The 72,089-nt window shown below is 39.3% G+C and overlaps 3 protein-coding genes across 5 annotated transcripts; 2 read left to right on the forward strand and 1 right to left on the reverse strand.

Annotated features, from left to right (window-relative positions):
* Positions 1-23,117: 23,117 nt before the first annotated feature.
* Positions 23,118-39,363, forward strand: LOC306855543 (general transcription factor 3C polypeptide 4-like). The gene is made up of 5 exons (XM_079394303.1): positions 23,118-23,446; positions 33,429-35,165; positions 35,462-35,592; positions 36,390-36,478; positions 37,162-39,363. Exons 1-5 carry the CDS (start codon positions 23,141-23,143, stop codon positions 37,224-37,226), a joined length of 2,328 nt encoding a protein of 775 aa, XP_079250429.1. The 5' UTR covers positions 23,118-23,140; the 3' UTR covers positions 37,227-39,363.
* On the forward strand, positions 27,159-30,004 carry LOC306856053 (uncharacterized protein). 2 transcript variants are annotated; one of them, XM_079395023.1, is made up of 7 exons: positions 27,159-27,234; positions 27,904-27,992; positions 28,486-28,631; positions 28,767-28,903; positions 29,028-29,121; positions 29,212-29,323; positions 29,410-29,886. In XM_079395023.1, exons 2-7 carry the CDS (start codon positions 27,911-27,913, stop codon positions 29,751-29,753), a joined length of 915 nt encoding a protein of 304 aa, XP_079251149.1. In that variant the 5' UTR covers positions 27,159-27,234; positions 27,904-27,910; the 3' UTR covers positions 29,754-29,886. The 2 variants fall into 2 exon arrangements, with proteins under 2 accessions (XP_079251149.1, XP_079251148.1); XM_079395022.1 differs by lacking the exons at positions 27,159-27,234; positions 27,904-27,992 and adding an exon at positions 28,138-28,356 and having other exon boundaries at positions 29,410-30,004.
* Positions 29,176-32,205, reverse strand: LOC306855544 (uncharacterized protein). Of its 2 annotated transcripts, XM_079394304.1 has the most exons (3): positions 32,115-32,188; positions 30,364-32,027; positions 29,176-29,746 (listed from the first exon to the last, which is right to left on the reverse strand). In XM_079394304.1, the coding sequence occupies exons 2-3, from the start codon at positions 31,541-31,543 to the stop codon at positions 29,697-29,699; spliced, it is 1,230 nt and encodes a 409-aa protein (XP_079250430.1). In that variant the 5' UTR covers positions 31,544-32,027; positions 32,115-32,188; the 3' UTR covers positions 29,176-29,696. The 2 variants fall into 2 exon arrangements, with proteins under 2 accessions (XP_079250430.1, XP_079250431.1); XM_079394305.1 differs by having other exon boundaries at positions 30,364-32,205.
* Positions 39,364-72,089: the final 32,726 nt, after the last annotated feature.

Below are 72,089 nucleotides of genomic sequence, written 5' to 3' on the forward strand. Positions count from 1 at the left end.
TTTTGGAACCCTCAGATTCCAGATTTTCAAATAGTTGTATCTCGGTCAAATATTGTCCTATCATAACAAATAATACATCAATGGAAAGCTTAGTTATTCAGTGTGTGTGTGTGTGTGTGACCCTGGACCATAAAACCAGTCATAAGGGTAAATTTTTCGAAATTGAGATTTATACATCATATGAAGGCTGAATAAATAAGCTTTTCATTGGTGTATGGTTTGTTAGGATCAGACAATATTTGGCCGAGATACAACTATTTGAAAATCTGTAATCTGAGGGTGCAAAAAAATCTAAATATTGAGAAAATCGCCTTTAAAGTTGTCCAAATGAAGTTCTTAGCAATGCATATTACTAATCAAAAATTAAGTTTTTATATATTTACAGTAGGAAATTTACAAAATATCTTCATGGAAAATGATCTTTACTTAATATCCTAATGACTTTTGGCATAAAAGAAAAATCAATAATTTTGACCCATACAATGTATTTTTGGCTATTGCTACAAATATACCCCAGCGACTTAAGATGGGTTTTGTGGTCGATGGTCACATATATATATATATATATACACATACATACATGTTTATAAATAATATTTTCATATTATTTAATATTAATATTTACATATAATGACAACAAAATGACATTGTTTATAATACATTTGATATATTATTTTGCTTTTATCATTATTGAAAATAAAAAATCTGGCAACAATTTAAAAAAAGAAAGAATCTGTATCTGTAAGGCTAGTAAAAAAGTCATGAAAAGGCCAACTAGATATTTAGACAAAAATCAATGATTGCATTATGCAAATTCACCGAATTACATTTTTTCTTTCAATTATTTCCTTCTAGAAACAATGGAAAACTCTGGTCTACTTATTATATGTCAGGTGTTGAGGTAGAGAGAGAGAGAGAGAGAGAGAGAGAGAGAATAAACAGAGAAACAGTGGGAGATGGGAGAGGAGCATTGTGTTTGCCAGGACTGTGGCATTAGTATCATGCATGGCTGGAGAGTGTGACACAGGCTCAGCTCTCTTTGATCCAGCACAGAGGCAGATCTCCACTGACCTGAGTGTGCCAAGACTGAGTGTTCAACCTCCCACAACACTGAGGGTGTGCTGAGCATCCTTTATAATTCACACCAACACACCTGTTCATCCCGACACATACCACACACACACACATGCTTTCACACGCACAATACAAACATATTAGGATTCACACATAAACGCACAACACAAAAGCCAACAACTTATAAGACTGTCATTCATTCTTGAATTTAAATCCTGTGAAATCTTTATAAAATATACACAAGAAGAAATAGTTAATTGGCTGACACCTTGTCTACACTGTGTCTACAAAACTAGATCAGCTCTCGAAGCTGTCTACACTGGACGCGGACGTTGCAGTGCATTGCGACAGTTGACAGATGCCCCGTTTCTATTTTTGACGCGCTGCACAGCTATTTCGCCCACTTTCTTGTCCCCATCTGTCTGAAATAAAATGATTTTATTTACAAATATCCATATTTATATCTGAAGTGATGGATGTGAATTTTATTCTCTACATATCTGGTACATTCTTGTATATTCTGGGCTCTGGCCTACTAATTTAAATAATCTTTTGATTGCCTTATGCATTTTTAAGCAGTTTTTAAGCAGTTAAAATATATCAGTATTTCACTATTCTATTTTCTAAATATGTTGCACTGATTTGCATTCAAAGTAGAATACAAATGCATTCATCAGTTTTGCCGTCTCTGAAGATCAGCCTTGAGCTGGTCTGTGTTTAGTAGTCATTCTGAGGTGATGTGCATTTCAGAACATCCACTGTCAATCTCAAGTTCTTCCAGTGTAGATACTAAGGGTCATGAAAAAGGAACAATATTATAAAATATTGATACTGTATCAATATTATCAAGCTAAGAATATATACATTTTCACATTGTTCGAAAATGTCTGGGAGGAGTAAGATTTTTGTTTTCAAAAGAGACACATTATATTGATTAAAAGTGACAGCAAAAACATTTATATTTAAAAAACATGCCGTTCTTGTGAATTTTTCATTCAGCAAAGAATCCTGGGAAAAATGGATCAGCTTCTGTAAAAATATTACACATCTAACTGTTTTCAATATTGATAATAATAAGAAATGTTTATTGAGTGGCAAATCAGCATATTAGAATATTTTCTGAAGGATCCTGACAATGAACACTGTAATGATGCTGAAACTTCAGCTTTGTCATCACAGAAACAAATGACATTTCAATATATTAACATAGAAAACAGTAATTTGACATGGTAATTTATGTAGTTTTACTGTATCTTTGATCAAATAAATGCACCTTGGTGAGTATAAGAGAAAGTTTTAAGGTCCAGTGCAGATATTTGTAAAAAAAGATCAGAATATATCAGTTTACTTTAACTATAAACTAAAGAAATCATAATACTGTCATAATTTAACCCTGATATGATAACACCAGATCCCTGCTCACATCTAGTATTCCAACATTTCTTCATGTTAGCAATGACCATCTAGAAAAAGCATGTGAGTAAGATACAAGCAGAGACATGAATGAACTAAAGCCAGTGATGAGGGCAAGATATGGCACTGTTAAGCCCTGGAAGAGAGAAAGAATGGAGTGGCAACAGATAGTGAAAACAATAGCAGAGCAGTGAAAGGAAGTCTTGAGTCATGAAAGTAAGGAGCAGGCAAAGGAGAGTAGGGGTAAGATAGACCACAAGATAGAAGATCTGGGGAGACAAGACTGAGCAGTATGATAGGTTAGGAAAAACCCTACGCCTGTTCCCTCATTCATATGAAGAAGCAAACCAACACTTGAACAATACGCAGCAAAAGCGCTGCTGTGGGTCCTCGGTAATTACTGCTATCTTAAGGAGCCACTGAGGACGCCCATGAGGCCTCTGAGTTAGAGAATAGACCCGACGTTCAGACAAAAAGGCCGAAAGGAGAGCAGGGTGCTCTCTGATATCCCTACCCACAGCTGCCAGCCACATCACTATCTCTATGACTCTAAGGTTACCCACACACACACTCATTGTTTGCAGTTATCACTCAGTGTGTCATTTTGGGCCTGTATAATATAGACTAGGACAGTCTTAAAGTAATGCTTTTCAAGACTATTAGAAGTGTGAATAATCTGTATAAAATGTTTTCATTCTGCCATTCTTTCTCACCCAAACCTCTCTAATAAAGACATAACCCAAAACCAGAAATGTTCTGGAAGTATATTAGCACTGACTATGACTGGTCCACAAGGAAGTCATCACTGATCATTTCCCTCTCCCAGAAACCAAGGATCTGGATCAAAACCAGATCCTGCACCAATCATTCAATTTTCAAGTCAAGTCAAGTTGAGCTTCATTGTCATTCCAGTACATGTGGGGACATACAGTGGAACGAAATGTCGTGTCTCGCAGGACCACGGTGCTACATAAATACAGACATACAACAATAAAGTAAAAAAAACACTATAAACCTATACACTACTAACCTACTGACAGATTTAACTATAAGTATACTATATATAAGTATTTATCAAACTAAAAGAATAAAGGATAAAAAATACAAACTATATGAATGCTTCACATAAATATTACCCTATACAAACTAAAAAACAGAAGATAAAAAATACAAACTATACGAATGCTTCACAAATACTGTACATGTGCAAAGAGAGACATTTGAGTCAGCAGCTGGTTGGGGAACAGTGCAGGATGATTTGTAGTGCATGAGCATGTAAACATACATATATTGCTGAGTCTTTTGTGGGATTGTGCACACGCAGCAGTGTGTGTAAGTGTCCGTCACATAGTGTAAAGTGTCCATAGTGTAAAGTGTCCATAGTGCACATAGAGGAGAGTGTGTTACTACAGGTGGTTTGTACAGGCCCACTCACCTGTGTGTAGCACACTTCGAATTGCACAAAAAAAATAAAAGATGATTTATGAATCAGTTTAGCGGATTCATTTCAAAAGATGTGACAAACGAAAGCTTCATTCATGTATTGGACCATTTGCAATTCAAGAATGTTAAAAACTCAGAACTGAGTTGGAATTTGAATGAAACTGACCACACCCCACAGGAAGTTGGAATGGAATGACATGAGGAGGAGTTAAATGAATCACAATTCAGTGCAGGTAAAGCATTCTGGGAGAAGAGGTGTTTAAATTTTAAACTTTTTTTAGACACGTCAAACTGTAATTATGCATTCATGATAAAAATTCATTCTAATACACTTCAATACTTCCTTACATTCAAAATTGAATTGCAATTCTGCATTTTCTTTAAAAATTTAAATTCGGGAAGCAAATTGGATTTGAAAAGACATTCTCAGTTCAATTCTAAATGGCGCACAACTCTGATTGATACCTTTCTGTTGAGCTCTCCGGAACACTCCAATTTTTGGTAAACTTTCTGGTGAACTAATTAAGCTTAAATTTAAAAAGTCGTTTATAATTTTTGTCATTTCCCATAACAGAAGCACTAAATTATGCAGATTCTGCATGGAGCTATGACCAATAATGGCTTCATGCTTTGACTCCTTATTTTTAAATGGAAGGAATGAAGCATTAACTATGAGAGATACAGCCACAGGGATTTGAGGGACATACATGAGACCTTTTTCCTCACACTCCTCTCCACTGTCTATTTTCAGGCATTTTTCAAGGCTCAGAAATGCACCAGTGAATTCTGACTCAAAACCTTAAGCCACAAAATTTACCAGGGAGGAAGAATTCATACAAGAGATTCAGAAAGAAAAAAAATCAATGAAAGAGAAACTTATTGTATCATATGAGATCCATTCCCTGGGTATTCTGGACAATAATGACTTGATATAACGGTGACGCTGTGGCATTTGCTCTATTTTCCCACTGTTTTCTTTGCTTGTGATTGAGCGGGCCTATTTTCGCACGTTATGACAGGTGCTTAAAACCAAGAAAGCTGACGTCTGTTTGATCAAAGTTTATGTGAAATTTCCCGGGGCCACTGGGGGAATCTGTGTTTATGAACTGTAATAAAAAGAGTCATTTTGACAATTCGACCTCTGTGCGGTGGAATTGGTTTCTGTTTGCCAGTGAATAGAGAGGAGAAATATTCTTGTCTTTTACAAGCCCTAAAATACATGAGGGTGGGAGGACTGTACTGTTTTCTTGAGCGAGGCTTTTTGAACTAATTTAAATAAAAGGAGTTCCTATAATTTTTTAAATACAACACTCAGAAGTCATAAATACTTCGAATAAAATATTAGCACACGAAAAAAAAACGAAAAAAAAACTTAGTTACAAGTGTATGATAAATGCAAGAAAAGATTTAAAAAACGTATAAAAATATAAATTCCATGTCATTTTAAACCTCAGAAGTTTTTTTTAAATAGAGGAGAAATGATCAGTAACTGACAGATGACAGTTAGTAGATGACAGAAACTCTCAGCACACCTTCAGACTCTCTATGATTTGTGCTAGAAGAACACACATTGCTACATAAGCTGCCTCAGGTCATGGAAACTGATGCAGAAATGAGAGAATGATCCAGCGAGCTTTGCTGTGACAACAGTATTCATGTTCGCTACTCTACTCAAAACTGAGATGTCACAAAATCAATGCAGTTTTCTGTAGATAATTGTTTGCCACTCAGCATGGAGTATTACAGCATTACGGGTGAGCTAAAGGCCTGCAAAAAAAAAAGAAAGCTAAATCATTACATGTGTCAAGCGTAGTGTATATGGGAAGGATTGTGAATTAAGTTAATTATGATTACTATAAAATACAATCACTGTCATGCAAATAAATGTGAACAAATTCAAGCACATCATATCTATTATACGCTGCTCACTGGTTATCGACAGCTGTGCACTTGTGAACACATATAGCAGGCAGAAAAAGAAACGCACACACTCACCAGTACACACAGGCATAAAAACACACAAAGGGAAAGAGGAAGAGAGTTAGATTATTGAGGTAGTATCATACAGGAATATTAAAGAAGGCTCTTAAGATTTTAATAAGAATAAAATGAAACAGTAACCACCAAGGGGCCAGCAGGGTTAATCCCTTCAATATTACAGAAAAAAAAAAAATCAGCGAGGATGGAGAGGGGAGAGGGGAGAGGGGAGGGGGTGGAGAGGCAAGGTGGAGGATACAGGCAAAGCGAGAAAATGCAGTTGCCTGAAAATGCAATAAAAAAGTAATGGTTGCCTTGGAATCAACACAGTGCCAGAACCAAAGCATAAGTAAACACACACACACACATATATATATATATATATATATATGCACAAATACACACATACATATAAACACACACACATACATATAAACATAGATGGATAGGTCTGGCAGAAATAGAGAGATAATACATAAATGAATGATAGAACGATAGATAGAATGAAAGAACGACAGAATGATAGCTAGAACAACAGAACGATAGATGGATGGAACTAACAAATTAATGAACAACAGATGTAAACAGATCATAAATTAATAGATCGATAGAAAGATATATAGAATGATATAATGATAGAACGATAGAATGATAGATGGATTGAATTAACGAATGAATGAACAACAGATAGTAAATAGATAATACATGAATGATAGAACGATAGATAGAACGAAAGAATGACAGATAGAACGATAGAACGATAGAACGATAGATAGATAGATAGATAGATAGATAGATAGATAGATAGATAGATAGATAGATAGATAGATAGATAGATAGATAGATAGATAGATAGATAGATAGATAGTGTATTAGAACAGTGTGATACCTACACAGTGAACACAGATGCCTGCTCCTCAGCTCTTCCTAAAGTCAAGTGCACAAACACACACGCACACACCGGCAGCAGATGGTATGAGACAGTTGGCAGTGGTAAGTGAGCATGAGTATCTGTTTACTAATAACCCTTTAATTACTTCAGCTGGTGGATGGGCTAAAAAAGCCAGACTCAAGCAGAAGAACGTCTTCAGGTGATGAGAGGGTTACATACAACACAGAGCCTCCAATGACATTTTATGGAATAAACTCACTTTATTATAAAGCACAGCAACTAGATACTTAAAAAAGAAGGTATATCTGACTATATCAGATAACGTCACATTAAGTAATATTACATGAGGGAGATATACGGTACCCTTTACAATGGTAAATGTCAGGAGAAATCCATTCATCTCCCGGGATAACGCTAACCCTCTCCATTTTGTTGGTCTGAACCCACCTTTTGGGCAAATATGTTACAAAGATGTGCTCTCTCTATCTCTCTCTCTCTTCTATCGTTCTTTTTTCAGGGTGTGTTGGTCTACGTGGACTCTTCTCGTCTCGTTTCAGTCAGCGAACAGGGAGTGTGCTGCCGGTGAGGCTGCCCTTTAGCTCAGCCGTGCTGCAAAAGCATACATTTTAATGATGAGACCTTTTATTTTAAATAACTCCTCTACAGGAGAAAAATACATTGCTGTTCAAGAGGAAATATTACACTGGGCATTGTGGGATTGAGAGGGATTGAGCGGAGCGAGCCGTGTGACCCATACATCACAGCCAACCTGTATAAATTAAGATATAAATAGCTTTATACAGAGAAACTTTACCTTGGGTGTGCTTCCGAAAGGAGCGTGTGTGTGTGCAAGGCCTTGTGCACAGACAGAAGTGTGCATTCGTGTGTGTGTGTGTAAGAGGGGTAGAAGGGAGAGAGTGTGTTTGTATGTGTGTACGACATAGAAAATCCCCCTCGGAGTGCTGGGCAAACAGAAAGCAGGCCGTATAAAGGCTGAAAAGACCTTGCTTGGTTATTGTATATTCCTCGCCTGGATCCCCGTAAAGACCCCCATAGCCCTGCACTGTCACCAGGGCCACTGTGTCATCACGGACAGCCGGCTTTAGACGGAGCCCTGGCAAAGGCTCCAAAAGGAAATTAAAAGGGGATTATGGCTGCCTGACTCGCTGAAGGGATTCACTAGGCCCGGGTTTTATTTAGTTCTCAGTGCTGTGCGCTGCCTGAAGTGTGAGGAGGGACCTGAGTAGGTCTGTTCAAAGCCTTCACACTCAGCTCTGCTTATCTACAAAAGCTGATGTAATATTTCAGAATGGTATATATGTGTTAGGCCCACGGGAAATGCTTGCACTCTGTCTCCACCTGCGAATTTATCGAATCCATCGCACACAAGAGAAAAGAAAACACTGTTTTAAAAAACATAGGTATATGAATACAGGCTTACGAATTTTGATTTCATTGACGAATACAGACGTAAACATGATGTGTGTTTAAAGACCTACAGCTGAAGAATTAAACTGATGCATGTTTTTTTTTACTCTTTTGATAAGACGCACAGCCTACCTTGAATGTGCTGTAACTTTAGAAAAAATCTGTTTCTGTTTCCCAGCTATGGACCTCCAACGGTCTGTTCACTGACCATCTGATGCAAACTGGACACAAAAATGGCAAGAGATGGTCAAAATCGGCAGTTCCAATCTGATTGGCTGACCTTACGAACTTCTGGGAGAAGGGCATGCAGGTTTTTTTTATCACTCTGCCATGAATCAAAGTCATGTTTACAAAGTACTGGGCTGATAATTGCACGTTTGAGGATGAAATAATGAAGATTTGAAAGTTTAATAGTATTTTATCTGAAACATTAAATAGCAAAGTAACTAGATTTTCTGTTACACTTTCAGTTTTACCTGTTAAATGATCTATTAAATTATTTTGGATGGCAGAAATACTGATTACAAATCACGGGTTAGTTTTAGCAAAGGATTGGTTCTCTTCACTGTCACTCTGAAAGGATGCTTTGCAGTGTGGCAGCATTATCAATTATCCAGTGCGCAGTCTCACTCTAGCTCGGTGTTAAATTAAGTTGTCAACGCTGTCTCCACAAATTCCCCTTCACAGAGGTAGACGCTGATGGGGCCTGACGGCCGCTTGGTGGTTCTCCTCGCTGGCTGCCGGCTCGCATCGCGCCTGCAATTCATCAGCACACATCCAGAGCGCAGTCCGTGCGCCAAACTCTGCCAGCCAGCCGGCAGCACGGCCAACACAGCCCAGCGTACTGTGCCTGGGACGGATGCAAAGAGAATGAGCTAAATCACCTTCCAAAAAACCCATAGCAAAGAGGGATTGGAGTTTGGCCTACTCCGGCGCCGTGCCTAGTCTTTGTGTGCGTGCTTGTCAAAGATGAACCAAATGTTCAAGATTTGGGGGGGACCAAATATAGAAGTTACGATTATTATAAAACGGATGCATTGTTATTGAATGAGCTGCTTTTAAAGTCATTGTAAATTGACTATAATTTGACAACATTGACTGCTTAATCTATGACTATGTCCAAAAGATAAAAAATGCTGCATTTGGAGGCAGTTTACAAGGGTAGGAAGGCAAGTCATGTCCCAATGCAATCTTATCTACCAAGATATCTTCATCTGGTTGGATTTTGAAGGCAACATCCTTCACTAACTATCCCACAATCATATGCAGTTCAGCAGTTGGAGAAAAGAATGAAAATGGTGCTTGCATCTATTTATTAATAAATGTCCCTTTTTTTCAACTTACAGCTCATTTTCTACTGGGAAATAAGCATTGAAATATTTGCTTGGATATCTACAAGCTCATTTGAATTTGTTTTAAGATTATTAGACATTATGGTGCCTTGAAAGCCTGTCTTTATTTAATGAAGTTCCTTCATATAAAACATTTCATGCAAATAATTATTATAGTTGGCATGAAATTATATTTTCTAAATGCATGTTGTTGATCTTATTGTGAACAATTATTCTATGTATATTTAATTTGAAAAAAACAAAACAAAAAAAACATTTATGACTTTATAATTGTGTAATTATTCATCAAAAACTTGATCGAGTTAAACAACTGACTTTTCTCTTGTAACGAATGCTGGATGCTTCTCCAATCATTTAGTCCACTTAATCAAGTCCCCTTCTTAGAATTGACTGCATTCATCCAATCAACAACCAATGGATACAAGGCCATTTTTTGCTAATCCATTTCACTTGTATGTCCATCATACTGTCACTACTTCTGTTTAATCGCAACTTTACCTGAATAGGGAGCAAGGCAGTTGCCTTAGGTTTTGAACACAGCCAAGAAACAACACAATTTGGTGTTTTATAAAAGCAGTAAAGCACTGTAGTCCGTTACAGTGTTTTTACTACAGTTAAGTGGGCTTTAGAACACTCTTTACCCATAGTAAAATCAGTGCACTGCACAGGCTTTAGTAATTGTCTTTTTTTGTTTGTTTGTTAACAACTGTTTATTGAGTTTTATTTTGTGGAACAGTAGTACAAAACAAAAATCAGCTGTACAAATTTAAAACCCATCCCACCCCTTGGTAGACTTAAAAATAAATAAATAAAATAAAATAACAAATAATAATAATAAACATGTTAATTAATATTAATAGATAAACAAATAACAATAAAAGAATTTTTACAAAGATTTTTAGAAAAGAAGACATAACATTAAAAGCTGAATGCCATGAATTTACAGTTTTCACATTAGATCCATGTATACGAGAAGTAGAGAGTTCCATTGAGTTAAGTTCTGAATCTGAATCTGACAGCCTAGGTAAATCAAGGTTGGACAGAAAATATGCAAAAGAGTCAGGGTCACCATCAGCAGAAGAAGTATAGAGGTTAGAGTAAAAACAGTGAAAGGCAATATTAATGTCTTTAGGGTCTGTCATAATGAGCCCAGATTGGGATTTTACTGCTGAAATATTAGCAAACTTTTCACTGTTGTGTAATCTTAGGGCTAAAAGGTGGCTTAGTCTACTCCCTTGAAAATAATAATTCTGCCTGGATCTTTGGATCAGGAATTCTGCCCTGGATCTCAGTAATGAATTGAGTTCGGACCTAACCGCCATGATTTTACTGAGTGTATTGTCTGAGAAACAATGCTGATTATCTCTAGTCAGATTCTGGAGCTGTGATTCCAGTTCAACTATCTTTTTGTGTCTGTTTTTCTGAAGGAAAGAGGCATATGAAATTTAGTTATTCCTTATAAGCACTTTAACTGCATTCCAAAGTGTTCGAGGATCATCCACTGAACCTTGGTTAATTTCAATAAACTCAGCAAATTTATTTCTGAATTGACTGCAAAAATTTTCATCCTGTAACAATTTAGGGTTAAATCGCCATTTAGTGGCATGAGATGGCCGAGGGATCAAAGATTATCTGCACAAATTTCCATCATGATCCGACAAAGATAAGGAACAGATATCGGCATCACGAACAGCTGAAGATAAAGAAGTAGAAATGAAAATATAGTCAATTCGCAAATAGGATTTATGAGTAGCAGAAAAGAAAGTGAAAGACTTAGCAGAAGGGTTTAATAAACACCAAATATCCACCAATGAGGATGAAGTTACATATTGCCGAAATTTGTCAGAACACAAAGCTTGAGAGCGTGATTCCTTTGGTCCAGATCTATCTAGGATATGCAACATTACAGAATTCATATCTGCACCCAATACAATTTCAAAATCTGAAAGCTTCAAGAGATAGGTAGACAAAACAGAGAAAAAAGTAGGGTCAGGAGTACAAGGGGCATAAACTGAGAGAAATACAATATTCCTATTCTCCACTATTGTTTTTATATGTGTTATTCTACCATCTGTATCACAACCTTTATCTAAAATAGTAATATTTAAAGTCCTCCGGACCAATATTAGGACACCCTTGGTTTTAGTATGTGAAGATGAGTGAGTTCTCACTTCATAAAACTTATTACACCTGTGTATATCATCCTCTTTCAAATGTGATTCTTGAACTAACACTATATCAATCTTTCTTCTTCGCCAAAAATCCAGAAAACCTGTACGTTTGTGAGGGCCATTTAGCCCATTAATATTACAACTCAGAATATTAAGGTCAGTCATAGGTATCAAACAGAATAACTGCATAATAAGACAAAATATAAGTTTGAAAATAAAACCAGTTGAGTCTACCATTAAACCTCCCCCCACCCGCCCCGTTACCATTCAAAAAAACATAAACACATTCCCATGAACTATGGCAGATCAAACCAAGAACAAACCTTGATCTACCAGCACCCCTTAATATGGTCCATGGCGTCAACAAAACCCTGCACATTACTGTAGCACAAATATTTGGCCCCATAGTCACATATTGACTAGGTAGCATTTCTATTTAAAAAAAAAAAATAGAAAGAAAAGAGAGATAAAGAATACAACTAAAACAAATAAATTATCATAATCAGTAAGCGATACTGTATGCACAATAAACTATTAATTAAGAAGTGAACATTAAAGTGAACAGTGAAAGACACAGTCACCTAACCATTTAGAGCATCTCTTCTCCGATTAGACAGCAAATGTCCAGCTGAAGCTCACTGAGAGTTGGTGGGTGAATGGGATCTGAGAAAAACTCTTGCTTCTTCTGGGGAATATAGCATTTTAGGTTCACCTTGATTGAGAATGACCTTCAGCGTTGCAGGATAAAGGAGAAAATTATGGATGCCAGTGTCTCTCATCTCCTTCCTAATTGGTGCAAATGCACTTCTTTTTGTGGTGACCGGAGAAAAATCTGAAAAGAAAGACAGCGTTGCTCGGTCGGAAGTTTTCCCCGGGGCATGAAGTCTGGCGGCCCGCAGAATGAGCTCCCTGTCCGTGTACCGCAGCAGTTTAAAGATGAAAACCCGTGGGTTAGCGCGATCTGAGGACAGCCTTGTGTACACGTGATGCGCTTGCTCCACTTCAATCTCTTTGCCCGACAGAGACGGGAGCCACGTCAGTAGCGATCTTTTCAAAAAGCCCATAGGGTCGTCCTTTTCAGAACCTTCAGGCAATCCAACCAGACGCAGATTACTGTGCCTATTGCGATCCTGTAAGTCCACAACCTGTTGCTCGAGCGCGGCAATGCGCCTTTCGTGATCTGCGACAACTTTCTTTTGTTCTCTCATCTCCCCTGTAAAAAGATCCAGTTTAGAGCATAGCGACTGAACAACTGACATGTGAGAAGCGAACTCATTCCGCATCGCCGTCAACTCAGTTCTTAGATTGTCCTCAAAGTGTGTAACAGTGTTCGCCATCTTCTCATCATATCGCTTGACTTCTGTGACTTGGATTTCTTCTTAATCGGAGAAGCCGACAGAGACAACTCCTGATGTTTACGACTGCATGCCATCAGGTAAAGTACAACCAATGAATAAAACTTAAAACAAAACAAAACAAAAAAAATCAGCAAAAAGAGGCCAAAGTACGGAGCTCTACTAAAGTGCGACTAGGTTCATGAGCACGTCACGTGACTCCCCCGGCTTTAGTAATTGCCCAGTAATCTGAATATTGCAGGTGACAGAACCTCTCACCCCCTCAATGGTGCTTGTGGATTTTCTTCTGAGTTTGTATTTGCCTGGCTATGACAGGGAGGTGAATAAAGAGAAAGGAAAAGGAAATTTGAGATGTGTATGCATGAGAGAAAGCAAGCAGGAAAGACAGAGAGCGAGTGAAAGAAAAAGAGAGAAGGGGATATGAGAGCGCAGTTTGTGGACAGCAAAGCCCATGAGACACATAACTTGGCAGCTTACCTGCTTAAAGGGCACTGGCAGGCAGGCTGGACAGGCATATATGTCACCCTCTCTCTCGCTTGTGCTCTCTCTCTCTCTCACTCCAGAAGGCTGAAGGACACAGGAAGAGTCTGGGCACAGTGCAGCAGAGCAGGCAGCCAGACGGCCGGGCCGCAGTAATAATGGAGAACTGTATAACAGCGGGGCACTAAGCTCTCTGTGCTTAAGTATTTATTTGTGATGAATAGTAATGACGGCACACTTACAAAGCACTTGTTTAATATGGAATGGCCTAAGGGGTGGGTATCATTCTCGGAGTCCTTAGCTCCACTCGCACCCCAGAGCGAATGATGCTCGCTGCGCCTCCCTCAGCCCTCCACAACATGTGCTGGCCCTTTTCACTGTCCCTGCCCCAAAGTTAAATAAAACATTACATGCCATTTTTAGTTATTAACCTACTTAATTGAGAAAAAAAGTCAATGATTTATTTCTATTTGGGCTCCGCTGCTACACAGCTGTCATGATCAGGCCATAACCTAAATAATCAATTGATGTGTTTTTGGTCTCTGGGAGTTGATTGGATGCCACTATAAAGGAAAACAGCTTCTATAGCAGAACTTCAAAAAAAAAAAAAAAAAAAAAACTTCAAGCCCCAAAAGCTTCTTCACGCCATGGCTGTTAAATATGAGTGTTGTCAACCCCTATTGAGATTTATTACGAGTGCCTTGCAGAAGAACAAGCAACAGACAGTTTAGCAAACAGTTTGCGGCACAGTACTGTTACAGCCATGCAAATAAGGATAGATCAGCTTTTCAACAAAAGGCTGTTAAACACTCCCTTCTGTTTACAAGCCCTTCTGATGTGAACACCCATCATCAAAAGGCAGCAAGTCACCAGCTGCGGTTTAGCACTGGCTACTCAAACAGTCATGATCTCCTGTTGTGACGCTAAGCCATCATTGGCTCGGTGGGAAGTCTCACATTGGAGTGGTAATGCTGGAAATGGCGTTGATCCACACGATTTCATTTTTGTGTGCATGTACAGTTTTGTGTAAGGAACAAAACCAAATTTAAGATGTTTGCTGAAAATATGCGAAGATGCATTGCTCCAGGTTCCTTCCAATGTAACCGTGACACATCGTATTTGTATAACCAGAAAAATTAATGAGATTCGATCAGTGGAAGGGAATATTATACGAATATATTTTGCACTATATGCTTTTGTGGTATGGAAAAGAGCACTTTAATATAAAGTTTAACTTTTTGTATTTAAATGGAATATTAAAAGTAAGTCATAGCTTGGGAGCCAACATGAGAGAAAGTAAATGATCACAGAGGTTTCGTTTTCATGTCTGACACCCGGTCCTAGATCACCGTAAAAACAGAAATTTGATGACGTGATGGTTGACACGGAGTAGACCCTTTCTCACCTGACTCATTACAACTACACGGAAGAAAAGCCCCATGCTTAATCGGCCACTCAAACGTTCCTGGGCCATGTTTAAGAGGTGCCACCTGGCCAAGAGAGAAGAGGGAGCAAAGCAAACAGAGAGACAAGTGGAGAGCAGAGAGGAAATGGAGCAGAGGGTTTCAGTGCCTTAATTTGCCAGTGTTTCTGTCCACCCCCCACTGCTGGGAGAGGATAGAGAGGATAGAGGCAGAGAGCGAGCGAGAGAACTATGCCATGCTGCAGTATGCCCACTGTGTGCCAAGGACAACAGAGCAGAATTAACCCCTGAGTGGAGGCAAGAGAATGTGTGATTCTCTAAAATCTGGGTTACACTCTTTTTCACTTGGATCAAGCTTGAACTGCTAAATGCCGCGTAACATAAGGATGATAATCTATACTGTATAATATCTGAAACAGGATCTTGAAATGCCTAATTATCATTTCAAGGCTTCTAGGATCGGTATGGTTACTTGTTAGATGTGTGAGATAAGTATTAGGCACTGTTAAAAACCTGATTCTGATTGACAGACAAACATAATTTATGTTTTTATGACAGATACTGCGTCAGCAGCTTCACACGCATACATTGTGGTCTTTTGAAAGCGCAGCGAAGACTGACACAGAAGAGAAGAAATTGTTGAATGAAGTCGTTACTTTGGTTTTCTTTGTACACAAAATGTATTCTTGTAGCTTCATAAAATTATGGTTAATTGATTAATGTCACATGGACTATTTTAACGATGTCCTTACTACCTTTCTGGGCCTTGAACCTGTCAGTTGCGTAGCTGTTTAGGCAGGGTCAGAAAGCTCTCTGATTTCATAAAAAATATCTTAATTTGTGTTCCGAAGATGAATGAAGGTCTTACAAGTTTGGAACAACATGAGGGTGAGTAATTATTGACAGAAGTATCCCATTAATAATATCAAAGTTTGTAGTTTTACTACTTATTAAAGTACTGAGAAGTATGCTAGATTTGGTATGCCCCAATAGCTGTACATTTCAGGTTTACTGTACCGTTTGAGAAACACAATTAATTAATTTGTGTGTTCCTTGAGAATGAAACCTACAATCTTCTTGTTGCTAGCGACATTCTCCATCAACTGAGCAAAAATAATGCCATGGTAAAAGCCTCTTAAACCTTATCTAATGTGTCAAACTAAGTAAACACATACTCATATTTTAACCCTATGAATGCCATAGGATGACAATTCCTTAAACAAGTTCCCTGAAATTTGAATGCTTAAACTTCACACAATGTGACTACACAGGAAGCAAGAAAGATTCCACATGTCGAACCACCAGAAATCAATGAATAATTAACAAGCCCCTTTTCAATCCATGTTGCTGTCCATCAAAGATTGTGACAGTTAATCCTTTTCTTATATAAATAGCTCTTTGGTGTGGATGGGTAGTAGCCGCATGGAGCTCTAACCCGTCTGTCCCTGAAGCGGCCGCCAGGATAAGCTGTGTGTGTGTTGGATTGGCACATGGAGCTGCCCAGGGCCTGCCGCTGAGCTGGCGGCCAGTACAGATGGAGGGCAGGGTTGGGTAATGCCAGCTTGTCAGTCGGATTAAAACGACTCATTTATTCACTGAAGTATCGTGCAAAGCGACGGGGCCAAAGCAGGGTGGCGTGGAGTGGATAAGCAAGAGCTTTATGGAGAAGAGGTGCACAGGGAGTGCGGCTAGGGGCAGTTAGAAAGTGAAGAGTGATTCTAAACGAACTGCCCCTTTAGACTTCTCCATCTATTTATATCCCCACAACTCTCTCTTCTTTTTTGTCCATTACTTTTCTTTCGTGGGATGCCAGAAGCCATTACGACGGTGTGCGGAAGGGGGCCAGCAGGGTGGCGTCCTCCAGTGCCTGGGTGACAGATTGCTGCTCCGCATTGGTGGCGGAGGAGGCAAGGGCGGTTGGCGATTGGCTCTGATGGTCAGGAAGTGGGCACTGAGGGATGGCAGAGCAGGAGGAGGAAGAGGGAGCAGGGAGACAGAGAGGGTGGGGATGACAAGACCTGGCTGTGTGACCTTTAGCACTAGGTGAGTTACTTAAAGGGCCATGAACTCTGTTTTCTTTATGCTTGGGCCTGACAGCAGAAGGCAGTGACGTGCATCGGGACTTATGAGGACATGGAGAGGGCAAAAACTGACTGCCAACCCACAGCCGGGCATCTTCTCAGGGTATAACATTATTGTTTTTTTCCTCTTCAGTTTTTCCTGCATGCAAAAAAAATGCTTATCTGAGCTTGTCAGCAATACTTCTTCAAATTATTACAAGACTCTTACCTGTAATAAGTAGTACCAGCCTCTGAAATTCAGTCCAAGATGGCACACTTAATGTGTATTTAGGGAGTTAAGATGGTTGTCAAGTGCACATATAAAATGCAGACTCGGAAAAGGACTGAAAAGGTTTAGGTCAGTATTTGGAACAGGTTCTAAGTGAGATTGAACACTTTGGGGGACATATTTTATTAGCACGGACAGTACGACTGCAATGTGACATTCACCGTATTCCGCTCAGCCAGCTTGCCAAAAATGACACAGCTCGACTTGCCAAATGGCATCACTTCAAGTGCTCATATAAAATTGTGCTTTTGCACAAACATCTTGATAAAAGATTGCAAAATTGTACTTCTTTTGCTGCATTAAATGTACCTGCAAAGAGTTGCAGGTGCAGTTTTTTTAGAGGTGTAGCTGTATTTTTCTTGTGTCTGGTCTACTGTCTGTCCCTTACAGCCTGTTGAGGATGGCAGTGCCAGAGTAATAAGGGGAGAAGGTGTCAGAGACAGGTTAACGGTGGGATCGGTCAATGCCACCAACCTTGTGCCTCTCAAATCCCCCTATCTCGTGTCACTGGCAGGCCAAGAGAGAGAGAGTACGAGCGAGAGAGAGCGAGTGAGTCAGGGTGGTACGCGGGGGGTGAAGCTTGGAAGGGTTTTATCAGGTCTAATTACTCCCGATAGCTGTAATTTACAGGTTGGCAGCAGGGGGAAATCGGCAAGATTCACACTTCTGCGGGTCAGCATCTGTCGCCATTACGGCACTACGCTCGATGACGGCCGGTCAGCGAGCCGGAGGAACGGTAAACAACAAACCACGTGTGACAGATTAGCGGCGCAGGCTAAAGGACCTTCCACTGACACATCATTTCTCTCACTCCGCGAGTTTGTTTCGCGGCAGCTGTCACCAATAAAACAGAGAGACGGGAGAGAAGAGGGGGAGAGATGGGGGAGGTTGGCTTTTGTTCCAGATCCAGGGAGGTGGGTGGCAGGAGAGGAAGGAGAGTGACCTGTTTAGCAGTCTGGCATGAGTATGCACGGGAATATTCATACAGGAAAACGAGGCACCATTATGTCAAAAGCAACATTTTTTTTGCTGACTTTCTCATAATGATCTACTTTCTTTTTTTAGGGGCTGTTACAAATTGCTACAAGTTCCATTTGTGCACAGCGTGTGTGGGATAATATATAAAAGAAGTGAGCATGAGCATTTGCTCTGGTTATGTGAACTTGCTGAAGCCCCATCTCGCAATGTTCCACCCAGCCAAGTTTTATCCATTAAAACGAAGAAAATCGACAGCAAGCCACAATTTGTGCCAAGTGTACTGATTCGGCCCACTGCAGTCTCTTTTCCGGCCCTGATCCACATTCTCTCCATTAGCCTCATTGATGGATTCTGGCAGGGAACTTTTCCTTGAGCTCCCCTTGAAGGGCGTTCTGTTGTCCTGCTGGTCATGTACTACCACCTTCAAACCACAACAGCCTATATATCATCACCACCTTGATTCAGAATGGAGAAGATTGTTTATTGAACTTTAGAGTCACTTGTTGATCAGACTACACCTTCGAAAAGTGGTCCACAAAGATATGTTGGGCGCCACCAATTCTTTGGGAGTTTAGATCTAGTTCTGAAAATCTATTCTAATTAGACATAAATGTTTTAGCACATGTAGCCAATGCAAAAGGTGTCAACAAAACTTGTCAAGGACACTCTCCAGGCCTGAATTTTCACAGCTGCAACTATTTGGCTGTGCTCATTGGCGGGTTCACACAGGCCGCTCCAAGTGCTGTCCAATCACCAAACCCATCCATTACACTGTCCGGCTGTGGGCAGAGCCCGGTGAGGACCTGTCCTGTTCAATATCTAACAGCAGAGTGGTGGCTCCCTGTGCCAGCCTCCAGAGTCCCACTGTTCCCACAAGTGCCATATGGGCGGCCCGCCCTTATTCCATTAGCACGGGTGAGACGAGGGTGAGAGCAGGCCGAGGCCCTGGTCCTCCTGGCCCTCCCCTAGCACTGCCACAGGGCATGCCCTACCCACCACCAGCTGCCAGGACCAGGCTAAGGGACAGCCACAGTTCACTATCCAACAGAGGAACAGTCAGGAACACTTTACAACTTTGCTTTTTTCTTGAGCTATTTTGTGAGGACAGAGAAAAGAGTGTTATAGATGTTGATTTAGAGATTAAACACATTTATTCCTTTGCTAACACTTTTATCTAAAGCAACTTATAAGCATAAGCGATTCATCCTGAGGAAACGATGAGAGAAGTGCTGATGTATAAAGTTCAAAAACTGCTAGAACAGTGTTTCACATTGAAGTAAAACAATATACAATATAAAAAAGTAAAAATGGCATTATAGAGCCGCACCCGTAAATAACATTATTTGTGCATAGCAGCCAGGGATGCTACTACACAAAAGACTGAAGGTGAGGTCAATAAATTACAGAATTTGTTCATAAGTCAATGTGTCCTGTTCGCTATAAATAGGCTCTTGATTGTACTATATACAGCACTTCCCCACACCAGCAAGCCTGGGAAAGAAAAAAACAAGCACTTATGGTCCCCAAAGCAGGAATTGCATGCCACTGGAGATATTTGAACAGGTCTTCCACCTGGACTGGGGACAGAAGAAGGGAGAGAGTTCAGATGTTCAGATGTTCAGAGGATCGCATGGGAATGTCAGACTGTGTTTCAGCCTGTACCTGCCACAGGACCTGAGGCCTGTTTTAATTAATCATAAAGCGCTATGAATTATTAATCTATTATCACTGCGCATACATGTGATCATTCATTGGTCTCCTCTGCTGTTTTTAGCACCCTTAAGTCCCCGTTTCTGTTAATATGCCGCAATTCTGGGGAGAACTAAGGGTAGATTAACCTGACAGCACACTTTAATACAAGACATGATACAAAACTACTTAGATGTTCTTATTTCACAAATTCTCCAGTGAGAGTGTATACAAACAGAACAAACAGGTCAACTCATACCGTAGATGCACTAAGGCGTGAAGAGCGCTGTTGGAAGTATGTATGGGAAGCCAGGAGAGTTTGAATCTTGTGGAGACTCCAAATAAACCCAAATATCACATTTGAAAACATTTACATTTGCACAATACTTAGATTTGAAATGATAAGCAACCACAACCAGTACTCCCAAAGCTTGTTTTCTCAAAAAGTTTGCAATGCTCAATGACATTTTTAAGCAAGGACTCTTCAAGCAGCGCCTGGGGTGTTTTTGTGCCACACTGATCAGACATCATTGGGCTCTCATTGAGGAAAGATTTGGCTTTGGTCTGGCTGTGTGGCCCGTGATGACTGACAGTAGGAAGGAAGGTTTCTCCTACCTACAGGCACCCCACTGAAGCTTCAGCTCAGGAGGACACAACAGATCTGAGCGAGAGCAACACCTGTCAGGTAAGCCTTTGCAGTTGACGGCACATGAGGTATGCAAAGCCCTCCGCTCTGACGGCTAATCTCCGGTGAGCCATCGTGCGGGGCACCGCAGGCCTCCACAAGGAGCCACCGGGGGCCAGAGCACAGCAAACTTGCCTCTTCTGCGTCAGACAGTGCTCACATCCTCCCACCAGAGCGGCGAGAGGCAGAGGGAAAGAGAGAGAGGGAAGCACTGATGTGCTCTAAATACATTTCATTATCATCATTATGATTATATCACTGAATGTGTGTTTTTTGTAATGCGCCGAAGCACGTCTCCCCAGGGTGCTGTCTGCACAGCTGAATAATTAAAACAAGTATGATGAACCATCCGTCACAGTTTCCCATAAGAGTTCGGGCAGGATATGTGCAAATGGCTCAGTTGAGGAGAGGTCTGCAACTGAAACAATAAAAATGCTCAGGTTAGTCTCTACTAATGCAGCTCTGATTGCAAATAATTCAGTACAAGCAGTTAAACAAAATGATGATGAAAGCAGAGCGTTGCAGTGTGTACTAGCACTATGTGATAATGCATTGGTCATCATTTTAGAAAATGAAATAAGAGAATTACCCTCAGAAAAATTTTATTTTCATTATTAAATTATATTGAAATAGCATTAATCATCAGGTCCTCTAAGTCCATTCTAAAACACTGTTTCTTATACATATAATGCAAATCATATTTGTATATTGTAATCATATTACAGCAACTTACCAAGTGTATTTTGGAGAAAGCAAATCTCACACTATTTGCAATAACAAAACAGCACATCCAATCAGCCCAGCACAAACAAGATGAGGCACATAGCGTTCTGATACGCCAAGCAACCCTGTAGGACTAGACCTGCTTAAATGCGTGAAGTGAATCTAAGAGACAAGTACGAATGAATGTTTAATCCAACAATCCCACAAACCGGTGTCGAAACCCCTGTGTCAAAACCTAGAAAATTATGCACAGCAGGTCACTGAAATATTCATACTATACATGCTTCATTAAGACTGAAATACACAAAGGCCCCGCATTCAAATTATTATTGAAACAAATGACAGATAAATGGAGGGAAGAGTAAAATATTAGTGCCACAATTACATGTTTGTTTCGTAGATTTGTACCGATTTGTTTTATTACAGAGCAAACCTCCGCATTGCTAAATACTTTTGACAACTCAGTTACTAAGCATCTTGCAAGTGGAGTCTTTGCCAAAGACTGCATTCAGAAAGGAAACAGGACACACCGCTCCTTTTCAACCCTTTCCAGGTGGGAATACTAGACAGATCAAAGCATGTGGCTGATTAATTACACATATCCTGCAACTTGGTCACACAGTTAGGGCTCCTGACCGCTCTCATATGCTGCCACCAATTAACGATCTTTCTCCTGTCCCTCTGACATCAGATGAATAGTGTCTGAGTTTTCAGATGATGGATTATGTCAGCTTATCAAATGACAAATGCTTTACAATTTAGAATGACATCTGTAATTTAAGCATTTAGCACAACTGAGACTGGCTCTCTGCTCAATATTAAGAACATTAAAACATTTAAAAAAAAAAAAGAATGATGATATACAGTATATTGTGGTTATATAGAGATACCCACAATATCAACCTATATAATATATAAATATAAATGAATAAATATAAATAGCCTACTATTCAGTGGGGTATAGTGATGGTTATAAAACTTTTTACACTCCTATACCTCTAGTATTTTCCATGATTTTCAAATGTTAATATAATATTTCATATTTATCTGCTATACATATTTAACTACATTTTATAATTAGTGCACATCACCAATACTCTCCCTCTATTCATTTTATTTAAAAAATGGTAAACATATAGCACATATTGTGGCAATACTGCAACACAAGATATTTTAATTGAAAGCAACTAAAATCGGATGCACAGATGTACACACAGTGAAAAGTGTAACCCTTGTCTGAATAGCCATGGTGTATTTATATTTTCAAAACATGAAGCTAAAAAGCATGAGGTTATATCAAATTAAACAACAGAACATGCTGATACAGATAGCACAATCTTGAATCAAATTATGAAGTAAAATTTTCTGTAAATCCTCTTTCTTTTCTCTAAAGCTTTAAAGAGAGATCTCATGATATGGGGGTGGTTGTTATGCATGATAATGATTGGCTCCTGTAGATTCTAAAACTAATTGTACAGCTCACCTCTTTTACAACACTCAGTCAGTACTGCTGACAATATAAATGATAATACTATAGTGCACTATTATAGTATTATGTATATACTAATTTATAATAAAATATTATTATTAGACAAACAACGAACCACCCATTGTTTTTAGCGTGACTGTCGTCAATCTGGCAACCCATGCTGCGCTCCTCCTCCGGCACGTAACTTCCTGGAGACGGGCTTTATTTTTATTCAGAAAAATGGCGGCTTTAGGTTCAAATAGTACCTCGGAGAAATCAGGGACCGCGTCTGAAGCCCAGTCGGGACCGGATAATGACTTTTGGGTGGGACAGGGTCCAGTGGTTCTGCGGGATCCAGTGATTAAATTGCTGAGTCCGGTTAGCGGTCTTGAGCCGCTGTCGTGGGCAGAGGATCACAGACTGGCGGCCTCCAGCACTAACAGCGTGTCTATCATGGAGCTGGTGTGTGACATACACAGTCTCAGTCAAAATCTGGTGCTGCATCGCAGTCACATCCCCGTTCCGGACAGCGCGTGTGATCTCAAGGTAACTACTGTGCGCTCCTGCTCGCTGCTTTATGGTACCAACTCACGTGCACTGTTGCAGCTATGTTGCCAAGATTAAGCCATGTTTTGATGTGACATGACATTTATCTCTCAAGATGTGCAAAATAAATGTTAAGTATCATCTGCGAGGAATTATCCTATTTAATCCCTAATTTTACAAGCACAAACTGAATGCCTTTTAATATGCCAAATTTTTGTTTAACTATGCATTTTATTTCTAATCATAATTGTAGCTAACCTGTGGGGAACTAATTAAAATTGCACGGTTGAGCAGTTAGAAATATGCAAATATTAGCATGCACATTAACAGTAGCATCATTTTTTTTTCTAGTCAGTTGTGGGGAGTGATAATCCAAGAATAAATTCACATTTCTTTTTACATCTACTTTTTAATTCAGTATAACAATACTGGAAATCTGCTGTTTTATAATGCGAGTCAACCAGTTATTTTTTTTAAATGGGGCACTGTGTTTTCCCACTGGTCACAATTGTGACCACTGACATATTTGTGTATCCTGTGATCATGATTTATGAGACAGAGCAATCTTAATTAATAATAGATGTTTTAAAGGGGACCTGTTATGCAAAAATCACTTTTATAAGGTGTTTGAACAGTTGTGTGGCCGCAGTGTGTGAAAACATCCAGCCTATAATGGTAAAAATCCACCCACTCATTTTTTTATAATCTAAAAAAATCATAAAGAGTCTCTCAGAACGAGCTGTTTCAGATTCTCCCTCTGTTCACGTCACAGAGGGGAAAAAGTCCCGCCCATTTGTGACGCTGCCCTATAAGCATAGACACAGCCCTGAGTGAGAAGCTGTGGTCCGCCTCCACCATTACTGATTACTTGCTGTAGCTGCTGGAGATATAATGGAGATATACAGCGCCAAACAGGCATTTCAAGTGTTGTGTTTCGGGATGCACTAACGAACATAGGAGTCTCCATAGACTCCCTACATCTGAGCTGCTGAGGACACTGTGGTTAAGTTTCGTTGTCTAAGGAAATGTCCCAGAAAAAATCGGTAAAGTCCCCAATATGTGTAGGGATCAATACCAACGCTTCGTGCGCGAATGTCAGCTCCAGACAAAGTAAGTATCACACGTTTGTTTTCCAAATTGCCTTTCTGAAAGAGCTTCTTGGCACTCTGTAAGGCTAATGATGCTAAAGCTACCATCGTCTCTGTCTGTTTTCACTGGTGCTGTCTTCATGAATGATCGTGAATAGGAATGTGTGGTTAAAAGTTGCATATGAAAGCAATGTGAGTAGATCGCTTGAGTTTGTTAAGCTCATAATCACGAGTGGGACTTATAAAGTTTGTGATAGAATGCCATGCACCACGAGACCAGCTATGTTGTTATTTTTATCCCGCTGTGCTCCCTGTCTGTGTAATTCACAAATGCTAATTTATTATGCACAGTACAATCAAATGACTGACTTTGAAACGGAGTACGTTTTCTGTAAAGATAACAGGCTTCTACTAATATGAAATGTTTATTTGCAAAGGCTAGCACTGCTAATGCCAGAGCTTGAGCTCTTGAAGCTCCGTCCTCTTCTCTGGGAGCACCAGTTCATTTGCATTAAAGCAACATTCTCAAAACAGCGCGTTTGGGCTCACACCCTAAAAGTGGCAATTTTAACAAGCTATAAAAAAATTATATGTGGGGTATTTTGAGCTAAAACTTCACATACACACTCTCGGGATATCAGAGACTTATTTTACATCTTGTAAAAAGGAGCATAATTGGTCCCCTTTAAATATTATATGTACCAAGTAGGGATGTAATGGTATGAAAATTTCTTATCACGATTATAGTGACCAAAATTATTACGGTTATCAGTATTATCACGGTATTGTTAAAATGTGCTGGAGATGTTCAAAAAGTACTGACACACAAATCACTTCAAGTTTTATATTTAAAAATCGACAAACAACAAATAAAATGACGTTTTGTTTGCATAATCACTAAAACAATAACATGACCAATGATGTTCGGTTTTTAAATGACAACTTGACTGACAACAGTTTAATAGTTAATGTTCAAATATCTAATGTAAATGTTCAAATAAAGCTTTGAAAAGGTTTCATAAAAAATGTAAACCTCCCATTTCAGCCTTTTAAATAAAGAAAAGGATTGAGTCAAAATGATAATTGATTAATAAATGATTATATGTATTTTATCTGCTCCATAAATAGATAACTTATCTGAATTGTTTAAATGTGTAGAATCCACATAAGCTTGTTTTTCATCAACCGGTCAAAATTTACAGCAGGGCATGCAAATTCGATCCATTTTTGGCCAGACAGAAACTGCACACAGGCTGAAGGGTAAATATAACTAAGTCTCTGTAAATCCACTTTCTGACACTAGGTGGTGCTTATAGAAAAGCTGAATACAGCTATTTTCCGTAACCTCCGCGAACAAAGCAGTATTGTGATTTAAGAACACTTCTTTTAGGTATACATGGAGCGAAGATGAAAACAAAATGCCATCGAAACGTTTCTGAAGACAGTCAGAACCAGGGCTTAAAAACGAAAAAAAAATCCATTCGGTTCACTCCGAGCAGAATCGATATTATAACGTTTCTGTTCTTGCGTTCCTCATTAAACAATACGTTCCGAAAACGGTTTTCTAGAAAAAATACCGGTTAATAAACGTTATTTTATTACACGGCGTGATAGATAGATAGATAGATAGATAGATAGATAGATAGATAGATAGATAGATAGATAGATAGATAGATAGATAGAGTGTGCGCCTTTTAATAACATGTTTGGCATTATGTTTACAAATGATTAAACCAAATTCCGTGTTCGTGTCATTTGAACTTCTTGTCTTTAAAACCGAAAGTAAACGAGTTCACCTGGAAACTCGTTACAAATGCGCTAATAAATTTTTAAAAACAGTTTTCTTGTTTGATAATACTATAGCGAAATAAACCCCTTCAAGACCATCCGCTTAACATCCTGACCACACGGCTTAATCTGCGATAAAAACCTGTTGACTTATTCCTTACCTAATAGCCTATTATAGGCTATTTTCACTCAAACAAAACAGAACTCCAGATAGTTATGATTTTACATTTAATGCATAAAAGTAAAAGAAAACGTAATGCATTGTAACATTATAACAACAACAGATTTTTTTTGAACATTTAACACAACAGATCAACAACTTAAATTATAATATACCAAATAGGCTACTGGAAAAACTGGATGGGCTTCAGCAAAATATTTTATATTTAAAAAAAAAGTCAATCTATAGCCTACTTAAAGTCCATATACTTTGGGTTTAAACGTACAAAGAGAATGTCCTCTAGGATAGGATTCAGCAAAATTTATATTTTATATATAAAAAAAATGCAGTCATTCTATGGCCTACTTAAAGTCCATACTTTTTGTTTAATAGTACAAAGAGAATGTCCTCTAGGACCTGTGCATTCATTGACGACCTCAGAGGGGAAAGAATGTACTTAAGGCATGAAAATGCACGCTCAACACTTACTTGCGTTACACACAGTAAAAAATGGGGTGTTAATATTTCAGAGTAAAGTTATTTTAACCCAAATAGAGTATTTTCAACATTTGGGAGAGTAAAGTTGCTCTATCAGTGGAGTTAAAAGTGAGTGTAAAAATCTGCAGAAACGCATGACAATTTCAACTCTACAGCAGTGATGAATACCCGCCACTCTGTTGTGCTGAAGATTGGCACGTTTGTCGGTGGAGAAAGATCGCTCTGGAGTAACGTTAGGCCACTGATATTGCTAGGTAAGTAATAATCCCTGTGTTGTCAACACACAAACGGTATTTTTTAACTTTACATAATTTTAGAGTTGTGCTGATATTAGTTGAGGTCATAATACAACTAACCAGCTAATCTGTATCGGTAACTGTGTTTCTTACTTGCAATATTTTCACGAATGGATTTGGTCAGAATGATTTATGTGTAAAATAACGTTAGCTCGGTCGATATAACAACAAAATATTTAATATCTATTTTTTTAGCTTCCCATTCAACGTTAATCTGGGTTTTTTATACTGGTAATGTTAGCATGATTCTGATGTTGGTCTAGCTCTAGATCACTGATTGCATGATGTGTTTGTTTAACATGGCTTAACCATTTTAACGGGTTACTGTTTGAACTAAAATAGCTAATGAGCTAGCTAACTTTGGCACAGTTATTTGGTAGCTAGTGGGACGCGGTGCCTCTAAACTTTAACTAGCCTAAGTTAACGTTAACCCATTTGCTGCAGAAAATAGCCTAACGTTATATTCAACCAGCATAACTTTGTCTTCTTCAGCCACTCTTTGTAATTGCAGTGTAACATCTAAGTAATGCATAGTGCATTGCCACTACTGAGAGAAATGGATAGATAATTCTTAGTTGAACCAGCCCTAAATTATGATTTTGAATATATATATTTTTTTGTTAACAGGGGCAAAATGCTGTTGCGTGTTCAATTCGGGGAAGAGCAGAAATATGTCAAGCTGTCTGAGCTGACATTCGATGCTTTCTTGAAAGAAGGTGGGTCATTAGGTTAAAGCAATATCACCCAATGATACAGCACCTATTATGTTATGATATCTAGCTAGGTCAATAATCATTTCTGCTGTGCTTTATATTTTCAGTTACATAAAATCGGGTGCAGATACTTGTCTTTCATCATTTTGTGAATACATGAGGCAAACTTAAATATGACCTTTGATTCTTGTGAGGGAATGCATGTTTTTTTATTTAATTTTTTTTAAACAGCGTGTCTAAAATTCAACATACCAGAAAGCAGGCAGCCAGACATTAAGGTGTATGACCAGTCAGACACAGGTTTTTGAAGAAATAGTGAAGGAGTCACCTGGAACTTTCAGAATCATGCTGGGCAATGGAGGACTTGGTATTCATTCAGACAATTCACAAATTAGTTTGTTTAGTTCAAAGGCCGGAATGAGAACATTTATTGTTTTAAAAATATCTGTTTCTTGTAATATGTTTCTATGTTTTGTACAAATTTCATAATGAACAGGTGCCTCTCAATCATCATCATGCTCGGGTACATCTGATGACACCGTCATCCTGAATTTCACGATGTGTGACCCTGTTGAAGAAGTAGCTGCTGCCGAAGGAAGCCAGCCTAAAAGGCCATGTCACATAAACTATGAGGCAAAAGCGGTAAGTGGTGGAAATTGCTGTTAAGTCCAATCTGAATGTTGTTTCACCATGGGAAGTGTTCTTTAGATAGCTCTTTTTTTTCAGCATTACATATGGTTTTACAATAACGGAAAGCACATTTTATTCCACCTATAGTTGATTGAAAAAATCCTAACATCAAAGCCTGGTGGTGAACGCATTATGCAAGAGTATGGAAAAACCAAATCTCTGACAGATGCCACCAGAAGACAGATGATTAACATACTTGCTGCTGAGATGACAGAAACACATGGGTAAGCATTAATCATATAGATGGGCTGTAAAGAAACATTGTTATTGTTGTACAGTTATTAATTATGTAAATTGTGTTGTGCAATGTCAGTTGAGTGTGATGTTAAATTTGAATTCATATGCTAGGACATCCCCCCCCAAAAGTGTCAGAGTGATGTATGCACAGGGGATAGTAGCTTTGTTTCCCTATCTAGAAGACCCATACTCACAGCATGGATATGTAAGTAAATGGGTTATTGCAACATTATGCACATATTCACTCTTTGAAATGTTAATAGTACTCATTTATAATTTATTTATAATCACATAGGAACATTACTACGATCCGGAGAGTGGTTCGGGATACCTTGCATGGCGATTGAAGACCATACAAAAAAAAACAGCAGAGGAGAGAGGTGCCTCAGTCAGCAAATCTCCTAAAGGTATGTTTACTGATCAGTGATGTGATTATAGTGGTGACCTGTGAATTGTACAGAAATCAGTTCTTAACATTGTATTTTTTCTTAAGTTGGTGGGCCAGGCCGTGGTCGTCAGCCCGTCAGCCCTTCAGCCCTTCCGCCATCTGATGAGGATGTGGAAGCAGCTATTTCTGTTTTGAGACACTCTGCTGATGAAAAGACTGTCCGCGAGAAGATGGAAATGACCTTCATATATCGGCAAGCAATGGTCAACGATGAAGCCAAATCATCAGATGTCTTCTTGGTCTTCCCACGATTTCTGATCAGATCAAAGCAGGATTTGGTTTTTTTTCATGTCGACAACCTGCATTACCCTAGGCCTTTTGACATACAAATGTCATATGGAGGGACTGACACAACTCTCCTTGTCGTGCCATATTGCTTTCTCTGGTAAGAGAAAAATGTTTGTAAAAAAACATTGTTATACATGTCTCTGTCAGATACAAGGCATTGTAAATTCAATGTTCAACTCAATTCAACATTGAAATGCTTTTTCACAATAAATTGTGAGTTCTGTGATCTAGTGTTATTGTGCTTGTTTTTATTTGGATAGTATTGATAGTTCTATATAATTCAGTAACAATGCATCTTATGATTTATATATATTTTAAAACACTGTAGAGAAATAAAGTAAACATTACACTTAAAGTGTCATTTTTTTAAGTAAAATTGTAGATAAATTAACTCTATACTGTGTAATCATATTACTCTTAACAGTGTGATTAAGCTACAGTGTTAAATACTTTTACACAATTCATTGTTATTTTTTACTCAATATTGAGTAGAATTAACTCTAAAAACTTGACACTGACCAAAGAGTAAATTTTACACTGATTTCGAGTGGGACCAAATGTTATCTGAAACACAGTCAAATTCAACTCTTTAGGAGTTAAATTAACACTTCTGTTTTTACTGTGCAGGTAGCGCAATTACATTCATAGCAAGTTTGTGCAAATCTGGCTTAGTGGTAGCAACGCTTGCCCAGTACTTAAAAAGGCACTCACTTCTCTTAAGACGGGGTTCTCTCGAATACATATCCAAAGCAGATGAGATTGACACTCGAGTATGTTTTACAGTTGTGATTTCTTTTTCTTTTGCCATCAGCAGCTGTTCGATCTCGTCGTCATCGTCGGATGCCTGCGATGGACTACGTTGTACAGTGTTGTTGTTTGCCGACAAATTTTGAATGGCATCCCAGGCACGACTTAAGTGAATTTTTGCCCTTTCGGATTGAAGATCGCTGAGGAAAAACCTGTATCTCGGATCGAGAAATAAAGCAGCCACAAAGGCATCGTTGTCAAAAAGCGTTGTTTGTCGTGACTTAAGACATTGAACCAGTCGTTTTGCAAAAAGATTGTCAATTCTGTCGGTGCACAAGGCGCAATGAAGCCAAACACCGTAGAAGTCGCCGGCGGTGAGCTGTTCCGACTGAACGCTTTTCGTAGCAACTTTCGCTGGTTTTAAAGCGCTTACCAAGTTGGCTATTGCTTCCCATTCGTTTCCACTTAAATTTATTTCTTTAATATTTGGTGAAATGTCCTGGCAAAAATTATTGAGCTCCAAAAGCCGCTCTAGCATATCGTGTGTTGAATGCCAGCGCGTTGGGCAGTCCACAATGGCTCTCTTTAGCCCCATCCTTTTTAGAAGAACAACTACGTTCTGTGTGCGTAACTTTTTCGCAACACGTCTCGCTTTAGAAAGCAAATTTGTTGACCGTTGCTCTTTTAATGCATCATCAACTGCCAACTGCAAAGTATGAGCTGAACACCGCACACTGCGCAACACATGTTCTTGCATCACAGAATCAAGTTCGATGGCCAAATCCGGTACCAATTCCTGACTTTCGTCTTGGATATCAGTCTCATCCCCATCCTCTTCTTTATCCATGGTATCAGCCTCATTTACCTCATTACACATGGTGTCCTCTTGTATGTCAGATAGTAAAGATACTGCCCTTATCATATTAGCGCCATTATCCGAAGTTATTGAATAAACTTGCCGTAATTCAACATCATATTCGTGTAAGACATCTTGCACGACGGATGAAATGTATTCGGCCGTGTGTCTGTCATTGAGCTCTCTTACGGCCAAAGTGCGCAGAACAATTTTTTCTCCGTCAGTGTATTGTACATTTACGCCCAGAACTGATCGGTCTCTGCATGTGGCAGAATCAATTTTAAGCATTAGTAGCCTGCCTTTTAAGTCGTTTTTTCAGTTCTTCTCTGCCCTCCTGAGCAACACTTGACACCATGTCACGGATATTTGAGGAGTTGATGACGAAATTATTTCCCATAGCGTTTTGTAGTGGCTCGATAATTTTTCTAAAGCCAGTGTCTTTCATTAATGTAAATGGTCTCCCGTTGACCGTCACAAGCTCTATGCACGCGTCTTTTAGACATTCTGGAGACATTTGAACATGTGGGCATGTTGTCTTTGGCTTTTTCACTACGACCGCGTCTAGAGTCGTTTGTCCATCAGCTGCTGACCTTTTATTGCTGGTCGAATCAACATATTTCGTTGGATGTTTACGTTGAATGTGTCTCTGCAGGTTACCGCCATGATTCCCAGCTATTTCTGCCCCGCATCCTTCAATATTACAGATCGATTTATCAGACGATTTGTCATATGAAAAAAAATGACGAAAGGGATTTTCTTTATGGCGACCCATCTAAAAACAATAGACAATCAGTAATTATTTTTTGTAATTTTAACTACAAGTTTTAATTAGGCTACAATAACTTAAACCTAAACATACCTTTGCACATGAAACAGCCAGGTGCTTGGTAACCTTAAGCTGGTCACATCAGAAAGGCTCTGCTTATGACGTCTGCTTCGCGGGCATTTCACGTTGTAACGTTATGCGTCACCGTCGCATTTGCGCGCACAATTTGAATTCATGTTTTTGGTCTGCCAAATTGATATAATAAAGAGAACGATAAAAATACCGTTATTAACCGGTTAATTTGGAATTTCTGTTTCCGTTTCTGTTCAGAACGATTAAAATTTATTTTGTTTTCGTTTTTGTTTTTGTTCCTGTTCAATGTCATTTGTTTTCGTTTTTCGTTTTCGTTCCTTGAACCGGTTCAGAGCCCTGGTCAGAACCTTCAGAGCTGCATTCATGTAAATAATTCCTTCATAAATTCATTTGCATAATTCCCTCAGCACTCTTTTAAAACCTCCCAGCTTTTCCGCCCTATTTTCACTCAAAACGAAACTACTCTGCTGCTGTGCGCACGTGAGACTGGTACTTAAAACTGTGCTTTATGCTGAACAGCATTTATTTATCGTGAGATGTTCAAATCGTGGTAATCTAATACGGTTTTAATGATAATTCAAAAATGAAACGGTAATACTAACCGTGGGGAATTTTATCATGATTTATCGTCAAACCGGTAATCGTTACATCCCTAGTACCAAGTGTGGTAGTTGAATCTACACTATTACATGTATTTTAAATGCTTCTTTTTATGGAGCTTTGACAGACATCTTTCATAGGGCAAACTGGAATTAAACAGCTCTGGTCATGTTACTATTTACACAAGGCATGGTATATAGTAGGTTTTCTAGTGAGTTTTGGTTTTGTTAACCTCAATTTATACTTAATTGTTAGTGGTCAAATTATCCCACCAATACCAAAAAAAGAAAAAATTACATGGAACAAATTGTTTATGTATTTTACGCTGAAATTTGAACTGTAAATTAAGATTGCAGGTGAACAAATTTACTAATGCTGTGAACAAATCTATTACCTCACTGCTGTTAAGCATAAAAAAAAAAAATCACTCTTATCTGTTTGAATACCAGTGGCAGCATGTTTAAAACTAACATGAAATGTAAAAAAAAAAATTATTATTTTTTTTTTTTAAATCGAAGATGACTGGGAATCAATATTTATGATTTGGGTGAAAAAGTTAAAGTGACAAGTGGACACGATTTGCAAGCTGTGACATTGTGCAAAATTAAATATAAATAAAATTTAAGAAAATTATAATTTCAAACTCTTTTGGTCTAATGAAGCATGAAATGTTTTTCTAAAATTCATTAATTTGTTTTTTATATATTCTTACAGGTGGGCCCAGAAAAGGAAGTGCAGACTATTAAAGAAAGCTTTGCAAAGTGTAAAGATCCTGTAGTAAGCCAAATGATATTGATGGACAGAGCCATCCATCCTCAAAGTGGACGTCTCCATGGCGTGAAGTACACCAGCTGGTCACCATTAGGCTGTGACAAATATGGCCACTGTCTTCTTGCTTTCTTAACACTGGACAATCATCTAACAATCCATAGCAGTCACTTGCATTTGCAGTGGAAGCCTCTCCTGGACCTTACAGAACTATATGGTGAAATGTTAAAATCCAGGAACTACTCTGCTCAGAACGACGGCTCACTGCCGAACTCCATTAAAGACTTGGATGAACTGCAACGGCGGTATCGTATGCAGACACCAGTGCGCATGGAGTGGTCTGGTCTGTGCAGTATGCAGCAAGTACAAACCAATAATGCATGTAAAGATGTTAGCACCGTGCTTCTGGCTGTACTTATGGAGAACGGAGACGTGGTGGTATGGCAGTTCAGTTTGCCCCCACAAGGAAAGGATTCAGTGGTGTCTTGCAACACCATAAAATCTGGAGTGTCATCGCCAAGTATGCTCACCTGGTGGGAATATGAGCACGGTGGACGGAAAATGAGCGGACTGATTGTGGGCAGCTCAGTTGGTCCTGTAAATATCCTTCCAGTCAATCTCAAGGCAGTGAAGGGTTACTTCACCCTCAGGCAGCCTGTGGTTTTGTGGCAGGATAAGGACCAGATACCTGTCCACAACATCAAATGCATCACGCTCTTCCATCCGCACCAGAAATGCAACTGCAGCCTAGTGGTTGCTGCACGTGGTCCTTATGTGTTCTGGTGCTTGTTGCTGATCTCCAAAGCTGGTCTCAATGTTCACAACTCCCACGTCACAGGCCTTCAATCCACCCCTATCATATCAATGACGGTCTGTCATAACAGTGGGACTATTTTCACCTGCTCACTAGACGGTAAGTTGAAGAAGCTGACGCCGGTTTTCACAGATGTTGCTGTTGAGTTTAAACAGGAGGAGATTGCTCTGCCAGAGGAAGTTGCAGGTCGACGGATACATGGCATATCTGTCAGTCCAAATGGTGCCTACCTGGCTCTTATCTCCAATGAGGGCATGATCAATGGGCTCCATCCCATCAGTCGCACTTACCAGGTGCAGATTATCACCCTTAAGACTCCAGATGAAGCAGCTGCTGAGCTGCTTGAGTCTCAAATGCACAATCTCTTCAGAAAGACCGACTTGCTGGACCTGCTGCGTTGGCGGATACTGAAGGACAAAAGCATCCCTTCGGTTCTGCAGAACAATCTAGATGAGAAGCTCCAAACCTCAGGGTCATCCACCTACTTATGGCGCCTCAAGCTTTTCCTCCTCCGGATGCTCTACAAGTCCATGCAGAAAAGCCCTTCAGAGCACCTGTGGCGGGCGACTTATAGGGAAGGTATTGCTGTGGATAAGGAGGCGGGTGGAGGTGAAGATGAGATGGTGGAGCTCTCCGCTCTAGAAGAGCTCAGGCAAGGCGATGCCAAAATGCAATCCAGTGAGGAACAAATGAGGGAGATCAGCAGCAGGATTGAAGAGGTGGAGTCCCAACTGATCCGCGAGAACATGAAGAAGGTGCTGGGCGAGGTGTACCTGCACACCTGTGTCACTCAGAACACATGTATTCCTACCAAAGGTGTGTGTGACTTCCTCACAAATGACCCTGCTAATGAAGACAGGGCAGCCAAGGTGAACCCCCATCTCACTGTCTCCTGAAAACAAATGTGGTTGTGCTTTTAAATTGCTTTACATATCTTAACCACTGACCTACTTATGCTTATAAAAGCAGAACTGAATATTTTGTGAACATTTTAAGATTGTAGGGTTGAAACTAGATGATAAAGGCATACAAATGTTGGCGTTTTTGTGCTTGTTTTAACTGGCAAATAAAATGATTCATGCAATGAATGAACTCACATTTTTAGAAATATACCTTAAGTGTAAATTACCCTGCATGTCAATTTTTTGATGTTTGAACTTCACAGGTGCTGATAGGTCATATCATGAATAAGATGAACAAACAGACATTTCCAGAGTATTGCAGCCTCTGTAAAGAAGTTCTGCCCTTCACAGACTGCAAACGAACAGAGTGTAAGAATGGGCACAGATGGCTCAGGTATGTCAAAATATGGTATATATATATATATATATATATATCCAAATATATATATTAAAAGTATGAAATTATTATAATATTAATATAATAAAAGAGATACTTTATGGTACATAGTACTATACTTGTCAAATTAACTATAACTGTCAGAAAAACATTTACATAATAATCTGGAATACTATGTGCCTATTTTGACTATTTTACATACAAATGCTATTTTATTTTACTATTGTATAGCTAGTTCATTAACACTGTCTATATTTTGCAGTGCCAAATAAAGTGACACTGTTCTTGGCTCACATTCGACACAGATTGCTGACTTTGATGAACAGATTAACTTGATATTTTGTAATTTTGGATATAATTGATACCATATTCATTTTCTGCACTTAATCCTTATGAATACCAGAATGCAGTCTGCTATGCTCTTGTTTTGGATTTTTACAATTACTTTTTAGGTCTAGTTTATAATTTGCTGATATCATGTCTTCATAATGATCAGACATGAAGAGTGGAAATGTTCATGTATAAAATCACTTTTTCTCCACAGGACTATATGTAGGTGTTGACTAGGTATTGAGTAGATTTGACCCACTTTCAAACCCCTGGCGTCACATTTTATCCATCCGCCTGACTGAAAGGCGATTACTGCCCCTAATGGTGTATCAGGGAAATAGTTGCTTCATTGCTGTCATTCTGATCTCTGCCAAGTACTGATCTAAACCTTCCCCTGCCGTTTCTGTTCATGTGTCTTACTGTCTCTTTCCCTCTGTCTCTCTCTTTCCTTCTTCCTCCCTAAGGTGTGCGCTGTCATATCAGGCCTGTCAGGGTGTGACATACCGCCGATGTCTATTGCAGGACAGTATTGCCTCAGTTGCAGAGCCCGAGGGTGAGCCATAATGCTGTATCATATCTCCACATTGCACCACACACTTAGACTTTATGTAATGCAGCAGGAACTTTGCACACACACAAAACAAAAACTCTGCTGCCCCACAGCAGTGCAAGCTTAGGATGTCAAATATGCTGGTACTGTGGTATCAAGTCGATATGAAAATATGATGAGGAGGGTTGTACCAACTAAATTCTGACTAGCAGGCAGACAGGTTCAAACATTCAGATGCACTTTTCAGTCAAAAGGCCCATCTTGGCAATGCATTATTGTAAACAAGTGAATGTAAACGGGCTTGACTGATATGTCAGAATAATAGATTTGTGCATTTGGCCTAGTAGAGTAAATACAGCAACTGTCTATTATTTTTTTTAACTGTAAAAAAAAAAAAAAAAGATTATTGAATTCAACATGCCATCGTTTGAATTTTAATTTTCAATATTTCTATTAATATTTAGCTTTTTAAAATAAATTTGTGTTTTATTATTTATTTATTTATGCTATTTGTATCACGTACTGACAAGCCTGTTGCCAGAAAAAATTTGCCAAATGCATCATGTTGCAGAAAATGGGGAAAGACAGACAAGCCATTATGGACAAATTTAGACAAACCGCCTTCATTTCATGTTCAGTACATGTAATGATTATGCATAATAACAAAAAACTTATCTCCTTTTCAGATTCAGACTGGATCAAGAAAATCCTCCAAGGTCCCTGCATCTTTTGTGACTCCCCTCTCTACTAAAGCAGCGGGGTGAAAGATGACAAAATCTTCACGGCTGACTACTACATAAATGCCTTTTTATTACTTGAAAGAGAAACCTTTGAAAGTCTATAAAGTATTCACTAATTGTTTTGTAATATAGGACATGTGGGAAATTTTCTTCTCAACAGATCTTTATTTTAAAGTCAGGCTTGAGCTAAAAAGTGATGTATAATTTTTTATATAATGAAAACTATGTATGTGTTAATAAATTATTCTATTGTAATTTTTGTTTTTTCTGCTAAAGCTCTACATTTTTGATTTGTTAATATTATGCTGTCACGATATCCTACTTTTGCATTAAAAATGCACGCTCTTCCCGTGGCTGATTTTAATTGGTTTAAATAAATCCATTTCCTAATTGGCTTTGGGAACATTTCTATGGATCTGCAAACACCAACTCCCCCATCTCCAAATAATGACTTTTCCTTGGCCTAAAGGAAAAGATGACTATACAAGGAAATGAAAAACAGCGAGACAGAGAGAAAACTGTTTTAAAACTGATCCAGCCCCTCCAAAGGGCCAAACTCTAATGAGATACAACAGTAATGAGGAATGGATCCCAGCAGCATATGTGATGCATTTTAATTAAGACAGCGAGCTTGAGTGCATGTTGTTAAATATAGTTAGCCCTTTTTTTGTGGGTCGCAGGGAAGAAGCATGCAGGTCATGAACCCTGACGGCCCATTCCACACAATGCTGCTACCGTACTGGGGTCAGTGGTAATCAAAGATAGACTCAGGCTGGTTGGACCCTCAGAATGCTCTCCTCCGTGTCAGTTCTCATCTCCGGTACATCTTGTCGCCTTACCCTGCTCTTGCTCTGTTTTCACTGAAGATGATAGCTTGCTTCAGGGCTAGTCGGCAGCCCTGTCTTAGGTTTCGGATGGTATCCCGAGATAAAGATGGCCCAATAATTACATACGATTCTGCTCCCATCTCTCGTTCGGCATCAATGAAAGCATTCCGTACCATCAAAGGGCTTAAAAATAAAGTAATCAGTGTGTTTATGTAGTTTGTCTTGTGTTTATTATTCATAGAGAGGGCCTTCATTATGTTGCGTTCTGAAATGTTGCCATATCATTACAACTGGTAATGCAACATGTAAGGGGTGTTTGATTATGATCATAATGTGCATTATGTATTAATCAAAGAGCGACTAGAACACAAAGGCAGTGCTCAGAACCTCAAATGCCATCTGCTGCATGTCACAGCAAATTTGCTCACTGACATATTGCGATAAGCATCTAATAACATGAATTTGAAAGCTGTTTTTAAACGATGTAATAGGATGACGCTTTAAGAGAAAATGAAAAGCTATTTGGATTTCAATTGTACACATAATATAGAGTGCATATTAATAGTCGCAGGTGTTAAATGTCACAGATTAGATTATAACTGCAAACGTGATTGAAATTCCAACTGCCTGGTATTTTCTCTCCTAGATATTAGATTGTCAAATGGATCTTGGCCTTTTGGTTTGAGTGCTAGCTTTGTTGATAGGTGGAGATTTCTCCTGTTGAAGAGGTTAGCTCTGTTTGGCAGAACCTCCTACTTCTTTAATATAACAATCTGTCAAAAAACATTTCGACAATAATTATGGCCCCCTCCTCTTTCCTCTTTGTGTGTGCTCTTTCAAGACTTCAAAAGGAGGTTTCGTTCTTTTCTCTGTATGAAATATTCATAACTGCTGTTCGTGGCTTTGTGCATTAAACAGATAACAGACAGATTTTTTCGATTATTTAATCTTATATTCTTTTGTTAGTTAACATATTTTGATATACCTCACCTTCCGTTAAGCACCTAATTTTGTGAGCCCAAACAATATGCTAAGCGTCGATCTCAAAGTCATTCCCTCTAACGTCTGGTACTGAAGTTTTTATTTTCTTGCTACAATTTTTCAGTTTTATTTGTTGGACGTTTTGTGCTCAAGAAAGATATCCTGGATTTTACAATCAAAAAGCCTGTATAATGTTGATTTGATTTCTTACAAAAATCACTCTGTGACTAAAGTACATATTTCAGAGTTCATGTACATAATATGCCCTAGATTCATTTTATTTTTACAGTACAAATCCTTGTTTCTGTACATATTTATAAATAAACTTTTCAGATGTGTTTTTTTTTTCTACATTTGTTTCAGCATAAATGTTCAATAATGTTTTTATTTGATTAACTTACAAAAATGTACAAATAGGCAAGTTGCCATATGAAAACAGAGTACTGGCAGAATTGCATTTTCTCATTAGTAACTTTTATAAATGTAGTAATTTATTCATTTATTTAGAAATGACTATATTTGCATTTATACAAAATAACAATTATCATTTGTATTTGTTTTATTTTGCATTTCTACATTTTATCCTTTTAGTAAAAATACTGAATAACCCCTGATGATGATTCATTTCAAGTGTTTAAAAACATCAGTTATCACTTTAAATATTAATTTAAATATTATTACTAATTGTCAAGAAACACTAGTTAGTGGATCATGACGTTTCCTTTTTTTTTTTCGTCTTTCAAAAAAGTCAAACAGAAAAAAAAAAACTGTTAGAACATAATGCGTATGTTAGAAATATGCATTAGAAATAATGTATATATATTATAATGGCCTATTTAGGTCTATTTCTGTTCATGTAGTCCTCTTAGCAATTTTATATAAATTGCTTTCATTAGTTTTCTGACACCAAAAATAAGTTTCACCGCATAATCTGCATGAAAATATGCATATGTATATGTATGTGTGATTATGAGTCATACTGGGAAAAAAGAAAATAGCTTCTAAAGTAGATTTTCTGATGTTGTTTCACTCCGTAGTGTATATACATCAATTTTCTCGCCTGTCTCAAGTATGCTTCGTAGAAGTGTTCCCTCAGACTTCAGTAATTCATCAGTAATTAAGTCTGTCTGGGGGCTGTCTAGGGACCCCTGGTTTTTCCTGCCGACTCTGAAATCAGGCTGTTAACATGGCCCTTTAACGGGTACATGGACCCGCTGGGATGGAGTCGGTGACCCGTGACTGGCTAATATGAGCGTATGAGGGAGTGTGAGATGTCAATAGTCCGTCTTTCTGCTTGTTCTGCGGTTTAGAGCAGCTCAGGTGGAACTAATGCAGAACCTCAGGAAGGCCGTGACCAGAGCTCTGCTTTACTGCAACATTAATTAAAGTCATTCGCTACACACTGAACACACAACCACAGAAAAGAGGAAGCGTCAGGAGAGTGTGTGTGACTATATATTTATGTTCCTGTAATGTAATAATTAAAAAATATAAATGGATGAAACTTGCCATATTGGTAAACAGATTTGCAAATATGCATACAAAACCCTTAATTCCACTGAAATTCACCTCAAACAGCTTTAAAGAAATGTTATTCTCATGCCAGAAATAAAAACTGGCAATAAAGCAGATCATGTTTTAGCACATGGCACTTGCATCATGCACCTGCACATATAATGAAACTAATACAATAGTTTAAATCTACACAGATGATTGTGCCAAATCCAATGATCATTCAAAAAAAATATCAAATTAGAAATGTCTAATAATAATCATCATCCAGTGGCAAAGCCATTTCTGATCCTGTCTGAGTGTGGGTGTAATATGTCAGACTCAAAAGGCTTACATAAAAAGAGCTCTGTTTTATTGAATAAAAGCCATGAAAGAAAAGCCATTGGGCGTTTGCATTTCACACCATTTCGGCGGCGCACTTCCCCTCTGAAGATTTTCCAAATCTTTCCGAATCCTTTCATGTTGGCTTTCACCACAGAGACACAAGGAAGCCCTCATTTTGAAGATTGCTTAAAAATACGTCTCCCAAAGATCAGACAATGTCAAAATTAACCTCCCCTGCACAGAATGCCCAGAAATGGTCAAAATGAGCAATCAAAACGACGGGAACTGGAGACTTAACGTGACATGACAATGCAAGTGGTTAGCAGTCAGTCATTCATATGTTTCCGTGTTTAATCTGACAGAAGGTGGAAACAGCCAGTCCAAATCTACAGCATGAGAGGAGCGGAGACAGATGGGACCCAGTCAGGATACAACTCACGCGGATGCATTCAACTCCAACTCAAAGCATATGTCATTAGGACAGTTTCCGCATAAATTACCTGAATTTTCGGCGACCTGCAGATAGTGGATTAACACAGCCCTTTAGATGTGTATGCATCTTAAAAGGCCTTAAATATAATAATATGCTAAAAGTTAATCACTTTTCTTGAGAATATCTCTAAAGAGGCACAGCGGCTCAAAGAAGTCAGTAACTTACGACTGAACTGTAAATTCATTTGTCTCCACTTCATAAAGCCTTGGAATAAAGCACTCGCTGCGAGGGAGCGTGTGTGTTTCGGTATATCCGCACTTGTAATTATTTCAGGGGAAGAGTATGAAGAATTTATAATGAGTATTTTTGTTTTTTAAAAAGAAGTACCGGTAATAACTACTATGCAAAGCTATCGGAATGAATATTTATGACCTTTGCTATGAAATATTCATAAAGTCGGAGAAAAAAAAAGAACACAAAGGGAGAAAATGGGGAAAACCGTGTGTGAGTGAGAAAAGTCACGAGAAGGGAGCCACTGCCTGGATTTCCCTGGAAGAGCGACTGATAACGGATAACGACAGATATCTGACATTTACTAACAAAAGCGCCAGCAACATCCTCCTGGTTTTTTAACCATCCGTCCCTTCATCCCCGAGGTGATGCGAGTTTCTTTCGTTCATCCGATCCTCCTCTCTCCATCGCTCTGGTTCTCTCACTCATCCCCAACCTCTCTCTCTCTTCCTCTTGGTTCCATCTACCCAAATTAAGAAATTAATGAGGGATAGATTCTTTACCGACTGCCCCTGCAATGTTTACCACTGATGAAATTATAATGCTGCCTCAGCTGTATAATTTATAAGCCAATTAGAGGAAGTGTTACTTGATTTGATGGGGAGCCGACACACAAAGTACATTTAACTAATAGAGAGCAAGAGAGTAGCGCAAGGAAAGAGATCCGGGGAGAGGGAGGGAGGACAGCTGAGGCTGACGAGTCCTTGCGCCACTCTAGGATTACGTGGCTAATTGCCCTGCTTTATCTGTCTGTCACGGATAGCCATGCATATTTCAGTGTTCCCAATGACTTTGATTGTTTGCACTCGTGTTGGGCCTGTAACAAGCAGAGCAGTGGCCAACGTGGAGAGTAGTTAAAGACTGGCACCAGGAAGAGGTGGAAGAGGGAGGAGGGAAGCGAAGGGAAGAGTTCCGACTAAAACTGACAGATGAATATTACTGGAGAGCGAATGGAGCAGAGCACCACCAGAAAGATTAATGCAAACTGAAGAACCGTCTGGTGTAGTATAATTACAGCAAACTTAGGAACAGTAGTTTGCTTTGCAGCCAAAATGCACATTTGTTTGAAACGTCTCACAGCGAAGGAGAAAAAATACACATTTTAATCAGTGGTTTTGTCTTTTTTTTCCTGTAAAAATATTGCAACGTTTACAAAAAGATAAATTTACTTGATAGGGAAAATTGTGTAAGATGACCTTTTTCAAAGAATAAATCTTTAAGTTTATTTTTGTGCTTTATAATTCTCCAGAAAAAAAAAGGATTAGAAAATAAACTTTAACTGAACTCAACTTTAAAATATTCGTCTTGCTTGCTTATTGGAAAACTAGAATAAAGAAATGTAATAAGACAGACATGATAAAAAATATATATTTTTTCCATTACTTACAGCCAACTGAGTCACCACTGTTAATTAAATAAGCATAAGAGAATAAGACAAATTCATTGAACTTACAGGGAAGAATTACTTCTAAACAATCCTTAGCTGTTACACTTTATAAATATCAAAATACATTTTCCACACATACATCAAAAGCTTAAAAAAATCATGAGCGCTAAGCAAGGCTGGAGATTTCCAATGACAGAACAAAAAACACACAATGGAATATGTAATCTATACATGATGAAGATCAGAAAGATCATCCTGCAAATGTTTTCTTAGCTCAGCCACCATACCGGAGAGCTTCAGAGATCCCGCAGAACTCCAGAGGAGCGAGCGGAGGGACAGGCGTGCCGTTATCAGCCTCTGAAAACTGATCAGACATTTATGCAAAAGAGAGAAACTGGAGCGAAGGCATCTTCAATTATCTGATGAGGCAAGTTTATCTGAACGGCTCCCTTTTCTTTTCCTTTTTTTCCTGCGTGAGGATCAAATAGCAGCTCTTTACATAACAAAAGAGCTTCCTGCCTGACCTGCTTCGTTCAGCCTATTTTCTGATGCAGCTGGGCTTTCCATAAGCAGGACTTTTCTACTGTAAAATGCTGACTTATTCTAAAAACAGCAACTCGTTCATTTAGATTCAGGCCTAATAGCTGTACTGACGTCCACAGATTATACAAACTACTCCTTTTTGAGCAATTAAAACACATAAAATCCATCAACAACCACACACAGTACTGTAAGAACCCACCAAAATGATATTCTGCACATTTTTCCGGCATATTTCAGCAGCTCCGTCCGTTACAAACCTAAACCTTATTTTTCATCTGGAGACCAATATGCTGCTTCACCAAACATGTTACTAATTAATCTATTTTAAAGCCTGTGTAACTGGATAGCCATTAATTAATATAGCTGTCAGTTAAAGGTTCTCTGCTGGACCAGTGGTAACACTAGCTTGACCTGCTAGTCACACTAGGCCTCTATCTGCAGCTCAATTAAGCTAATGCTATGCAAAAAAGGTCTCCAGCCGTTAGTTCTCACACCGGGGCCCATTAATAGCATAATTGACCCATTCCAAAGGGCAATTAATATGGAAGCACGCTATGATCTCTTCCCCATCGGAAGCTTAAAATACTTCTAATATGCACAACTGCAGATTTGTGCGTCTGCAGGAAGTTGTGGTTCTAGATGCATCTCCCTCAAGTGCATGGCTTCCCACTGCCCTAGACTAATCAAGAATAACGAGTAAATTAAAGAGCACAAATGCAACCAACTTTTCTACAAATCCAATGTGTCCCTGCACAAAATTTACTTGTATATAAGAGTAGTATTTAAATAAATTATACTGAATTAATTATGGCTATTCAGAAGATGATGCTGTGTTAAATAGATCTTTAAAGGCTAAATATAAAGTCAACCCTATTTACTTTCCTAACAAACATCACTTTTTTGCATTTGATTCATCAATGCATGTTATTAAAAAGAGAAAATAAATCAGAGCATCTTTTCACGATACAATCAATTTATAAAGTATAAAATCATCAACTCCTATATTTGGTTCTCACTGAATATCCTCAAATATGTCACATCCAGAAGCAAAATGGGTTGCAAAAGTTGACTAAATGAATAATTTCATAGCATGCCTGAAATTCCAAATATTAAAGATATGAGAAGCTATATCAATAATCTGAACTGAAATAAACACCTCAGGACATCAATATGAAAATCTCATTGTACTTGAATTCCGAATGTATTCAGATTAATCCTGCAGATTTATCAGACTTCCTATTTAAGTTTTATTTTAGTGAACATCAGTCCACGTATTGACTGACTGCTTTTCATCCTTCTTAGAGAAACCGCCTGTGTTTGTGTGTGTATGTGCAAGCGAAAAGCTCTGTGGGAATTTTAACAGTCGAGCCCCGCTAAATCTTCCTGTTTCTACAGCAGAACGTCGATAAAATAAATATGCTGTGTGTTTCTTTTCTCTCCTCCAATGCCCACCCAAACGTCCTCAACCAGCAGGGCAGAGAATCTCACTCACACCTCAGGCAATCTTTAATATAATCCCTGGTTTTTTTTTTTTTTGGGGGGGGGGGGGGGGGGGGGGTTTGCCAGTAAATGGCCAAGATCTCAGGTGCGGCTTTTAAACAGGCAGAGAAAAACTAATGTTAACATACGCTGTGAGTGGCAATAGCTCAGGCTCTGGCATCGACCAGCACGGTGTGTGATTAGGGTAGTGAAGCTAAGCCGATCCCAGACACCGATCGATCCCGCACACTTTCAATATGGATGCAACCCTGCTCACAGCAGCCACGTCTAGCTGCTTACATTGATTTTTTCCTCAATTATATAATGGTGGCTCTGTCCAGGATTTGAGCTAAATCACACATATTGAATGGCTGGCGTCTCTTAAAATGAAGCATTTTTTTCTCATATCAAATTGTATTTTATTGGCAATGTTTGACAATTTCACCAGAATACTCTGGGAGTGTGTGTGTGTGTGTGTGTGTGCGCATAACTGCATGTCCCTACAATTTCATAAAACACAAATGTGTGTGCTTGCTCTATTCAAGCCCCTGTCATCCGAAATATCTGACACAAATGTATTTTTCTGCTTATGTATTTTTTTGGACTTATGATTTTAACAGAGCACAAAAGTGACCACTCACTTTTGCATCAGCCACAGTTTCCAAAAGCATATGCCATTCTTTTTTTCCACAGGGATTTCAAAACGGTTTAATAATCAACCAGTTCCTAGAGAAATATTACAAATTACATTTCATTACAAATTGTGATCTGAAGCAACAAGGTATTAAAAAACTGGTAAAAACAAAGACATCAGTAAGAATATGAAGAAAACTATTGTTTTCTATCAAAAGCATGTTAATGAATGTATGGAGTTACATTATAGCTGTATAATTGTTGCAAATTCTTTTATCTTTTTTGTAAATAGTTTTATTTGAAAAAGTTATTTCCAGCATATATAAAAATACACACCACAAATAAAAAGACTGTGCTCTTACAATATTAATAAAGAAAATGAAGCATAAATCAAACAAATTGCATGAATCTGCAAATTGCATAAATCAAAAATGATGGTAATATAAAACTACTGACTCAGTCATTGCTTATAACTATTAAAAAAAACTATATTTAAAAAACTATATTTAAAGTTTATTGCTCTTTTGCAGCAGTTTACATTTATTTTTAATTTCCATAATAACAATTACAGGTGGTGTAGTTGTCCACAAGGAAGTCTTAGAACACACTTGAAAAGTAAAAAAATAAATAAATAAAAAAATGCTGCAAAACATTTGAAACATTAAGAAACACTGACTTGTACTGTAGCTTCTACAGAAGCATGTATCACCGTCTACTAATCACAGTCTGTCATGATATCCCAGGTAAAAAAAGTAATACATTTAAAATACAGTTATTTCATACTAAGTATAGTTCAAATCTATTAACATATTGTGGCGGGAGGAGCCAACGACAGACACAGTGGGCGTGGCGTCAAGCCTCGGAGAGGTTTTTATTAAACAATATTTAAAATAAAGTGTCCAAAGGGGGAAAAGTGTCCAAAATAAACGGGGATCTGGTGTCCTCGTCGTGCTGCGGGGCTGTGCAGGAGGGCAGTGTTCAGGAGGGAAGGGTCCAGGGAAGGGGCGGAGTCCGGTGGCCGCACGCGCTCCCCTCTCGGGGCCGGGAGCGAGTGGCGGCGGCGTCTCTGGCGCGGCTTCGTCCATCTTCGGGATCCCGGCACTTCTGGGGGACTCGGCGGCTCGGCATCCTAGCCCGTCAGCCGCCTAACGGGTGCGGCAGTCCTCCTCGACGCTCCCTTCCTGGACCCACGAGGACACCAGCGTGCATGCACGGGAAGAGACCGGTCTCCCGAGGAGAGGCGCGCTCGGCGTTTAAACGGCGGCGGTGATGAGGCTCTACTCACGTCAGGTGCGCCTCATCACACGCCGCCAGCCCTGGCTGTTTCAGCGCCCCTCCTCTCTCACACACCCACTCCTGTCGGGAGCCTGGTGAAGGGCGGCGAATACAGGACGGGGTGGTGATGATGGACAGGGGGGAGGCAGCCGACTCGTCACATTCCCCCCCCCAAGCGACATCCCCGTCCGAGGGTTGCCGCCCACGCAGGAGTGCTACCTTCCTCAACCAGGCTCCAGCGGTCGGAGTGGGCGGGGCAGGGATTCCTCTCCGGGCAACTCTCCCTCTCGCACCGCGCCGGAACCGGGACAGAGAAACCGGGTATTAGTTGTCAGCCTCAACCAGCCACAGGGTAAATGACCAACAGAAAGAACGTCACTTACCCCTTTGGTGGCTGGGAGGCTGTCCCCGTCGTTCCTCTGTCCCCGTGCGGGTTCCACGGCTTTTTGCGAGCGAGGGGGGATGACGTCATCAGATGTTGCCCCAACTGCGCTGTCTAGGCTCCGCCTGCCCGCATTCTCCACCACTGTGGCGGGAGGAGCCAACGACAGACACAGTGGGCGTGGCGTCAAGCCTCGGAGAGGTTTTTATTAAACAATATTTAAAATAAAGTGTCCAAAGGGGGAAAAGTGTCCAAAATAAACGGGGATCTGGTGTCCTCGTCGTGCTGCAGGGCTGTGCAGGAGGGCAGTGTTCAGGAGGGAAGGGTCCAGGGAAGGGGCGGAGTCCGGTGGCCGCACGCGCTCCCCTCTCGGGGCCGGGAGCGAGTGGCGGCGGCGTCTCTGGCGCGGCTTCGTCCATCTTCGGGATCCCGGCACTTCTGGGGGACTCGGCGGCTCGGCATCCTAGCCCGTCAGCCGCCTAACGGGTGCGGCAGTCCTCCTCGACGCTCCCTTCCTGGACCCACGAGGACACCAGCGTGCATGCACGGGAAGAGACCGGTCTCCCGAGGAGAGGCGCGCTCGGCGTTTAAACGGCGGCGGTGATGAGGCTCTACTCACGTCAGGTGCGCCTCATCACACGCCGCCAGCCCTGGCTGTTTCAGCGCCCCTCCTCTCTCACACACCCACTCCTGTCGGGAGCCTGGTGAAGGGCGGCGAATACAGGACGGGGTGGTGATGATGGACAGGGGGGAGGCAGCCGACTCGTCACAATATTTACTGACATATCACCCGAGACTTACTGATAGGCCTATAAAAATTTGAATTAAACTTTATTTGGCGTACTACTTGTGTACAATGCACATTTATTAATATTAAGCCTAAAACGTGTTTTAATGTCACTACTGATGAGGATTATATGTTCTTTGAATAATATCGGCCTTTAAATGCAAGATATTTAAAGTGTACCTGAAGTATTCATGCAACAGTTCCACTTTAGCACAATCAAATATACTTCAGTATTTCTTTAGTTGGACTTCAGCACTATTTCCGCACAATTAAAGTGCATTAAGCACAAAATTAGTTGTTCCAATTTAGCAGGCTTGAAGTATTAGTATACCAAAAGTACAATTGCTGGATATTTAAGTGTGCTGCATATGTAAATGTGTATGTTACATGTAAATGTATTAGTTGTACTTAGCATGAAATAAATGTATTTCAAATATATTTTACTATATTTATTTTTCACTAGGGATGTTATCGAGAAATAGTAGAAACTTAATGGGATTTTTTTTATTTCCAGAAACGTAACGTTTTGCTAGAGGAAAACAAAAGTTGCTGGACAGAAAGTTCTGGTCATTCTGGTCACATTGAGTGCTGCAACTGTATATGGGCCGGTGTGTACATACAAATGCACGTGAGCTATAAGGCACATGTAAGGCGAGTCGATACAGCGCTGAAGGGAACATAGAGTTCACGTGTGCAAAAAAAAAATAAAAAAATGCAGATGCAGTGGAAAGTTTATTCCTATTTTATGAATACCACAAAGTACATAACTTTTCAAAAGAGACCAAAAACCATTATTGGTTTAATCTAGAGCAAACTGACCCACCAAGACCTTTTGCTATCAGACAAACCAGCCCAATTAGCAATCCAGCTTGATCCAAAGACTCACAAACCCGGTTCACTGACGCACTGACCAACAAGCCCAGTTCACGTACACAATCTCGACCCCATTTCAGTTTGCACAACGCTCTTCAGGTAGAGGAGCATGATTATCAGCCCGTGCCATCAGACACCCGTGGGCCGAGAGGAGAGGGAGCAGGTCAGGGTGTAATCGGAGTGGAGATGTTAATCTGCCCGTGTGGGTATTGGAAGGATAATTGTTGCATTGCTCAGCTCAGGTGGTTGATGCCACAGATCTGGAGAAGTTAAGCCAAGATTTACAATCGTGATGCTCTGCCTTCACTCTCTCTCTCTCTGTTGCTCACTCTTCCTTTAATTCTTTCCACTTCCTGCTTTCAACCTCCCCTTCCTTCTGCCTTTCATCCACTCCTCATGTTTGTGTCAGCCCTTTCAAGCCTCCCTAACTCTCTCTGTCTCTCTCCCCTGGGGTAAGTATGAATATTCTCTGGCACGTCTAACCAAGAGGCAGCGCAGGGCCGGAGGAAGGGTCCGCGGCATAGCTTTAGCTGGAGTAATGAGGCCTAATCCCCCGCTGACTGGGTCCTGTTTAAACAGCTCCTGCCTGAGCCACCCAGTAATAGAGTAATTAACCTCTGCGCCCTCTCCTGCCCACCTGCACTGTGCCACTACACTCCACTTTACTTACTACGGCAGACAATCCATCCTTTCCATTTGGCCCTCCAATTGACACAAACAAAAAAGGGGGGAGAGGGAGATGGAGATCAGAAGGTGAGAGAGACAGAAAATATGACTAGAACAAGACAACACAACATGATCGTCTGGAAGTTACTAAATAAGTGAGGAGTGAGGAAACTGCTCAAACAGGTGTCAAGTTGGCAAAGCTGCAGGGTCCATAAGTATAAAACCCTATGATATGAAAGTGAAAGTTCACACAAAAACTGAAAATTTTGTCAATCTCCAAACCTGTGTGGCTTGGAAGTCAACAGATCAGTTTGATCAGTTTAATGTGTCCTTGCTTAATAAATGTATTCATTTATTAATTTTATTATTACTTTTTAAATCACTAACCCCAAACCTTTGAATGGCAGTGCATATCAGATTATCAGCCAAAAATACTAAATATTTTTGCATAATTACCAGAAATTGTCCATCGTCCAAGGATTTCCAGCTTCTGTCCTCGTTTACTGACCTTTTTGTCGTTCCAAACCTGTATAACTTCCTTTCTTCTGTGCAACCACTGATTTATTTAGATTATTAACCCAACCCAAAATAAGATATTTTAAAACTTTCATTGTATTGACAAAAAGGTACAACGCCATTATTCAACACATCCTTATTTTGTGTTCAGCAGAAGAAAAGAAGATAGACTGACTGCAAACTGCACAATTTGATATTACATTGATGTCTGTAGCACAAATGGTTGTGATAAATTACCGAACAGTTTAATATTTAGCAAGTTAGAGATGATAAATAATAAGCAAAGTAAAATTAAATGTTGTTTATAAATCGAGTTTATTTCCCTTTTCATTCTATTTGTTTTGTGGGGCAAATGAAGTTTGATGAAGGTATGTTAAGCACGCAGCCTGTCTCTCGTCAATGTCTGCTTCAGGACAATCCGTTCTGACAGAGCCATCCGTTTACAGTTGCTAGCTATTGATCTGATTTTCAACACATCACACCAAGCAGTTTCCTGCAGCATGCTAACAAAAACACTCCGGTACGATCAAAAAGGCCCACACGACACGCGAGAGCTCATCGCCACACAGCAGAAAGCCGCGTCTTCCCACACGCCCGCGCGTACGCTCTTTGGAGACGGCTAGTTTCTGAGAGTTAAGGTGCTCTTGCGTCTGAAGAAATCAGCCAGCTTGCATTAAGATAGATTAAATGTTATGATGTGTGGTGGGTGAATGGTTTGTGTCATTAAGAAGCAGAAAGCAAACACCGTGAACTTGCCTTGTGTACTGTCTGAGGAAAGGCAAGATTAAGGGATGTTCAGAGACCTTCGTCTGTCAAAACTTCAAAGTTGCCACAGGCTCTCCTTGTTCTGGCGGCGTAGCAACCAAATCGCAAAAACTCAGCAGCCTCTGAGGCTGTCAGAGGCCTCCTGACACCCCCTTTATCAGGTGTACAGTGTTTTAATGCCATCCTAAATAAATAAACCAACACTGCTGGGAACACTGGTGCCCCCTTTAGGCTACTAAAAGAATCAATATCAGTAGTGTGTACAGTAGTTTTAAAAATAATGCATCTTTTTTAATAACTTACCATTTTTCGACGTGTAGTGCGACCAAATGCTGCATCGCCTTTACTGGCGCTAACTGACATTATAGGCCTAATCAAATGCATGTAGCATAGGAAAAGTATAAATCATTCTAGTGAATCGGTTCTTACTAAACAGTCTTCGCTTCCATACACAGCATGGGATTCGTTCGATTCATTTTAGTGAATCGGTTTCATCGTTAAGGACTCTTTTTCTATCAGTAAAAGTCTGAATCATTTTAGATAATCGGTTTGTTCAGATGGTATATGTAAATAAACTGAATCAAAAACATTATTCAAATTGACTGAAATGGAATACTAAATGCTACAATTCATCTCTGTTTTCGTAGTTTTATAAATAAGGGGTTGTAGCTTTTAAGTTTCATTTATTGACAATTTATACACATATCCTGTCACCCTCTTAATAAATGATACCATCATAGTTCAAATGTTTTTTAAAAAACAAACAATTTCAAAGTAGTTCATTTTTGTAGCTTGTAGTGTAGCAAACTACTTTTTACAGTAGCAACTTTAATTTTTAACTACTTTAATTTTTGAGAAGCTTGTATAGCAAGATACACTATACAAGTAGCTTTCCTAACACTGATAATACAGTCCTTTGTTTTTATATAACTATATTTCCAATAGAAGTACAGAAATATACAAAACAATACAAATTAAGTTTAATCCAGCTATTCTCATGTTAAGAGTTAAACTGAATTAAATAAATCTCCCTCTCGAATCACCTGGGGGCTCATTTCATGTATTGCAGCGCAGGATGAAATGGCACAGGATGAGCTTGTGCAAACAGCGCTGTCATGTTGCCTTTTCTTCACTGACAGATCAGATGCATTGTGAGAACGGAAGAAAACATGTGGAGGAGACAGATGGAAGAAACGAGAGAGAAAAGAGGCAGATAAATACAACCAGCTCTGTTTGGTGGACCCATTCAGACCATGCTAAGGATTTTGCTGTCTTCCATTCAAAACGCACACATGGGACAGGACAGAGAATATTTCTCACAAATGCATCTTTCAAATGAGAAACAAAAGACAAGAGGTAAAACAGCAAAATAATCTGCAGCATCATAAGGTAAGTCCCACAAGCCGCCTCCTCTCTTCGCTGAAGGGTGAACAGAAACGTTTTTGGATTCTGCGTTGATGCGTTTTGTTTCATTTCTGATTTGGTTTGTGCAGGCGCAGGGATAAGAAGCTGTTTACATTTGAAGCAGAGATGTGTCTGGCGGATTTTCGCAACAAACGCCAATCTCGCACAACAAAACTCATCCCCTATCAGAATGCAACAGTAGCCCAATCCCGTTTTAGAGGTGACGCCTCTGAGTTTATATGCTGATGATAGCAGCTCAGCTTCCTCCCATAGATCTACGAGTACAAATAAAAAGGAAAAAGAAGGGGAAAAAACCTGGATAAGACATTTCAGAAAGGGGCCACAAAAAAGGAAGACTGTAAAAAGGAAAGCCAAATTAATTTGATTTCCTTTAGAAAAGTGTGATATACCAACGGGGTCCCTGTAACTTGTGAAAAATTAAAAGAGACGGATTCAAACTGTCCAATTTCCACATCAAACAAACGTTGGCTCTCTGCTTCTGGAGAAAGTGCTTCATACAGCACACATCCCTCCCCCCATTCCCCCCATCTTCAACCCGCTCCGCTCTCCAACCTGAACCACCAACACATTTTCTGAACACTCGCAGTATTCTCGGTTTCCTTATTAATCCCACTCTCTAATTCCCCTAAGCACTGTACTGGTTACACTAGCCACTGTCTCTCCCCTGTCTAATTATACCCTTGTGAGTCTATTAATCAACCTGTGAATTATTTAAGAAGGAGAGATCTTCCGTCTGTAACTGACTTTGACAGAGGGGGGAAAACGAGGGAGGGCCAAGGTAGAGGATGGAGAAAGAGAGAGAGCGTGCACAGTATGGAGGGGGTAGGAGAAAAGAGAAAGAGAAATACGGAATGAGGGTCTACCGTCCTGGCGCGTCCCCGAGGACTGAAGCTGGTGCAGCTCTCTGGCACTGAAACGAGGCAGATCCTCGTCAAAATACACTTTATGTTTGTTTTTTCCCCCTCAATCCGCATAAGTTTTCATCACAAACATGAATTCATGAATATATGTAGCGGTACAGAATAAAGAGGGTGGGGAACAGGAGGGAACATAGAGAGGGAGAGAAATGAAGGCAAACGAAGTGAAATTTCTATTATGGGGAATTTACACTTTCCAGTGTTTGACATCTAGACTCTCTTGTCCCAGGCATTATGGTAATAGTTAGAGGTTTTTTTTAACCATGTTGCTGTGTGTATACTCATAAGCTGAGAGGAAGAGGGCACGTTTAATGACTCCCGTTGCCGCTACCGTCCACGCTGGGCTGGAAGAAGCCGCTTTTAAAGCAAGCTCATCATTATTTTTCGACTGCAAGGTGTTCTCCGTTGGCCCTGTCAAAGTGCCTGCCAATCGCAGAATACTAATGAGTGAGGTATTAGATAAATAAGACTGAGTGTGTCCCGGCCCACATCATTCAGCTATACGAGATGTTAAAGAGTCTGTTTGTGTCTGTCAAAGGTTGTGTGAGTACGTTTGTTGCAGTCGTCTCCTTTATGTGTGTCGGGTTAAAGTAAGCTCCTCTCATTAGGACTTGAGCAGCGCTGCTGTCGGTGGCTGAAGCTCACCGCTCTCTACGGGATGTTTATTAAATTAATAAAAAGTAGCTCGCGGCGAACGGAACACAGGAAAGCCCCGGGTACAGCTGTGATTGGCACCCTCGGCCGGCCCGCGCTCTCTCAGGAGGCCAACGGCATTTGCTTTAACTAACCGGCCGTGACTGAGGGCACAAGCTGACATGTCTCTCTCTCTCAAGCGCGCTTTCGTTCTCATACCTCTTTCATTGTGAAAGGCCTTAGAATGCACTGGGAAGGTGCAGTGACATTCGAGTGAAAGAAAAAGAACAGAGGGTGGCCCATGTTGGGTGAGAATGCATTAAGAAAACAGCAAAAGGGTGAACAGGAGCTTTGAGTGCGAATAGAAGATGCTGATTGGTCAAAAACAGCCAACCACAGGAACTGGGTTTCTCTAATGTCAATGGAACATTAGTTCCACCTCAAGTCAGTGTAGAGCAAAACTCTACAATCTGCATTATGTCTCAGTAGAAATAACTGCAATGCAGGGGCCATATACGGTTGGGGGGGAAAGTATGTGAACCCTTTGAATTTCCTAGGATTTTAGTCATAAAGTGTCAAAACAATAGACAGCCTAATTAAAGTGAAGTTCGTGCAAAAATGAAAAGTCTGTCATTGTTTACTTACCTTCATATCATTCCAAATCTATGAGATGTTTCTTTTCTTTGGTGGAAAAAAAAACATGTATACATCTGTTGTAGACCCTATTGGTTTTCATTGTATTAAAGTCATTTTAAACATTCAACTTTTGTATTCCAAAGAAGAAAGAAAGTCTGATTTGGAACAACTTGAGGGTGAGTAAATATAATAATCACAAAACTTTCAGTTTTTGGTATAGTTTTGGTATAGGTAAGGCCAAAACATTGGGTTTAGGTCAGAATAGGGCCACATGCAGTACATTTTCCTGCATTTGCACTTAAAATCCTGCAAGAGAGTCAGCATGAAATGATTTTAAAGGAACATAAACACTGACATACACAGAATTCCTGATTAGATGAACTGCAATTAGTCATACTATGGTTTTTACTACTATCCTTTGGTGCACAAAGTGTGTACCTTCCTTTCTCTTGGGATCCCATCTTTGGAGCATCTTCAAACAGACTACATTAGAGTAATTCTCTTGAAAGACAAATTATGAAATGTAAAATCAACTGCTTTAATTGTTTTAGAAATAACCAAAATAAACTATAACATATTCCAGACAATGGGCCTACTGCTCTCAAAGGAGAGAAGACAAGGGGGGTCTATTTGCATGTTAACTTTTCACCAAGAATCGTTATAGGCGGTGTATAAGACACAAAGATTTTCATGTGCAAATTTCAGCTGCATGTTCATACCCAACACATTATTATTTCATCAGTAGCCCCCGTGGGTTTTTGCGGTACGTTACTCCTGCATTCCTGTGAGAGCATAAAGTCTCTGGCCTCCTTCAGGACCTCTTAAGTCTGTTTACTCTCAGTTGAAGATGCTAAGTGGGCCACAATTTTGCAAAGAGAGAACTAATTAAATGCAAAGACACCAGTTGTGACCAGTGTTAGCCATGTTAGCCACTATAATTGCATGTACACTGTCCAAGTTGACGTTTGCTGGCTCTCAAGCCAACATCAGGCATTACAGTCAATTAGCAGGCCTTAGCAAATGCTTTGAGGTGTGGGAACAAGTTCTCATAAACTAGAACAGTCATGAGGAAAAACAATATCCTGGTTGGCAGCATGTTTGGCCATATTTGGTTGGGTGGGGGTGGGGGTGAGCTATTTCGAGCCTTTTAAACCCCTAACAAACTGAGACAAACAAATCCAAACAGCAGCAAATGCACAGAGCAAAACACACTCATTAATACAGAAAGCGAGAGCAATGAGCCAAACAAAGAGGCCCTGATAAAAGTGAATACATGCATCCAGATTGATTATACTCTAACTCTGGCAAACATACTTTTTCACTGGCTACGAATATGAAATTACCGTGTTGCCAAAGAGATGTTGCTATATGTGATCAGTGGGCACTGGTTTTTTTCAAAGAGAGAAAGCTTAAATGTAAGTTATCTATATAAAAAAAATCCCATTTAGAATTTCATGACATGTAGCTACTACAAAACCTACTTGCAAAATGATGCAAAAGTAAAATATTAATCAATTTAAAATAACTGTGACTATATTAATCTATTTTAAAGTGTAATTTATTCCTGTGATGGTAAATCTGAATTTTCAGCAGCCATTACAATTTTTAGTGTTGCATGATTTTGAAGGTTTGAAAAGGTGTTGCCTTTATGTGACCAGAAGTTTTTAGCTCAGTTAAAATGGCAGAACAAAACATTTCCAAAACACTGGGACAGATTGAGTAATCTAATGTGACACAAGTAGTCAGGAAGTCCCATGATGCTGTGCTATATTAGGAAGACACTTAGGTTCCATGCCTTAATGCAGGTACATCTCAAAAAATTTGAATATCATGAAAAAGGTCAATATTTTTTGTCACTCATTTCAGAAAGTGAAACCCATATATTATATATATTCATTACACATAGAGTGAAATATTTCAAGCCTTTATTTCTTGAACTTTTGATGATTATGGCTTACAGATAATGAAAACCCAAAATTCAGTGTCTCGGAAAATTAGAATATTACATAAGATCAATAAAAAAGGATATTTTAAACAGAAATGTCAAGCTTCTGAAAAGTATGTTCATTTCTATGCACTCAATACTTGGTTGGGCCTCCTTTTGCATGAATTACTGCATCAATGCAGCAATACTGAACAAATGATTACTGAGTTAAGATAATAAAAACATTATTTGTCTTATTCAACCTAATCATTTTAATGCTTCACATGACTCAGTGGGTAGCCCCACCCACAATGAAATATCACTAGTCCAAAATTCCACTCCACATGACCATATTGGGCATAAAATATCTCCTGATTGGATGTGATCGTATAGCACAGTACCTTCATCATCAGCGTGGAAAGAAAAATCACTTGTCATTCAGAGAGAGAGGTATATCCAGCAGAAACTTCTCTAATGGTCCAGCTTACACCTATTTTATGACAGATATTGTAAATCTATAATATAAACTGCATGTAAACAACTTGACTTTAAGCACTGCTGGATAAATCCAGTCTGCGATAAAGCTTGCTGACTTATCCAGAGTCGTGAAGAGTGTGGCGACTAATCTCTGTGTTCTAAAGGGAAAGCTCTGAGGAAAAGTTTCCTCTGTTCTAGTTTACCACTTTCAACTTTACACAGCAGCTACAAAGACTTTTAAACTAGTGCATTTTTTATTTATTTTGCAACTCTTATCAATAATGACTACACCAATGACTATGCCACAGCTCCAACAAACTAGCATACATTTTATCCTGTTAATATGAATTCAACAGTACTGTTACCTTAGAAATGATAAAGTGTTTATTAAAAGGATAAATGCAAATTTAGTCATAATTCACTTCTTTCTTCTGTGGAACATAAAATAAAATATTTTGTAAAATGTTTTATTTTATTTTTTGTTCTATACTATAAAAGTGTTGTTTGGACCCCATTGACTTTCATTGTATGGTTTTCTTATTTTATGTTCCACAGAAGAAAGCCAGTCAAACAGGTTTGGATTGACACAAGGGTGAGTAAATGACAGAAGTTTAGTGAATTAGTGCAATTAGTGAAATAAAAAGTATAAAAATGTTGATATGATAGCTTTTAAACATGGAACAATAATCACTATAGCAGCAATCATCACTAAATCTCTCTGACCAATCAATCTAAAGGAATATTTCAGGTTAAGTACAATTTACAAATTTCCTCTATTCCAGCAGACCAGTGTTTCATGGGGTTTAATTTGAAAAATGCATAGCTCCTATTTTTTAAAAGCACTTACATGAATTCTGCACCCAGAATGTTTATTTGATTCATAAAGTTATCCAAGTCTTTATTTTTAGGTGGAAGTCCTTTTCTATGTGTATGAATTTAGATGCTCCATGTAAACAGTGCTTTACGGATAGTTACGTCATTTCCATGATGCCAAATGAAAGCAACCGGGTTTTGCGGTTGCTTTTTTCAGCGTAAATATTTGATATAGCTTTGCACAGGCAAGGTCGGTAAGCCGTTCTTTCACACCAGTCTAATGCTTACATGTGTAATGTGCTAAAGTGCTTTGGTTACTCTTTCAAAACAGTGTTATAGTTGCATATTTTATTTATTCGCCGTGCTGCACACATGCCCGCTAGGCATTCATATTAAGTATTACTGTAAACATGTTTTTCATTTGTGTTTTTTTTTTAACTGAAGGACAAGTCAAAATTTTCAGGGGTTATCGACAGCACAGATCCTGTCCATAGATTTTAAGTTAAATGTTACCTAGAAAAATCTCGGAGAAACAACGATACTTATATGCTACCTTTTTCTCCATCTCTCACACTTTTGTTTGCATCATAATTCTTTGAAGAAATTAAACAGCTGCCCTTCTTTAAGACGAATGCACATCTTAATGAGAACTAATGAGTGCCTTGTTAAGCTCTCCGCTGCTAATTGCTAGCCTGAACCGCACGCGAAGAGACCATTAAGTAGGCGAAAATATTGAGAGACTGACTACTTCCTTATCAAAATGAATTTTTAATTAGCGATAATCAATATTCAAGGAGATGGCTTTTTGCCGTTTATAGTTCTATCAAGGATCATAAATACTTAACAGTTTTTTTTAAATCTCTTCGCAGATATAGTTAATCCCTTACTGCTAAAAGGCAATCAGGCAAATCAGATACGATTAATTATGAATTGAACTATTACTGCAGTTCCACCAACTCTGGAACCTCGCATTAGCAAAGTGCATGTACAACACGATTCATAAACAATTTTGCTCTCTCCTGATATTTCTACTGGGCAAACGATGCAGGGGCCTGTTTCATATGCACCGTCCGTCCCGCTCTCCGGGTTTCATTTATATCAAAAAGACTCAAATAGGCAGAAAGTCAGAGAGCTTCCAGAATACCGTATCGTTTCCTCCTCACCTTTCCTTTGTGAATCCGGCCTGCTGAAGAATGTCTCATTAATGTTGATAGCCAAGACTCAGGCACAAAGACAGAGGGAAAAAAACACAGCAAGAAATGTAGTGGGGTGGATGGTGGTAAAGCGGCAGTCTGGTATACGTGTCTTGCAGTTAACCAAAGGTACCCCCCCCCCCCCAACTTCCTCCCTCATACCTCCCTTAGAAACAGTCATTTTGCATTAGTGCACTGAGCGGAAAGTCACATAGTTGAGATTTGCACTCCAAAAATAGTCATTTACCATTGTGGCGGTGGCACGGGGTGGCATCTGAAAACCTGGATGCCTGAGGACACCTCCAAATAAATCTTCTCCATCCCTTCTACAAGCAGACGGTGGGAAGGAGAGAGGGGTGCAGGGGTGCTATAATGGGCTATGTGAGGTATGGAGGATCCTGAAGGAGGCCCACAGGAGAGATACGTCGCCTGTGGTCTTGCCTTGGGCAGGCCATGCACAGTGCTCAGGTGGGCTGTCAAACACTTGGGGTTGAGGGGAGGGGCTCCCAAAAGCCTTAACCTTCACACGACAAGTCTTAAAAAGAAGCAGCCTGGATCTGGCAAACAATCATTTGCGATAACAAACACAGGAACCTTGAACACAATGCAATAAGTTATGAAAGACTTAAGTAATTAGACTTAAGTAATTATCTCTATAAAAATGAAATACTATGGGTATTTTTTATATGAAAACATAATTAAATGTGCTGTGTTGACAACCAGTAGCATTTTGAAATGGCTACCAAACTGTTTGCACAGGAGACAATGATGCTTTTGATCACAGCTGGGCTGTCAATGTAGATTCAAAGTGACATCTTTGTTTTCGCTTCTCCTCTTACCAGACAAGGGCAATCAGATGAGATGAGACTTCCTATACTTGACCAGACTGGAGATCCAAGCCTCTGGCATGTCTAAAAATGGGAAAACTATACCATCTGTTCACTCGCTATTATTCAAACATTCAGCATGCATAAGGCCTGTATACAGTAAGAATGAAACAACAGCGTTCCGTCTCTCAATAACGTACATATTTACAAAGAGAGATGCATCGTTGCAAACATCAAAGTCTCTGAGCACTGCTCAGTGGGACATCTGGGGAACGCTGCTCCGGATTCAGCAGGGAGGTCATTATCAGCCCACGTTCACAGAGTTGTCTTCAAGCGAGACTTTTTTTTTTGACGTCTGAAAGTTAACGCTGAAACAACAGTCTGACCGTATTGTTGTGGGTGGACTCCATTCACCCCCAAACTTCTCAGAAAGCACAAATGACTGGGACAATGCTCAACTATTCAGTTGACATGAGGTCACTGTGTTTCTGTAAACTGCCACAATGCAACAAGTGGAATCTCTATTCAACATTCACAAACAAGAAATGGCATTAACTTCCACATAAGTTAGTAGTTTGCTGTGTTTCGAAACCGGAGTGTGAATTACGCATGGGTGTGAAATTCCCAAAGGAAGCCATAACTACAAGGGAAAAAACAAAAGCCATTTAATACCCACGAAAATTAGAATGCATAATTTTCACCAAAAATACACACACACACACACACACACATATAAACATATATACACACACACAAACATATATATGTTATATATATATATATATATATATATATATATATATATATATATATATATATATATATATATATATATATATAACAAACTAATCAAAAGAGAGGTACACATAAAAACCATTGAGATATAGTGTCAGAAAAATCAATAGAAGGGGTTAAATCAAAAGAACCTTAAATAAAAAGAAATAGCCTGTAATTCTCTGACACTACATTCCACCTCCAGTTAGCGCAAACAAGTATTCAAAAAGAGCAAAAAATATCATGCATAGCATTCATTAGCTACAAAAAAAAAAAAAAATCTCTAATAGTCCCCTAAATCCCACAGCTCCCCGCACTATAGTGCAGTGAAAGAAAGATGCAAAAGAAAGCCGTCTCCCACAAGTGCTTGTTAGGCCCAAATTATTATTGCAATGAATAATTTTAAAAATAAATAAGTAAATAAATAAATAAAGGAAACATTTATAGATCTAAGTATTATCAGAGGACCGAAAAGTTTGTTGCCAAACTCCAGAGGCTCGTTTGAAATTTGCTTTTGTTTTTCACTTTGATCTTTAACAGTTTACCCAGCACTTCACCTACCTTCCCACTAATGTGACATCTATCATGCAAACCTTAGCAGGTCGGACAAAAATTATGATATTAATAAAATGCCTGTATATATATATATATATATATATATATATATATATATATATATACACACACACAGGTCCTTCTCAAAAAATTAGCATATTGTGATAAAGTTAATTATTTTCTGTAATGTACTGATAAACATTAGACTTTCATATATTTTAGATTCATTACAACACAACTGAAGTAGTTCAAGCCTTTTATTGTTTTAATATTGATGATTTTGGCATACAGCTCATGAAAACCCAAAATTCCTATCTCAAAAAATTAGCATATTTCATCCGACCAATAAAAGAATGGCCATTATGTTCATTTATGCACTCAATACTTGGTCGGGAATCCTTTTGCAGAAATGACTGCTTCAATGCGGCGTGGCATGGAGGCAATCAGCCTGTGGCACTGCTGAGGTGTTATGGAGGCCCAGGATGCTTCGATAGCGGCCTTAAGCTCATCCAGAGTGTTGGGTCTTGCGTCTCTCAACTTTCTCTTCACAATATCCCACAGATTCTCTATGGGGTTCAGGTCAGGAGAGTTGGCAGGCCAATTGAGCACAGTAATACCATGGTCAGTAAACCATTTACCAGTGGTTTTGGCACTGTGAGCAGGTGCCAGGTCGTGCTGAAAAATGAAATCTTCATCTCCATAAAGCTTTTCAGCAGATGGAAGCATGAAGTGCTCCAAAATCTCCTGATAGCTAGCTGCATTGACCCTGCCCTTGATAAAACACAGTGGACCAACACCAGCATCACTGACTGTGGGTACTTGACACTGGACTTCAGGCATTTTGGCATTTCCCTCTCCCCAGTCTTCCTCCAGACTCTGGCACCTTGATTTCCGAATGACATGCAAAATTTGCTTTCATCCGAAAAAAGTACTTTGGACCACTGAGCAACAGTCCAGTGCTGCTTCTCTGTAGCCCAGGTCAGGCACTTCTGCCGCTGTTTCTGGTTCAAAAGTGGCTTGACCTGGGGAATGCGGCACCTGTAGCCCATTTCCTGCACACGCCTGTACATGGTGGCTCTGGATGTTTCTACTCCAGACTCAGTCCACTGCTTCCGCAGGTCCCCCAAGGTCTGGAATCGGTCCTTCTCCACAATCTTCCTCAGGGTCCGGTCACCTCTTCTCGTTGTGCTGCGTTTTCTGCCACACTTTTTCCTTCCCACAGACTTCCCACTGAGGTGCCTTGATACAGCACTCTGGGAACAGCCTATTCGTTCAGAAATTTCTTTCTGTGTCTTACCCTCTTGCTTGAGGGTGTCAATGATGGCCTTCTGGACAGCAGTCAGGTCGGCAGTCTTACCCATGATTGCGGTTTTGAGTAATGAACCAGGCTGGGAGTTTTTAAAAGCCTCAGGAATCTTTTGCAGGTGTTTAGAGTTAATTAGTTGATTCAGATGATTAGGTTAATAGCTCGTTTAGAGAACCTTTTCATGATATGCTAATTTTTTGAGTGAGTTTGACTGACCAATCATAACGATAGAGATAGATTAATGTCGCGTGGACTTGAAAAATGCGGTGTATTGACATATTTTGGTGGTTGAAACAAGATACCTTCTGATGGTCATTCATACTTATTTCATGCTAGAACTAGCATAGTGGAAGAGATGATTGGTTCACGTACCGCTTGCGCTGAGGTGCTCCAGTGATCGGTCACAACACATTAAAGTGGTATGTACTGTTTGAATTTCTTTTTTTTTAAATTACAAAATTTGAAAGCTGAGACTTTGTTTCATACCAAAAGTAACCTGCTCTGTCTTGGAGAGCGGATCTTTGCGGAGAAGTGTGCTATAAGCCAAGCCATATATATGGACCATATAATGAAATTTGCCTCTTCTAACTTCCACCTCCACCTAACAACCACCCAGAAAACCAGTAGCAACTGCCTTGCAAAATGCTAAAAACACTAGACACCTTGACAATTGTTTGACAACAAGCATTAAACAAAGAGTATCTTCTCCAAAGCTTTCTCCATTGAAAAGGTGCACCTGGAAGGGATGGTTTGAAGTTAAAAACGTATTAATAATGCATTTGTTTATTACTAAGATGCAGATTTTTGCTTCACAAGACAATTGATGGACTGGAGGTCTCTCTTTGGTCTCTCACCCATTCACTACAGAGCATCCATTGGTGAGCAAGTGATGTAATGCTAGATTTCTCCAAATCTGTTACGATGAAAAAACAAACTTATCTACATCCTGAATGGCCTGTGAATGAGTAAATTTACAGCAGATTTTCATTTTGGGTGAACTTTAAGATGGCCAATTTTGCAGAGGCAAGCACCAATCACATTTTATATTATATTATACTAAAGGGCACCTATATGCCCCTTTTAACAAGATATAATATTGGTTTTGGGTGTCCCCAGAATGTGTCTGTGAAGTTTCAGCTCAAAATACCGCACATATAGGAAGCCAAACACACTGAAAATGGGACGAAACAGCACAATGTTACAGGATGCGTGCCTCGCTGACCTGTCATTGGCTCAATGGACTGAGCCGTGCAACCGACTCAACAACGTAAGGAGTATGAGTATGCTAGCACCACCAAACTAACAGTGCGGTGCAATCTAATCTCACAGGAGCGGTGCTGATCAATTAAAGTACTTCGATAACGTACACAAACAAATAAGGTTAAAACGTTAGTTAAGCACTATAACGATGTGACATTCACAAAGCAGTCTGGAATGAAATAATTTGTGCAGACAAATGTATTTAGGTAGATTTTGAGGTGCATTACCTTGAAAAATTGAAGTAATCCACTGCGTCCTCAGTGGTTCAGATGTTGGGAGAAAATGAAAACAGTTATGTTTAGTCTTACATCCAAACACAGAGCACCTGGATTACTTACGAGACACAGGTGTTCGACCATGCAGAAAATAAAGGACAGTGTACAACTGTGCAGGACTGTCAGTCAGCCCCCATGGGTGGGGCCTAAGCAATGTGATGTCACATTGCTTAGAGAATCAAAACAGCATGCTTAGTAAGACTGCTTTGGTTTAATGGGGATTAAAAAATAAGGAGTGGGTGGAATTTTATCATTGTAGGGTGGTTGTGTTCACACACTGCCATAACACATTTATGGCCAAACACCATGTGAAAGTGGATTTTGCATAATAGGTGCCCTTTAATTCATATTTGCAGTCTTATCTTTCTTTATTTTTTTATGATTTAGTTTTAAAAGCTACATCAGAGCTTATTTGACTAAAACTGCTTCAAACTCTTACTCAGCATAGCAGGGTCCTCGGTGCAGGCCTGGACTGTGTAAGGAAACAGTCTAGACAGAAAACACAGCAAAATAAATCTGAAGAAAATGGGGCAAGAGACAAGACAGACAATGAGCGCAAAATTGGGGGAGACAGGCAGAGAGAGCAACACTCGTAGTGGGCTCTAGACAACTCTCCATCCCATCCCGTGGGGACGTGCACCAGCAGAGGGGGAACAACTCAACCCTCGGCTCTGGTTCTGAGTGATATTGTAATGAGCCAGTTTCACTGGCCCTTCAACAAACCCCCCCCAACACACACACACCTCAACTAGCTCCCAAGGCCCCTGAGCGGCTCGCTCCATTCCGTTTCATCACACTTCAAACGGGTCTGACGCACTCCGCAGGCCTGCACCAGACCAGGGGACCGCAACATCTGCATGAGGTGGGAGGAGGGGAGGCGTGTCTCACGGGGGGACACACAGTGTCCCGGAGCAGATGTCACACGAACCTGAACAGCAGGACGGAGGAGGGATGCCGTGAGGCACACTGCAACAGGTTGAGAGAGAGAGAGAGAGAGACCTTTCCAGCATTGCGGCATCCTCCTGTTCCTCTTGCTGCACGGGGACCATATGATTCAGATCTTTTCCTGTCGTTGCCCCCTTCTTCCCCCTTTGACAATAAAATTAGGTAATTAGTTACCCTCGCCCTAATAAGCTAATCATGGTCCATGTGCTTTTTTCAATTATTAAAGTCGTGTCATCCCAGGGTGCTCCCTGAGGGCTTCTCGTACCTTGCAGGAGATGGTGAGGATACCAGGGTGGGTCCGGCTGGGAGAAGACACGCTCCAGGCCTTTGTTTTAACAGTCCCTCTGGCACAGAAAGCCGTGCGTCATGGACCCGCCACAAAAGATCACTTGAATAAAATAAACAGACCTCTTAAGGGAAAATCAAACTGTCTGTAGCATCACTTAACATTAGTACCATTTCACCTCTCCCTTGTTACAAAGGCCTGGTGCTTTTTTGAAATGCCCCGTCAGGAGCAAAGAAATGTTAAATTACAAAAACAATGAACTCTGAACTATATAGAGTAATAACATTTTTTAATACGCCTAAAGTTGCAGTCACATTTACTATTGATCGGCAAAATTTCACGGGTGAAATCCAGTAATTTCACTAGGAATATTCTAGATTGAGAGTTTCGTATAAAGACGGAAGGGTTCCCCATGTAGATTATGCTCATGTTTCAAGTTGGTCATGTGAATTCACTGCATTGAACTATATAATTTGAATACGATTTTGCCTATAAATGTGTGAGTACATTTACCATTGCTCTGAGAAATTTTGCAGATGAAATTATTTCAATAGGAATCAGAAAGATACAGTTTCACATGAGGACAAAAGTTTCCCTCTAAGATTCCACTTGTGTTCATGTTGGTCACATGAATTTGCCTTCTCAACCAACAGAAAGTTACTTACTTTACTTAAGTGACCTGTTTTCGCCTACGAAATTTCACTGAAATGTTGCTAATGTGCCCACACTTTAAATGCCTGCTGCTACAGAACCTGTTATCAATAAATATTATATATTGAAAGTGTTAAAAGTTTAACAAAAAGCTGATTAAACATGGATGACATTAGAAAGAGGAAAATAACTGACAAGACCCTCTGAAATCAGAGTGGTCCAAATGTGATCGGCACAGTGTAATCAGGCAGCGCTTGCACTAATTACAGCAGCGGACCGGTTGCACAGCAAATACAGCAAAGCCTGCGTAGAACAATCAAGCACAGCATACGCTCGACTAAACTGATTCCCCATGCTGTTGTCGGATATCTTCTGCAGCAATGGGCCTCGATTGGAAACAAATACCTTTCGCTGACCTCCACCACCGAATGTGGCGGCAGCCGAACAACCGCTGATTCACCCCCAAACCTTTCGCTCTGCGTCCATGTACTCTATCCGCTACCGTGGCTAAATGTAATTAGAGAGCACATTAAACTTTGCCACAACACTTTCCAACATCGTTTCCGTTCGTTTTGTTGCCTTTATTTGTTTTGCAGAGTGAGGCGTCCCACAGAGCGTGGAGACAAGCTGCCGTGTTCTTCTCATTACACATTCAGACTGTTTTTGTCACCCAGTCGACTGGTGCCTCCAAACAGCTGTTTTCCCTGGCAGCATAAATAAGCATTTGTTCTGACATAAAGGGGAAAAGAGGGATAGAGATAGATGGGGTAGAAAAGCCAAGCTCTGAACAGGCAACATTGGGAAAAGGAGAAAGGATACCACGGAGGCTTTGTAGCAGGTAAAATATTCTTATTATAAACTCAATAGCCAAGCAACAGATAACATATTACGCTGTTGACTATTCAGTCAGGATGTTTAGAAGAGATTTGAATACTAACACTGAGCATAAGCGTGGTTTTAGCTATTTTCAGCTGTGATGGGCCCTTCCAACTTATTGCTTGAAGCTGAAGTTGAGCTTGGCAGCTGAAATGTCTCTACGCTTCTTCTTTTCCAGAAACATATAAATAAATGGAGTTAGGAGTATCACTGAGGGGTAACAGGCCTTCACTACATCAAAGCATTGTGGGTACCAGTGGTACGGGTGTACAAATGGAATAGCACTTTTATCACAGGCCAGTAATGAGGGATAACTTCACCACAGTAATGGCAATCCCAGCAACCCCATTCATTACTTATCAGCTGCAATTACTCATTTCTGTTGATATTTCTCATCCATTTCTACCATTTTAACACTCAGTAATGCAAGTGAAACTCCTTGGTTATTTAATATAAGAAAAAGATGGATAACTCTTATGAAAAACTGTGCTTCAATTCTGTATGAGAATATTTATTTTCCAGCAACTTGCATGCACCTCAGTCATTGGGCTTTGGGACATACAATCATAAAAGCTCTAAATAAAACATTTTTAATAAAATTGTGTTCATTAAGTTTTTTATTACTTAAATGATTTTTAAAATTAAGTTTTATATGTCAATAAAAGGGATAGTGCATGCAAAATTAAGACTGTCATCATTCACTCACCCTTTTATCATTTCAAACTTGCATTACTTTTCTTTTCTTATGCAGAACACAAAAGAAGAAATTTTGAAGAAAGTTTCAACAATTTGTGTTCCTACAATGAAAGTCATTGAGATTCAAAACAACACTGGACCCCCACTGACTTTCATTGTATAGACAAAATAAAAAGTAAAGATCTCTCTTCTTGTGATCTGCAGAAGAAAGAAAATCATACCTGTTGAGAAAAACACGAGGGTGAGTAAGTGATTACAGAATTTTCATTTTTAGTTGAACTATCTCTTTAAGGAAAAGATGATGACAGATAAAGCAGAACAAAACTGTAGTCTCACGAACTTGTGGAGGGGGTATTCAGAAAGATCTTCCACACTGTGATTCAACAACATACTAATAGCCCTCTAATTAAACATCGTCTCCACTCAGTAGCTCTGAAGTGAGCTGCCAATCATCCTGCAGGAACGCATCACATCCTGTTAGCTGCCAATCACGCAATGCTGAGTTCATGACAGGTGCCTGCAAAACCGCTTTCTTAAAATATGGACCTGCTTTGCTTCAAACCCACAGCTGGAAAAGGAACAGAAAGAGCACACATGAACGTCCCGCTGGAGTTCCATGTTGTTTATGTAGATTAAGTGCATAATAAATAAGTAAAACTGATAGCTACTTTCAGACATTAGCCTGAGGGGATAAACATCTATTAGCAGATTAAACAAAAATAATAACCGCAAGTCACTCATCTTAAAAAGTAGGAAGTTAAAAGACGCCAAGCTAAGGGGGGATAAGTCTATCCTTTCTAAACAATTGACAGAATTTTTCATGAAAGAGAAAAGAAAATCAACATTTTCATTATTCAGCTGCAGCTAATTTTTTATAAATTTTTTTCAAAGAAAGTGACACTTAAGAGACGCTAACCACCCTTGATTATCTGCAGAACACCCTTAATTGAGAGTAATTAATTACATATTTATGGCAAGAATAGTCTCAGACAACAGAGCTGTTAAGGAGTCCTAGCAAGCACGACAAAGAGGAAGTTTAAGTGCGGTGAGCAGGTAGAAGCTGAAAGTGACAGCTGATCCTCTGGGAGCCATAATTCCGGACAGTGAGGGCCATGGAGAATACAGGTGTGCACACACAACTGGGTTGAAGCATACTGGTGCTGAAGAACATATAATGGATTCAAGGTCTGACAGTGCGAGCAGACACATCGTTCACTTGTGTTTTGAAATCCAGACCAGTTGCTATCAAAGAAATGCTTCACACGCCAAGAATGAAACTGGAGACGAGCTGAAGATTTTACTGCACAGTCATGAGTACAGCAACTACGAGAAGAGCTCCAACCTGCTTCCATCAGCAGCATCATGTGAGCCAAACATATTTGGATCCATTTTGGATTTGAGTAACACACACTACCATATTATCAATGTTAAAAGCAGTTGTGTGCAAACCGTGACACTTTTTTCAGGATTCTTTAATGAATAAAAAGTTGAAAAGAGCAGCATTTGTTTAAAACAGAAATAATTTGTAACATGTCTTTACTGTCACTTTTAATCAATTTGATGTGTCTTTGCTAAATAATATTTAATTACATTTTCTTGCAAAAAAAGCAACAGTGTAAATAACACTGTAATGAAACATTCTGTGCCATCCAACGCAAAGTCAACAAACAGTGTTCTATCTATTTGCAATTATTGACAGTCTTGGGCTGGTTATCAGCGATTGAACTCGACTTTCCTGATACAATTCTACAGTATGCATTTAAAGGCCAGCTCCCTTGGAGCCATACATCTAGCCAAGCCCCATACACGGTGTATTGATTTTCCTAATCTGTTTACTCCTCTCCTGCACTTTTGAGTAGACTGCTGGAGAGCATGGTTTGCCCTGGGGCGTTCAGTGGGGCCCAGCATGTTTCAGCTTTGATCATCGTTCAGCCAGTGGATTAACATATGCAGACTCTCTTCCTCCCTTTGTCGTCAAGCCTACTAATAAATCTATGGCTTCCCTCTGATCAACGGCAGGCCATGAATCAATCAACCCACCTCACGTCCTAGCCATCTCCACAAAGATGGGATCTCTTTGTCTGCTAAAAATGCAGACAAAATCTAAGATGCTATATTCATGCAAAAAGTAAGGATATAATATACAATATGAATTTAATATCAAGTTGTGATTGTGCAGGTTCTTGCATGGCTAGACATTTGACTAAATGGCATAAAGTCTATTCTCATGGCATTTGTCATTTTTTTGCACTGCCATTTCAGTCCTCTAAATTATCAGCATGATCAAACATTGCATTAAAACCTGATGTACACAATCTTTTGCATGCCCTCTGGATGATAGTTCATACGTTTTTAGCAAGTAAAAGGTCTTTTAATATAATTCTAAAAACCTTTCTCTTTCAGGTCATGGTACACCTGTATTTTTGCTGTGAAAACTGATTTTTATAAACTAAACATAAGAATGACTTTTATATTGATAGTAATATTTCAAGTTGAACACTTACAGGACTAAAGCAACTTAAAGTGATTGTTCAACCAAAAATTAAAATGTGATGTTTATCTGCTTACCCCCAGGTCATCCAAGATGTAGGTGACTTTGTTTCTTCAGTAGAACACAAACAAAGATTTTTTAACTCAAACCGTTGCAGTCTGTCAGTCATATAATGGCAGTCAATGGGACCCACGGCATAGTAGACACATTGATCTATCGTGCGCATACGTCACTCATTGTTTAAATCGCTTCCCCACATGCATCTACTATGCCAGAGCATGTTGACGCGTCACACGCCAGCTAATGTGAACGCACTCAGGACAGTTGGACATTGCAGTGGATCAGACGTAAAAGATTATATAAATACAGCTCAGTTTCTTGCACAGACCGATTGTTTCATGTTTTAAGACCTCAATGTATCGTCACGAGCCGCAGGGTTTAATTTGGTTTTGTCTGTGTATGTTTTTTTTTTACTCTCAAAGCTTGGGTCCCATTGACTGCCATTATATGACTGACAGACTGCAACAAAATCAAAAATCTTTGTTTGTGTTCCACTGAAGAAACAAAGTCACTTACATCTTGGATGCCCTGGGGGTAAGCAGATAAACATCAAATTTTCATTTTTGGTTGAACTATCCCTTTAAGTTTACTTGATTATTCATATTATTTTATATTTATTTTTAGAAAAATCATGTTTAAATAGGAGTATACCACAGGCTTTTGAAGAACAAATATTTGTGCATCTCTCAGTCATTTTCAAGCATTTAAACATCATCTTATAAAGACATTATTGGGAGATAAAGTGACAACTGACATTTATATGTATTTTTGTTCATTTCTGGTATACTATAATAAATATCTCATTGATTTACATTACAAACTATCAGAATTTCATCTTACTTTTTGATCATATAAATATCTGTAACTGCACCAAATTGCATATTTTTTTCTCAGTATTTTTCCTTCTTGAGTATGAGCTCCATATTCTCCTATTTCATACTATAAGCCATAACAGCCTGATGTATAAAATTATGATTCTCAACAAAAACACTTATGCAAACTTTTTTTTTTTACTACCTACATTTTGTTCAAAAGATGTAAAAAAAAAAATCTGATTATTATTTTATATGTCAGTTTTTATAGGGTTAATAGATGGAGAACGTTTGACTGACACAAGAGGCCGTTATCTATCCACCAAAAGGTAGTAAGTGATACAGTTTTTAAGGATGACCCACTGAAATACTCACAAAGTTTGAAAATATGTAATGCGAAAAGACATGACCTAAAAAAGAAGTGACTATATATTGCCTTGGACTAAAAGCTTAATTTGTCTTGATAAAATAAAAACAGAACGGAAAGCACATTTTTTTTCTGTTTCACCAATGGTAGCTGTGCACTACACCCTTTAAATACAGACAAATTAGTCCATGACCTCCTATATTTGTCTGCACTGGCAAACAGTCATTCAGTTTAACAAAAGCAAAAGCTCATTGGGCACTGTAGAGGACTGGCCTCACGGCAGCTGATGGAAGTAGGACACTAATGTTTCCACTGAGCGTTAGCGCTGCTAAATATTTTCTGCCCTTTAAGAACCCATAAGCCACTGGTTCTGTTTGACTGCTGCACCAGCTAAGAAATTAAGTTACCTCAATAATCACTTAGCCTTCATTAACTAAGACCATATTATCCAAAGAGAGGTGAAAATGCAAGGAATGATCCAAGTATAATATTAGTTCATCTTTATTGACAGCATTTGTGGTTTAATTACCGCAGAATATCATTTCAACCCATTTCTCAGTCTTAAATAAACAAATCAGAAATTGCATTGGCAACTCAGAAATCAATCTACCTAAAAAGCTATTCTAAACCAAAAAGCATGGTTTGTAGAGCTCAAAAAATAATTTTTTTTTATTGCATAACTCCTGAAAACATTTAACAAAAATATGAGATTCATAATTTTAAACCCCACAAAATTGTAACAGATTTAGGCTTTTTCTAAACTGAACGACGAGTTGTATTGTTGGTGGTAATCAACATTATGCCACAATCTGGTTTAAAACTGCTTAATTTGCATTGGACCTGGAATATTATGATAAAATACTACAATTTGCAGAGCATTTTTGCTATGCATTAGAGACTTGTTTAGATGTGTAAATCTTCATCATGTAACTGCGAGATAAGACAACTGAGAAACACATCTTCCATGAGACTACAGAAACAGGCATGCTACACATTGCACT

This window comes from Barbus barbus (assembly GCF_936440315.1).
Source record: "Barbus barbus genome assembly, chromosome: 36".
NCBI lineage: Eukaryota > Metazoa > Chordata > Actinopteri > Cypriniformes > Cyprinidae > Barbus > Barbus barbus.

Bases quoted from the DNA above. Each gene is read 5' to 3' on its own strand.
- LOC306855543 (XM_079394303.1), top strand. From the start codon at position 23,141: ATGGCGGCTTTAGGTTCAAATAGTACCTCGGAGAAATCAGGGACCGCG. The intron at 23,447-33,428 runs GTAACTACTGTG...ATATTCTTACAG, and splicing joins ACAGCGCGTGTGATCTCAAG to GTGGGCCCAGAAAAGGAAGT. The intron at 35,166-35,461 runs GTGAACCCCCAT...TGAACTTCACAG, and splicing joins ATGAAGACAGGGCAGCCAAG to GTGCTGATAGGTCATATCAT.
- LOC306856053 (XM_079395022.1), top strand. From the start codon at position 28,272: ATGACCAGTCAGACACAGGTTTTTGAAGAAATAGTGAAGGAGTCACCT. The intron at 28,904-29,027 runs GTAAGCATTAAT...TTCATATGCTAG, and splicing joins GAGATGACAGAAACACATGG to GACATCCCCCCCCAAAAGTG. The intron at 29,122-29,211 runs GTAAGTAAATGG...ATAATCACATAG, and splicing joins CATACTCACAGCATGGATAT to GAACATTACTACGATCCGGA.
- LOC306855544 (XM_079394305.1), bottom strand. From the start codon at position 31,543: ATGCTTAAAATTGATTCTGCCACATGCAGAGACCGATCAGTTCTGGGC. The intron at 29,747-30,363 runs GTGAGTGCCTTT...TTCTCTTACCAG, and splicing joins AGAACCCCGTCTTAAGAGAA to AGAAAGCAATATGGCACGAC.